The 63,194-nt window shown below is 38.1% G+C and overlaps 1 protein-coding gene across 1 annotated transcript; it reads left to right on the plus strand.

The window, feature by feature from the left end:
* Positions 1–1,528: 1,528 nt before the first annotated feature.
* LOC137403995 (alpha-taxilin-like) lies at positions 1,529–28,623 on the plus strand. The gene is made up of 12 exons (XM_068090149.1): positions 1,529–1,624; positions 2,712–2,853; positions 3,093–3,245; positions 4,914–5,164; positions 6,853–6,918; positions 8,510–8,638; positions 10,152–10,271; positions 13,860–14,027; positions 16,024–16,152; positions 18,062–18,223; positions 27,996–28,140; positions 28,349–28,623. Exons 2-12 carry the CDS (start codon positions 2,712–2,714, stop codon positions 28,474–28,476), a joined length of 1,593 nt encoding a protein of 530 aa, XP_067946250.1. The 5' UTR covers positions 1,529–1,624; the 3' UTR covers positions 28,477–28,623.
* Positions 28,624–63,194: the final 34,571 nt, after the last annotated feature.

Genomic DNA, 63,194 nt, shown 5'->3' on the forward strand with positions numbered 1-63,194 from the left:
AGTTAAGAAAAAAAATAGGAACAGGAGATTGAGAGAGAAGCTTCTGTGAGCTCAACAGTCTGTATATAAAACCCTTGAATTAATAACCTACTTGATATGAGTAATACTTTAACAGTTCAGCAGAATACATTCAATCAACTCACATCTAGTGATTTAACAAAGTGTTTTGCGCCACTCCGTAGACTTACAGGTTAGAGTGCATTTATAGTAAAAATTGCTTTACTATATAGAATTACTGAGAACTGATTGTGGCACCATAAACTATTGGCATTGTGAGGTCCAAAAGAGCTGAAACAGCTATGTCTGTCTGTCTGTACGTCTCAAAGCTTAAGGTGAAATGAATTTGCTTTGACGATAAAACAATCTCTTTAGATTATGTTAAAAAATGAGATGCATGTACAAATAGAGATTGATACGTAAGAAATTATAGAATTTGTTTTGTACAATTTTATGTTTATATTAAAAGTATTTTTAGATAAACTATCTGTGCTTATGAGTAATTTGAATGGGGTATGTTTCAATTTGGTTATTTTAAAAAATCAGCTCATGAAGTCTCAAGTAAAAACAAAAAAAGCAGCTTGGATTAGAAAAATGCCATCATTTAGTTTTGTCTGTCTGTCTGTCTGATGATAACTAAAGCTAATGAGCTATTCTTTTTACTCTGTTCTTCTGCCTGTTCTCAGACATCTGTAAGGTCTAAACTGCTCATACTCCTAAACTGGTAGAACTGCTGTATCTGATGTATTCTGGCTTCAAATGGTTAATAAAACTAACTCAATAAGTGGAAACCAGTTAAAAATATACATCAGCAGCACGAGTAAGGCTTTTGCACTCTTTGTGTAATGTCATGGCCATTAGAATGTGATACTTTGGTGTGATAATCATGTTGAACTGTAAAGCTGTATTCGGCCTGTTTGCTACACATCTATTTAGCCATGAGTCATGTTTCAAACTTTGACTGGGTACCAGTTTTTAACATTAACGATGTGCCACGACTACTACAAATGAATCGCATTGATTGTACACACTTCAACGAAAAAAATTGGTGTTTGCGAATCATCTGTTCCCTTAATTTATTTTATTGATGCACAGTTAAAATTACTCAGAGCTGTAATTGTATTTAGACCTCATCGATCATACTCAACTCTACTACCACAGTTCACTTTATCATTTGACTTGAATGAAAAGGTCAGTAGAAATTGTGGTTGCATTGCTTACTGTAATTGCTTAAAACAATTTTATAGACATATACTTTAAGTTAGCATCCTCATATTCTGGCTCAACCATGAGGTGCTTTTAACTACACGCTCATGTATGCTCATTGTATTAGTTAGGATAAGACAGCAATATAAACGAGTAATACTCCTCTGAAACTCAACTAAAAGTTTAAGAGTTGTCCTTTCTTGGTCAACGTTGCATAAACCGGTCGAGGTCCCTACAAAGTATTTATAAAGACATCGTGTTTGTCGACGACTTTAACGAATTGTTAACTAATAAAAGTATCTTACCTCTACCCAAATTTGTGCGTTTTTCAATCTAAAGCTGTCTCGAAGGATTGTTTCATTTAAGCGTTCCCACTCTTTATTCGGTTTTTGCTTTCGACTTTTTTGAAACTATTATAAAGGTGAGATGTTTTTTACATTACTTATAAATATACTCACAAATTTTATTAATGCGTTACTAGGTATGTAAAACAGAGCTTCTGAATAATCAAAATGTCTACGTTTCAAAAGAAAACTGCAAAATATTGTAGCTTTTAATATTGTGGTACGCATACATCAGCAGTTGGGGTACGCGAGGAAACTTGAAATATGGCTTAGCATTTTTTAACAGAGATGGCTACAAGTGAGCTATGATTTCAAATTATTTTTGTATTATACCCTTCCTGAAGAAGTAACTTGCAACAAAAATAAAGAGTCAATGAGGTAATTTGAGGAGTTTGGTATTTTTGCTGATTCCAGATATTCACATGAATTAGTCATGTTTTTGGCTATTACAACGGTAAAATCAAATTCAGCAGTCACGTACTCTAAACAAGTTGGTTGTGCGCAATAAGACGAGTCATTCAACCAATAATATTAAGTTGGTGGCCAAAAACCGCACCGTTTATGGGCCTGTATGTTTATTTGCAGTATATGTTTCTAATGATTTTGATTAAAGATTATTAATTTTATTTTGTATGTCGAATAAAGTAAACAAAACCATCAAAACATTTAAACGCTGTCGTTGTGAATATTGCACGATAAAAAATAGCGCTTCTAAGATATTATCATGATCTTTAGAGAAGTGTTCATAGAGATGTTATTACGTTTAAAATCTTATTTTGTATATTTAATGATATGACTTCACAGCAGTTTCAATTAAAAAATCATGTATAGGTCTACTCGTGTTCATCGTGATGCTACAGTAATACTACAAGGCTGAACAATATAATTTAACCGTGAACATGCAGTGTTTGTTCTAGTATTATGAACGGAAAAAGAAATGTAATAATGAAACTATTATTCAAAGTTATCAGCATCACTTGTACGTCAAATCTTTTGCTTCATTATCGTTTATTTTAGTCTAGTTGTAAACCAGGAATTATTCCAATGTTTACTTTGTGTTATGTAATGTTTAACAACATTGCATCAATCTCTACCTCAACGATTGACTTCAAGAATGCAAGTCTATCTGACAAAAACATCAAGTACGGATGCTTTCTTCTGTAGATGGACTCATTATCTATGTCAGACGGTGGCCTGAGTGATCAGTACCATGACTGTCGGTCTCAGCCAAGCTCCCCTCGACCTCACACAGAAGAGGAATGTCAGGCACAGAACGCTTCTCGCGAGGCGACTCCTGCTTTAAGTGGTTAGTTAAAAATTAGTCAAATTTTATTTTGTGCTTCAATGACTCTTCATATTGTGCAGTTTAATTAACGTTTTGAGGATAAATGAGTTTAATGCAGAAAAGTTTCCAGTGGCTTAAAAGGTAAAATTGCTATTGTATTTTGATGTGAGACGACGCTTGCTTCAGTTGACTACCTGAAGACCACAGCAATTTTTAGCGTAGTAGGTTTGTTCTGAGTAATCTGTTGTTTATTTTCAAAGAATCATCCAAGGAGAACTCACCCAGGCCTGATTCGATATTAGAATCTTTGAAAGAGAGCTCACCCAGACCCGATTCGGGACTGGATGCTGCCAAGAAAGAAGCGCAGTGCGCAGCGGATAAAAAATCCAAGAAGCGGGAAGACAAGAATATGGGTAAGCGATTCCTGTAACAATATCGCTGTCAGCACTTTGTTTTTACTTTGCTGAGGCAGCGAATTAAACTTCTAAATGGGGTTTCGGGTGATCAATTTATTTGTTCCTATTGCGCAACATCATAGAAAGAGATTTTGGCTAGTCAGATGAGGAATGAAGAAGCATGAAGGCTGCCTGTACAGTTTGTGAATAACAATTGCTAATAATAGTTACTTGGCCTGTTGTCTGTTCATAAAGGCCCAACTTGATATAGATACCAGGGCTTTGTTTTAGTGGAGACTAGAAGATTTGTCAGTTGAGTTTCAGATCAGTGCAGGTGGGTAACTGAAGACACGTAATACAGTACTAGTTAACTATTACATGGTTGATGGATTAATTACATGAGGAAGTCTCCGCAGTTATTGCACACTAAATCTGGAGACGAACTACTGTACTAAAAACAAAATTAAGTTGCGTTTTGACATAAAATTATTTATATTAAACATGTAAATGTATATTGCAATGTCTGCGATGACATGTGGCTGTGCTTTTCAACATTTTAGCCCAAATAGTTTTGTGCTAAAGTTATAAAAATATTTTAGTGTTTCTCAAACTCTCTCTTTCTAATGAGCTTCAGGATAGCCTCGACAAGTTGAGAGCTTTTAAGCTATAAAATGGTTTTGTTGTTTGCAGCTTTTTAAATGTAATAAGTGCTTATGCATCAAAGCTACATGTAATTCCCTGGATATGTAGGAAGCGTTGAGAGATTTTTTTACTTGAAAATAAAAGGACAAACCATTTATGGCACACTTCAAGCAAAACTGCAACCAAACTCGTGAGCGCTTTTACATTCAAGTTATAGCAACAAGAGACTGCTACAAGCACATTCAACTTTGCAGACAGTATCATGGTTAGCGTGAGCTTATCAGATGTTTATAATTTGTTACTTGAATGCTACGTACTTAAGCTAACTATAAAGCATCTATAAGAAGACCTTGTTGAACAGTATATTCCAGCGTTTGGGTTGTTCTACAAGAATCTGTCAAAATGAGTGGTTATATAAAGTGCCTGCCTCAATAGTCATCTTTGGTTTACTTGAAACCTCACATTAGGATGGTGAATAGCATGGAAAATTACTTATTGGAAGTTGTCTATTCATCACGAAATGTATCTTCAATTTACAGAAGCCTGGGAGCATGCTCAAGCTTACTAGGTAAATTTCAATTATTGAACGTTCTCAGAGTTGCTATGAAAATTACTCTAACTCATTTTGAAAATCATTATCCAAACACCGACAAGAACACCATTTCTGTTTGCTAGAAGGTGCATGGGGAGGAAGGAGTGTTAATACTTGTGTGTAGTTAAAGTGAGTCGATGGTCATATTTAATACAATTAAATGACCATTACATTTACCTTATGTAAATATTTTTGTAAGTATAATAGTTTATTACATTTGCTGAAGATGTAACAGAATACTCAACAATTTTTTGTTTAATTGCTATTACATCATTGACTAGCAATTTGATTCCTGTTTAATTTGAGTGGTTTGTGGAAAATTTCATTAATATTTTGCAAGTAAAATTGATATGAAGTGATATTGAAGTAATATTGTACGTTAAGTAAGTCATGTTGACCCTTGAGACAGCTATACGCAGTCCTGAGACTGCAGTTGGCTTCATGTTCTCCAGAGTATGTATTGAAAGCTCTGAGCTCCCTCTCAACACCAGAGGAAAAGTTAGCCGCACTCTGTAAGAAGTACACAGACCTGTTGGATGACAACCGGCAGCATGCGGCAACAGCGAAGAGCTGTTCAAAAAAACTGAGTCAAGTGAGCAGAGAAAGGGACAGTTTGCAGACAGAGAACTCTAAACTTATTCTTGCTCGCAGTAAGCTTGAGAGTCTCTGTCGGGAGCTTCAGAAACACAACAAGATAATCAAGGTAGGTATAGGGCCGGATAGAATGAGAGGTCGAGAGGATGAGGGAAGTGTAAGATGAGTGGATATTCTGATGCTGGGTGGGTAGAACGAGGTGCATCAAGAGGAAGGTAAATGAGAGGTGAGTGGTGTGAGGTAAGGGGTGGGTAGAATTAGGGTATGTAGAGTGGGGGGATTCTGATGAAGGGTAACCAGAATGAGTAGGTCGGTAGAACAAGGGGTGGGTAGGATGGAGGGTGATAAACCAAGGATCATGTAAGGTTGAGGGTGGGAGGAACTAAGGAATAAGTACCCAGGAAAGGTGGACACAGGAAGGTAGCGTGAGCAAAAGAGGATTTGGTGGTGTATAAGACAGGAGAGTGTGCATAAAAAAATGAATAAGTGTGCCACTTTGTCGACACACGATCAATTGTTATATCCCACCAGTAGCTCATATGGACATTGAGAGTTTTTAATCTTTGTCTGTGACAGTAGTGACACACACTTGAATGTTGCTAAATGACAGTCAGGTTATGTTTAGAGACTTTGTTAGCACACCTTGTCACAGGACTCTGTGTAAAACACTACTCAGATTTATTCCATAGACATGCGTATCCTTTTCATCATTGCCTTTGGAATGGTGGCTGCCAATTCTCTCTATCGTAAAGACATTGATAATCTATGGAGCAATACATTAAACAGATTTACTTTGTTATGCGCACGTAGTCATGCACAATGTATCTTCATGTGCATATAGTCGCTCATAAATTCATGATATGACTGAGTTCTGTCTATCTCCCCACTCACATACTCACAGCTAATACAGGACATTAGCATTATGTGCACTTCCTTTTATTATCATATCCATTACACTCATCTCCTTCAGCGCTTATACCTTTGTAAATGCCAACATTTGTACGGATATTGTCATGCCAACACAGCTCCTACGAGATTAATTGATTCTTTGAATGACTGCAATAAAAATGCATAAAATCTCAGTACTCCGACAAATTGGATCTTCTTTTGTTTAAAGTGTGTCAAGTACGCACTGCTATTGTCAAGTCTTATAGTGTGTCAAGTACGCGCTGCTATTGTCAAGTCTTAAAGTGTGTCAAGTACGCACTGCTATTGTCAAGTCTTAAAGTGTGTCAAGTACGCACTGCTATTGTCAAGTCAGTCCGTAATCTTACTGCGCGTAATTGATGACTCCAAAGTTTTTTTAAGTTTATTGGATTTTCATGATGTAATGGGTTTTAATTAAAAATTAATTTGTAATTAAATAATCAGCAAAAGGAGAGTTCAATATTTAGAAATATGAAACTCTATATTGAGTAGACCAAGTTTTGTGGAGTATGGTGTCTCAGGCTTGGAAACTGTGTCTTACGCGAAGATTGTCTCCTGCACAATTTGTTGGTTTTAGTTGCTTAAATAATTTAGGTGTTTTATGTGAGTAGACCGCTGGACTCCTGCATGACAGTACCTTAAGTTAACAATGCTTACACTGGCTGGATAGGCCTGGTAACTATTATAATTGGTAAAGACATTGTTACGCTATATGAGCAGGTTCATTTATATGTATTTGACATGCATGTCAAACGTGGTGTTTATATTTATAACGTTGCAGTAACTTATAAAAATGGTCACGTCAATGCACCATCTCAGCCCTGCTTGTATGCATTATATTATTACATGTACACATTAAATTTTGCGCAGGATGAGAGCATGGCCAGGCAGCGCGAGGAAGAAGAGCGAAGGAAGGAGGTTTCGGGAAGGTTTCAGGTGAATTTGCTAAAACGCTTATAAAATTGTTTCAATATCCTGTTGTTGCACATTTATCTTATCTCTTCCACTCATGTGGGAAGATTGAACATAGTTTGGTTAAAGTGAGGCTGTTTACCTACAGCCTGGAGATAATTCTATTGGCATAATACTTATGAGCATTTGTGAGAGATTTTACTCCAGTTTATAGGTTACGACATAAATATCAAGTTTTAGAGGGAATTTATTGCTCAAGTGCTATTTGGATTTTGTATATAAACTTGTATATCTACAAAGGGGTATTGAAATATGCATGGCTTCAATTTATGATTTGTCTTTGCTTGTTGATCAATAAAAAACATGGTGGAACCTCTACTTACGAAAGACTCGACATACGAAACTTCTAAATTATGAAACGACTTTTACTAGAAATTTTGCTTCGATTTATGAAAGATGTTTTTAGATACAAAACGCTAAATTACCTTGCGTACTTTAACCTTGCGTACTTTAACCTTGCGTACTTTAACCTTGCGTACTTTAACCTTGCGTACTTTAACCTTGCGTACTTTAACCTTGCGTACTTTAACCTTGCGTACTTTAACCTTGAGTACTTTAACCTTGCGTACTTTAACCTTGCGTACTTTAACCTTGCGTACTTTAACCTTGCGTACTTTAACCTTGAGTACTTTAACCTTGCGTACTTTAACCTTGCGTACTTTAACCTTGCGTACTTTAACCTTGCGTACTTTAACCTTGCGTACTTTAACCTTGCGTACTTTAACCTTGCGTACTTTAACCTTGCGTACTTTAACCTTGCGTACTTTAACCTTGCGTACTTTAACCTTGCGTACTTTAACCTTGAGTACTTTAACCTTGCGTACTTTAACCTTGCGTACTTTAACCTTGAGTACTTTAACCTTGCGTACTTTAACCTTGCGTACTTTAACCTTGCATACTTTAACCTTGCGTACTTTAACCTTGCGTACTTTAACCCGTTTGTTGGTTTTATATCTTGGCCCACTTGCCTCCTGTGGGTACAACCGTACAACTCATCTCTCTCTCTTTTATCTGCTAGCAAATGGCAGTATTTGACAAAATCACAAGTTTCTTTTCTTGCAATTCAAGCTGTGTGTTTTCGGTATGACAAGATAGTATTTTAGTTCGTGCCAATGTAAACAAATCTTTCTTGAAAATGTATTATGAGCAAAACCAAGGCAACAATACTACACCCGCCTTTTCTGGGCACCGTCTTCTCACTCCACAGTTTTCTCTTAGCCTCATTAAGGCAGCCATTGGCAAAGGTAAACAAACAAACTGTTCGTAATTTCAATTCATTATTCTTCTATTCTTTTTTCCATGTGCACTTTTTTATTTACCATGTAGTAATATGATTCTAACACGTGTTTGTTTCCTGTGTTAACTATCACATGTATTTATAATTTGTACAAGTATTATGTCCAGGTTTTGTGAGATTTTGCAACAGATTAGGACATTTATATGGTAAAATGCATTTCTGCTTACTAAAAGGCTTTTGGGACGAATTAATTTGGCAGTGTCTCTACTGTACTTTGGTTTTTCTAATAACTCTCATGCACTCTGTACTTTGTTGTAGACGACTATCGGGGATATTCAAAGTCAGATGGAGTCACACAGCAAAAGAAATGACAAACTGCAAGAAGACAACAAGGAGTTGAGTGGAAAGCTAGGCTCACTCCTGGAACAGTACGAGAAGAGAGAGGAGGTGAGTGGTTGCTCAAACTTAACTGCGGACTGATTGTTGACCACTCCGGCTGTCTACTTTTTTCACTCAGTTATTCAAATCAAATTCAAATCAGTTATTTTTAATAGAGGCAGGTGAGGGTTCGCGGAACATTCAGAGATTCTGCAATGGGTTTTTGATTGGTGGTTTGATGCTCTGCGGAGCGACTAAAGTGGGCTTAACTCGCTGGTGTTTTGTGGAGATAATTCCATGTGTGGGAACCTTGATCATGGCTTGGGTTTTAAGACTAGACAGAGTTTAGAGTTATATCTCATTCACAGGTAATTAAATGATCAGAGCAATGAGTCTTTTGCCTCCTAGCAATCATATTAACTGTCTATTACGGGTGGTCAAATACTGGTTAAGGGATGTATAGCTTCTTCCAAATGACTATAATTCATATTAGTACTGCTGCCATAAGGTTGACTCTTAATTCCTATCATGTTTAGTTGCTCTACTGAACTAGCATGATAGAGTTGTAATACTTTAATACGTAAATGTGAGTCACTAATGGACTTTTAAAGCTGTTGAAGTAACATTATAACTAGTTTGGCAGCTCCTGAAATGTTTTGCTACAAGCCATTTTAGCACTACTATTAATAGTTTAACAATTTCTGCCTTCCTGTTGAATACAAGCTGTTCAGTAAGAAGATTAAAGACATCAATTAGAGTGCCATCCAGCTAAGCGTCAAGGTTTTTACCTGTTCAACATTGTTTCAATCAGCGGTTCTAGATAGGTGGGTTATAGTCATGGCATCTACTCTAAACACTGGTAAAAGTTCATCTAGGTCTCTGTGTCTATAATTCTTAATAAAAGCCTACTGCTACTCCACTCCTACAAGCAATGCTACAACATTTGTAACCCTATCTCAGATTTTACTTTTACTACGTATAAACCACTAGTGTAAACCTGGCACTAGCAACTGTGAAACTATTAATAGAAAGACTCTGCGTTGTAGAAGGTTTTCCAGATTTGCCGTTTCTGTTGCTCCTGCTTTTCTTTTTCACTCCTAATGCTGGGTATCTATAACTGCTTCTGTAATTATATATCTTTGTTATGTAGAATAACCTACTAGATCTGTCTCACTATACTTGACAGAGATAAATTTTATATCGTTGCTTGCAGCATTCTTGGTCATTTTCATTGGTCTCTCAGTTTTTGTGATTGATTTTGCCATCATATTCTGTTGCCATTAGAAGAAAATGTTACAATTGTAGAAATTGTTTTTTAGAATATTAAGCATCTTTGAATTTTAAATGTGTGGCAAATTTAAATTCATAAATTAAAATTAAATGAATTAATTTTAATCTGTGAAGTTGGGTGTTGTCTATTATGCAGGTGAACAATTCCTAAATATATTTTTGCAACCATTATTTCCAGTAGGTTTGCCACGCGGGGGTGGAATGGTCTGGTAACGCTGTGCTATTGTCATGCACACATTTTCACGCGCTTAGACCTGAGGCTAAAGTTGTTATATCTGTGTGTTCTGTACAGCACATACAGAAGCTGCTTCACCAGAAGGAACTTGAGACACAACTATTGGAGGCCAAGCTCGGTCAGTGTCAGCTGATGGTGGAAAAAGAACAGGAAAAGGGAGGAGCTGAAAAACAAATGGTTAGTTCAACTACTTGTATTGCAGTTTTCAGTACCAGCTTTATATCCGCCTTTGTTTGTCTGCCCTTTACACAATGGTGAGTGCAAATGTCACTGACTAGTAGTTTTACCACTGAGTATGCGATACTTCATATATATTTCATATATACTTCATATATATTTTATATATACTTCATATACACTTCATATATACGTCATACACACTTCATATCTACTTCATATATACTTCATAACACTTCATGTACACTTCATGTACACTTCATATACACTTCATATCTACTTCATATACACTTTATATATACTTCATATACACTTTATATATACTTCATATACACTTCATATCTACTTCATATACACTTCATGTACACTTCATATATACTTCATATACACTTCATATATACTTTATATACACTCATATACACTTCATATATATTTCATATACACTTCATATCTACTTCATATATACTTTATATATACTTCATATACACTTCATATCTACTTCATATACACTTCATATCTACTTCATATATACTTCATATACACTTCATATACACTTCATATACACTTCATATATACTTCATATATACTTCATATATATTTTATATATACTTCATATACACTTCATATATACGTCATACACACTTCATATCTACTTCATATATACTTCATAACACTTCATGTACACTTCATGTACACTTCATATACACTTCATATCTACTTCATATACACTTTATATATACTTCATATACACTTTATATATACTTCATATACACTTCATATCTACTTCATATACACTTCATGTACACTTCATATATACTTCATATACACTTCATATATACTTTATATACACTCATATACACTTCATATATATTTCATATACACTTCATATCTACTTCATATATACTTTATATATACTTCATATACACTTCATATCTACTTCATATACACTTCATATCTACTTCATATATACTTCATATACACTTCATATACACTTCATATACACTTCATATATACTTCATATATACTTCATATATACTTCATATATACTTCATATATACTTCATATACACTTCATATACACTTCATATACACTTCATATCTACTTCATATCTACTTCATATACACTTTATATATACTTCATATACAATTCATATCTACTTCATATACACTTCATATCTACTTCATATATACTTCATATACACTTCATATACACTTCATATACACTTCATATATACTTCATATATACTTCATATATACTTCATATATACTTCATATATACTTCATATACACTTCATATACACTTCATATACACTTCATATACACTTCATATCTACTTCATATCTACTTCATATACACTTTATATATACTTCATATACAATTCATATCTACTTCATATACACTTCATATACACTTCATATATACTTCATATATACTTCATATACACTCATATATACTTCATATACACTTCATATACACTTCATATACACTTCATATATACTTCATATACACTTCATATATACTTCATATATACTTCATATACACTTCATATATACTTCATATACACTTCATATACACTTCATATACACTTCATATACACTTCATGTACACTTCATATATACTTCATATACACTTCACATCTACTTCATATACACTTCATGTACACTTCATATATACTTCATATACACTTCATATATACTTCATATACACTTCATATATACTTCATATATACTTCATATACACTTCATATATACTTCATATATACTTCATATATACTTCATATACACTTTATATATACTTCATATACACTTCATATCTACTTCATATACACTTCATGTACACTTCATATATACTTCATATACACTTCATATATACTTCATATACACTTCATATATACTTCATATATACTTCATATATACTTCATATACACTTCATATATACTTCATATATACTTCATATATACTTCATATACACTCATATATACTTCATATACACTTCATATCTACTTCATATACACTTCATATATACTTCATATACACTCATATACACTCATATAAACTTTATATATACTTCATATACACTTTATATACACTTTGTATATACTTCATATATTCTTCATATACACTTCGTATATACTTCATATACACTTGGTATATGCTTCGTATATACTTCATATACTGTTCATTAATATAAGAATAAATTTAAAATGAACCTTTTTATTTGTAAATAAGAGATTGTGGATGTTGTAAATATATGCTAATACTTAAAAAAATCGAACAACAAAGTAAAATTTAGATTAACGTTAAACTGCCGACATTTGTGCCATTGTAGTAACGATATAATATTTATTGTATTGGTGAAAAGTTGCATGCAATTGTCTTATATTCCTAAGCTGTGCATGTTAAAGTTGCATGCAATTGTCTTATATTCCTAAGCTGTGCATGTTGAAGTTGCATGCAATTGTCTTATATTCCCAAGCTGTGCATGTTGAAGTTGCATGCAATTGTCTTATATTCCTAAGCTGTGCATGTTGAAAAATTAGGGTAATCTTTACTATAATAGAGCCATGTCTGTTTGTCATAAAGCCATGTTTGGAGGCTAGAAATAATTTGCTTCATAAGAAATTTGGACTCATGAAATTTTGGCCTAGCAGGCTGACATGCTAACATCTGCACTAATCAACCACCTTCTGGTATTTCAGAATAGTTGTGCATATAGTTATTCTCTTTGCTTTATCGGCTCACCAGTAACAATAATGCTCGCCTTACTAAATATTTGGCACTAATAAATAAAATTTTACTAAAGCCTTGGGCCAGGCAAGTAGCACGATAGTAATGCACTGGCCGAAGCATTAGTTTAGTTACCTAGATAGCCAAGTAGATGATTGGTTATGCAAGCATAACCTACTCACAACAGTTGCCTATAGCTGAGGTTTAGCAAGGACATTCATTCTGGTAGGTCTGAGGTCTTAACCGTTTCAAGTCAAGTTGCTTTTACCGTACTTTTCGGACTATAAACCGCACCCCTATATAAGCCGCATCTGCTTTATTTTCCAAAAAACGACAATAAAACAATACATAGGCCACACCTTTGCATAAGCTGCAGAACTCAAGGCGGTGTTTTTTAACACGGCAGCAACTTTCCTGTTTAAAATGAAACAGTGCCTAACGGCACGGTTTCGTATTAATAGACACTTTTTAACCTAGTGTCTAACTGAACAGTACCGTTAGGCATTGTTTCGTATTTTCTTTCACCGCTAGAGGTGCACTAACCGTAGATTCTGGTTAATGCGCCCTGGCGATGAAAGAAAAAGCCACAGAATAGCTGCACCCTTATATAAGCCGCGTGGCTCAAATCATCAGAAAAAAGCAGCGGCTAATAGTCCGAAGAGTATGGTACATGTTTCTATATTTTCAACAACAGATAACTTTATATGAGCATCAGCAGTATGGCAGTGTTTTACCAGTACAACACCACAGATTAAACAGACTCTTCTGACAAACTCAGTTCATTCCTTCCACTATTCTCTCATTAGATCAGTTCACCGTCTGCTTCAAGTACTTAGTCCTCGCACAGTCATTGGTATTTTCAGTTGCTGGAGAAGTTAATAGAAAGCAAGACAGCTCAGGAGACGATGGCCCAGACAGAGGTACATCTCAAGACACAGCTGCAGATTTACACTCAGAAGTACACAGAGTTTGAGACCACCCTTAATAAGAGCAATGAGGTGTTTGCAGCCTTTAAAAGTGAGATGGAAAAGGTTGGTAAATGACAGCAGTTAACCACTCAATAGCGTACGTTATAACACGCACCTACTGATATATATATATATATATATATAGATCTACTATATATACAGTCAAACATGGATAACTCGCCCTCGGATAGCTCAAACACATGGTTAACTCGAACGGTTTTTTGGTTTGTTACCATGTAATGATAAATTGCTTTAGATAACTCGACCTCAGTTTTGATAACTCGAACATCTTTTTCCCAACGGCTACCGAAACGGTTGTTATCGCTTTAGAAAATCGCTTTATTCCAGGCCATAGAGGTAAACCTCAACTTTTCGTAGTTCATAGGCGTCGTTATTACCATCATCGGCAAAATATTTTTGTCAACGACTTTTCTAAAGGTTTGGTGATATTTGATTTTTACCAAACATTCGTTAAGCGATGGCCCTTCGGAAGCAAGGAAAAGTGAGGTAACCTTCACATAAACTTCAAGAAAAATCGGCAAAATTGAGAGTGGTTAAACGCTCAAAAGAAAAATATGTCTTTTATTTTGAGCATTTCAACAACGATCAAGTTTTGCCAATTTCAATCTAAAAAACCGTCTGGTAATAACATCACCTCAAACAACAAACCAATCTCAAGTGATAGAAAAATCTCTATACTTTTTGATAAAAAAATTTTAAACTTTACATTAGAAGCATTTAATTTGAAACAAGCCATTTATGCTTTTGATTTATATTATAGTTTGTATATGTACATGTATCTACTAATAAATAAATACATGGACTTGTTACAGTGCTCTGATAACTTGAACGCTCTGATAACTCGAACACTTTCGCTCGGTCCCGTGAAGTTTGAGTTATCCATGTTTGACTGTATATATGTTTACATATATGTTTATATATGGGTTTTGAAATCGTTCCAGGAAGCCATGGCTGTTGTTTCTTGAATCATATGTAAATGTGGAATGTTTTAATAGAGGTTCGTTTGTCCGCTCAATCAAAGAGAGGAATCAAAATTAGCCTTGCATCTTCTAAGTACAATTTTTACGTTATCGGCTTTTCTGCTGCTTGCAGATCATTTTCGCAACTGAGAGTAGTTATGAATAGTAATTACATGTATCTATTTCCAGAATGTTCTATAAGCACATGCGCAACAGACTTACATAACCGACATGATATACTTGGCTTAATGCCAGCATTGTTGTTGCTATTTCATATCGGCTATTAGGAGAGCCGATATGAGCAAAATGCAATAAACCTCCAGCAATTCTTTTAAAAATAATATCTCCAGCCCTTTTAACATTTCTCCACCTAATATACGTCCTCTCAACAGAGAAAAGTATTTTAAATGTTGTATGTCAAACCATTTACCGTATTTTATTTGATTAACTGTTAGTCCTTTTTGAGATTTTTGTATGACATAATTTGAAAAGCATTGCGGTTTGAAATAACATTATTACCAATAAAGTAATAAAAAAACAGTAATGATTGTGTCGAGCTGAGTATATCATGTCAGTTATGTAATTAGGTTGGAATGATTACTGGTACTGAAATGAGTTGGAAACCTACTATGATATTCATCATGCAATAATTTGTAACATGGTCCACCAGATGCTTGATGAACACTTTTATAGCAAGTTTAGATGGGCAGTTGGTGAACGGATTGTGAATGTATTCGTTACAAGTTGTAAAATTATAAAACATCTGCTCTTTTATTACAACCAATATCAGAGATAGGGTAGACAACTCCGTACAGGACCATGGAGTTGTCACACGGATCATTGAACTTCTGTAACTGATGAAACTTCTGTGAAGTTTTATGTTCAAAAGGTTTTGGTGAACAGATTGAAAAGTTCCTTAGTGTGACTTGAACCAAGATGCTCTTTAGTGCCCTTGGTACACTTATTCCTTCACACAACATGGTCTAATCTTACTATTGGATAAGCTCATAGTCTTCAGATTGCCCTGTTTTTATACGCAACACCGATAAATGTATACCTTGATTTGCTTTTTGTTCCAGATGTCAAAGAAGATAAAGAAGTTGGAGAAGGAATCGCTCATGTATAAGCAGAGGTGGGAGAATGCAAATAGGGCTCTTCTTGAGATGGTAGAACAAAAAACTGCTCAGGACAAATTAATAGACACACAAGTGAGTGTAGTTATCTTCTCAAATACCAACGTCCCTTTATTACATTTTGATTGCATTCATTGCTAAAGAGTAACTGCCCGCTCAACTCGCTGTTTAGCATACCGGCTATTACAATCCGGTTTAAGATAATTTTATATTTGTTGAGATATATGTGTGCATGCGCGTGTATATTTGTTGGTGTAGGGGTGTGTGTGTGTCCATGTGCGTGTATGCGTATGGGGTTGTGCGATTGAAAATGTTGATAGCAAGTACAGCAGACACTCTATAACATAACGTAAACTCCACATAATATAACTCTACATTACGTAAAAAGTTTTTATAGTTTTTGCTTCGAATTACATAAGAAATTAAAGCGTCAAGTCGGCGCAAGTTCTCAAATTTGATTCGAATAACAAGAGTGCCATAGTTAGCCTTGAAAATGTCATTTTCTCTCTTACCTTGGGAGAAAAAATGACATGTAAGGTTGTGTGTGTGCGTTCTTGCATGTATGTGTGTAGCGTTGTGTGCATGCATGTGTGTGTTTACTAATTCTGAAAGCAAGTATTTCACATTACAATTACCTGTGCTGTTCAGCTAAGATGGATGACCTGGTATACTAGTTCTGTATTATCACATCCTTACTCACAGAAATCAATTGACAATGTGAAGAGTTTCAGACTTTCTCTGTGTGACATCAAGCAGCACACAAATTTGTACCAGCTGATCTTGCATTTTAATATTCAGCTGTTTCAAGTTACATACATTGTTTCTTGATGTAAATGGACGCATGTTGTGCCATAATTCTTAATTTTGGGAATATTTTGGATGCTTTCATTTGATCGTATGGGCTATAGTGTTAATAAACTAAAAGTTTGAACATTGAATGTCCAAAACTGTACACGGATGATATGATTTCACTTAAAGGTTGACTTGCAACAAAATTCTCATAACAGTTATTTCGTATCAAAAGATTCACCATGTCTTAATCTGCTGTGTTGTCGGTGTAAAATTTGTGGAAATGTGATTACAAGCTCTTAAAAGCTCAAAAGTGAACATTTAATAGCCGCCATAGGTTCGAATCAAATTATTTCTCTGATGTACTCAAACAATTTGGTTATTGTTTTGACATGTGATGTTATCACGTGAATTGAAAAGCCAATAAAAGACTCAATATAAAACGTCTCGTAGCACTAGTTGATGACAAACACTTCGGGGTTTTACCGAAAAGCCCGTATCAAATATAGATGCTCGCTACTTTACAGTTTTGTTTCGGCTTGGTCTAATCATCTAGTCGTAATCTGATCATGTGGACCATACTTCCTGCCAAACAGTGCGAATAATTTCTGCAGCATTTTTCGACTATCACAGATGACCAACAGGCTCCTCATGTTTATCAGAGGATGATATGCATTCCCTTGAGCTAAGGTTAAAAAATTAAACAAATTTTTACGGTGGGTTTTGAGATATCAGTGCTCAAAAAGACAGCATTACTATGATGATGAAATAGACGGGTGAGGATAATAGACATGGTTTTATTGAACGCGAGAAGTATATTTGTGAAAATATTTCAATGAATGAGGTTGCATGAAAGTGTAAGCAGAAGCCATCGTGTTCAGCTATGTCCCATTTGAGCCGCTTTGGAAAGGGATTCTAATCTACGGCGTTTTCGTGATGGCTGCGATTAACTGTTTGTTTTTGAGCTTTTAAGAGCTTGTAATCACATTTCCACATATTTTGCACCTACAACACAGCAGAGTAAGACATGGTGAATCTTTTGATGTCAAATAACTGTAATGTGAATTGTGTTGCAAGTAAACCTTTAAGTTTATGCCTCGATATGCCTGTATGTTCCTTGAGGTTTTACTCAATTTTACTAACATCTGATACGTGCATTAATTGTGATGTTATAAACATTAAGTCTTTCTCATAGACTAAGAGAAATAAGCAGCTGGAAAGCTTGTGTAGAGCTATGCAACAGCGGAAGGCGGAGGAGTCCGATACACCTGCAGTTGCAACCGTTAATGGAACTCAAGAGACAGACAATCAAACTGTTGGCAAGACCAGTTCAACATCCAACTGTAGCGAGGTTCAGGTCTGTAGCACTTTAGCTATGCTCTTATGCATTCCCTTTGACCAACCTTCACAAACTTTATGTATCGCTCTATTATTGTGAACCGTCTCAGAACAGACTCTGGTTCCGACCAATATTGTTGAATATTACGAGGATATAACGAGCAGTCGGTTGGGTCCACAGTTATTTTTGATACAGCAATTCGCAAAGAGCACACGACTTCATGCGAATTGTATTTTGACCAGGTTCAAGAAATCACGTGACATCATTACTAGCATCTTCTGCCAATTAAACCTCTTGAAGATGGCTAAATGCAGCAGACTAAATCTGCAATTGCTGCTTTCCTGTTGTTAAAAAAAAAGATTAAATAAAAGCAAATTATATTACCAATATAATTACTTTTGCAGTAGACGCTTCTATAACATAAATAATCCATTCCAGGAATGTTTACGTTATACGGAATTTACATTATAAAAACAGTAACATACATGTAAATTGCCTAATCCATTCAAAAAAATTTCCAAACTCACCCCTTTGGCCATGCAGAAAGAAAAAACTGGACTTAAATCTTCGAATTTGTGAGCTGTACTGTTTCCGCAGTATTATTGGATTGGTATCGATTAATTTTCTCCTTTTTCTGATCAATCTTACAGGTTTTATAGAGCATGGTTGCGGTATTTTTTACAATAAAGCAACACAACAAAATATTTCTACTATATTAAGGCGGTACTACCTGTTTGTCTTCTCTCTGTATCTAGGGGTCAAAGTTAGGATAAAAGAGAACTTCTGACAATGCTCCACTTTGTTATATTCTGATTGGTAGACCGACGCTGTAACACCTGCGCCAATCTTGTAGTCAATCCTGCGTCTTTGTAGTTATGAACAATTGCGCAGCAGCTGTTCTCTGTTTTGTTGACACATATGATGATTTATCACGACGAACTAGAATGTCGCAAAAGTTGTATATATAATAGATATAGCTTTATACACGTGTCATTTTTCTTTGACAAGTGCGGTGAGTTTGAGTAACATTTAAATCAAATTTGAGAACTCACCCGATTTGACACTGTACGTTATATGGAAATTTTTACGTAGTAGGAAGCAAAAACTTTACATAAATTCTTGACATCTGGAATTTACGTTATAGGAGGTATACGTTATAGGAGCGTCTACTGTATTTATAAAATACGAAACAATGCCTCGTCGAATATATACAGTATTTGACCAGGCATCATTTTGTGTAGTTTTGTTTTTGTCCTGTTTAATGTTTGGGTTGTATAAAACTTAATATTTCCATATTTTTTTCCACAAATTGATGGTCAATCATTATTTCCGTAAGATGAAAAGTGCCTCTATTTGCGAGTATTATGTTGCAGGCTGAACATATTAAATATTTGCGTTGGTATGCTGATTTCTACAGATTATGTGATTTGTGTAATAAAATAGAGTGATTGATTGTCCCTCGTTTATGAGATTGTATTGTATACAATAAATTGTTTTACACCAACGGTTGCAAAATCTTCCATATTAGAGTATGAGTTAGGCATATAGATACATGGTTAGAGTATGAATGAGGTATATGGATGGATAATTAGAGTATGAGTGAGGCATATGGATACATGATTAGAGTATGAATGAGGTATATGGATACATGGTTAGAGTATGAGTGAGGCATATGGATACATGATTAGAGTATGAGTGAGGCATATGGATACATGGTTAGAGTATGAGTGAGGCATATGGATACATGGTTAGAGTATGAGTGAGGCATATGGATGCATAATTAGAGTATGAGTGAGGCATATGGATACATGGTTAGAGTATGAATGAGGTATATGGATGCATGGTTAGAGCATGAGTGAGGTATATGGATACATGGTTAGAGTATGAGTGGGGCATATGGATGCATAATTAGAGTATGAGTGAGGCATATGGATGCATGATTAGAGTATGAGTGAGGTATATGGATGCATGATTAGAGTATGAGTGAGGCATATGGATACATGGTTAGAGTATGAATGAGGTATATGGATGCATGATTAGAGTATGAATGAGGTATATGGATACATGGTTAGAGTATGAGTGAGGCATATGGATACATGATTAGAGTATGAGTGAGGTATATGGATACATGGTTAGAGTATGAGTGAGGCATATGGATACATGGTTAGAGTATGAGTGAGGCATATGGATGCATAATTAGAGTATGAGTGAGGCATATGGATACATGGTTAGAGTATGAATGAGGTATATGGATGCATGGTTAGAGCATGAGTGAGGTATATGGATACATGGTTAGAGTATGAATGAGGCATATGGATGCATGGTTAAAGTACAAGTGAGGCATATGGATGTATGGTTAGAGTATGAGTGAGGCATATGGATGCATGGTTAGAGTATGAGTGGGGCATATGGATGCATAATTAGAGTATGAGTGAGGCATATGGATGCATGAATAGAGTATGAGTTAGGCATATAGATACATGGTTAGAGTATGAATGAGGTATATGGATGGATAATTAGAGTATGAGTGAGGCATATGGATACATGATTAGAGTATGAATGAGGTATATGGATACATGGTTAGAGTATGAGTGAGGCATATGGATACATGATTAGAGTATGAGTGAGGTATATGGATACATGGTTAGAGTATGAGTGAGGCATATGGATACATGGTTAGAGTATGAGTGAGGCATATGGATGCATAATTAGAGTATGAGTGAGGCATATGGATACATGGTTAGAGTATGAATGAGGTATATGGATGCATGGTTAGAGCATGAGTGAGGTATATGGATACATGGTTAGAGTATGAGTGGGGCATATGGATGCATAATTAGAGTATGAGTGAGGCATATGGATGCATGATTAGAGTATGAGTGAGGTATATGGATGCATGATTAGAGTATGAGTGAGGTATATGGATGCATGATTAGAGTATGAGTGAGGTATATGGATACATGATTAGAGTATGAATGAGGTATATGGATACATGGTTAGAGTATGAGTGAGGCATATGGATACATGATTAGAGTATGAGTGAGGTATATGGATACATGGTTAGAGTATGAGTGAGGCAAATGGATACATGGTTAGAGTATGAGTGAGGCATATGGATGCATAATTAGAGTATGAGTGAGGCATATGGATACATGGTTAGAGTATGAATGAGGTATATGGATGCATGGTTAGAGCATGAGTGAGGTATATGGATACATGGTTAGAGTATGAATGAGGCATATGGATGCATGGTTAAAGTACAAGTGAGGTATATGGATGTATGGTTAGAGTATGAGTGAGGCATATGGATGCATGGTTAGAGTATGAGTGGGGCATATGGATGCATAATTAGAGTATGAGTGAGGCATATGGATGCATGAATAGAGTATGAGTTAGGCATATAGATACATGGTTAGAGTATGAATGAGGTATATGGATGGATAATTAGAGTATGAGTGAGGCATATGGATACATGATTAGAGTATGAATGAGGTATATGGATACATGGTTAGAGTATGAGTGAGGCATATGGATACATGATTAGAGTATGAGTGAGGTATATGGATACATGGTTAGAGTATGAGTGAGGCATATGGATACATGGTTAGAGTATGAGTGAGGCATATGGATGCATAATTAGAGTATGAGTGAGGCATATGGATACATGGTTAGAGTATGAATGAGGTATATGGATGCATGGTTAGAGCATGAGTGAGGTATATGGATACATGGTTAGAGTATGAGTGGGGCATATGGATGCATAATTAGAGTATGAGTGAGGCATATGGATGCATGATTAGAGTATGAGTGAGGTATATGGATGCATGATTAGAGTATGAGTGAGGTATATGGATGCATGATTAGAGTATGAGTGAGGTATATGGATACATGATTAGAGTATGAATGAGGTATATGGATACATGGTTAGAGTATGAGTGAGGCATATGGATACATGATTAGAGTATGAGTGAGGTATATGGATACATGGTTAGAGTATGAGTGAGGCATATGGATACATGGTTAGAGTATGAGTGAGGCATATGGATGCATAATTAGAGTATGAGTGAGGCATATGGATACATGGTTAGAGTATGAATGAGGTATATGGATGCATGGTTAGAGTATGAGTGAGGTATATAGATACATGGTTAGAGTATGAATGAGGCATATGGATGCATAATTAGAGTATGAGTGAGGCATATGGATACATGGTTAGAGTATGAGTGAGGCATATGGATGCATAATTAGAGTATGAGTGAGGCATATGGGTGCATGATTAGAGTATGAGTGAGGTATATGGATGCATGATTAGAGTATGAGTGAGGTATATAGATACATGGTTAGAGTATGAATGAGGCATATGGATGCATAATTAGAGTATGAGTGAGGCATATGGATACATGGTTAGAGTATGAGTGAGGTATATGGATGCATGGTTAGAGTATGAGTGAGGTATATGGATGCATGGTTAGAGTTAGCCTGTCTTGACAAGCTGTTGTTTTTGCGTAGTTGTCCCCCCGTCGAGCGGCGAGCAACAACAGCTTGTCACAAGACGTACTGCACCTGATGACCTGATGCATCAGCTGCACTTATAGGGAGTTGTTCTCTTCCGTCTACGCGGGTATGGAATGAGGTATATGGATGCATGGTTAGAGCATGAGTGAGGTATATGGATACATGGTTAGAGTATGAGTGGGGCATATGGATGCATGATTAGAGTATGAGTGAGGTATATGGATGCATGATTAGAGTATGAGTGAGGTATATGGATGCATGATTAGAGTATGAGTGAGGTATATGGATACATGATTAGAGTATGAATGAGGTATATGGATACATGGTTAGAGTATGAGTGAGGTATATGGATGCATGATTAGAGTATGAGTGAGGTATATAGATACATGGTTAGAGTATGAATGAGGCATATGGATGCATAATTAGAGTATGAGTGAGGCATATGGATACATGGTTAGAGTATGAGTGAGGTATATGGATACATGGTTAGAGTATGAATGAGGCATATGGATGCATGGTTAAAGTACAAGTGAGGCATATGGATGTATGGTTAGAGTATGAGTGAGGCATATGGATGCATGGTTAGAGTATGAGTGGGGCATATGGATGCATAATTAGAGTATGAGTGAGGCATATGGATGCATGAATAGAGTATGAGTTAGGCATATAGATACATGGTTAGAGTATGAATGAGGTATATGGATGGATAATTAGAGTATGAGTGAGGCATATGGATACATGATTAGAGTATGAATGAGGTATATGGATACATGGTTAGAGTATGAGTGAGGCATATGGATACATGATTAGAGTATGAGTGAGGTATATGGATACATGGTTAGAGTATGAGTGAGGCATATGGATACATGGTTAGAGTATGAGTGAGGCATATGGATGCATAATTAGAGTATGAGTGAGGCATATGGATACATGGTTAGAGTATGAATGAGGTATATGGATGCATGGTTAGAGCATGAGTGAGGTATATGGATACATGGTTAGAGTATGAGTGGGGCATATGGATGCATAATTAGAGTATGAGTGAGGCATATGGATGCATGATTAGAGTATGAGTGAGGTATATGGATGCATGATTAGAGTATGAGTGAGGTATATGGATGCATGATTAGAGTATGAGTGAGGTATATGGATACATGATTAGAGTATGAATGAGGTATATGGATACATGGTTAGAGTATGAGTGAGGCATATGGATACATGATTAGAGTATGAGTGAGGTATATGGATACATGGTTAGAGTATGAGTGAGGCATATGGATACATGGTTAGAGTATGAGTGAGGCATATGGATGCATAATTAGAGTATGAGTGAGGCATATGGATACATGGTTAGAGTATGAATGAGGTATATGGATGCATGGTTAGAGCATGAGTGAGGTATATGGATACATGGTTAGAGTATGAATGAGGCATATGGATGCATGGTTAAAGTACAAGTGAGGCATATGGATGCATGGTTAGAGTATGAGTGAGGCATATGGATGCATGGTTAGAGTATGAGTGAGGCATATGGATACATGGTTAGAGTATGAATGAGGTATATGGATGCATGGTTAGAGCATGAGTGAGGTATATGGATACATGGTTAAAGTATGAGTGAGGCATATGGATGCATGGTTAGAGTATGAGTGAGGCATATGGATGCATAATTAGAGTATGAGTGAGGCATATGGATGCATGATTAGAGTATGAGTGAGGTATATGGATGCATGATTAGAGTATGAGTGAGGTATATAGATACATGGTTAGAGTATGAATGAGGCATATGGATGCATAATTAGAGTATGAGTGAGGCATATGGATACATGGTTAGAGTATGAGTGAGGCATATGGATGCATAATTAGAGTATGAGTGAGGCATATGGGTGCATGATTAGAGTATGAGTGAGGTATATGGATGCATGATTAGAGTATGAGTGAGGTATATAGATACATGGTTAGAGTATGAATGAGGCATATGGATGCATAATTAGAGTATGAGTGAGGCATATGGATACATGGTTAGAGTATGAGTGAGGTATATGGATGCATGGTTAGAGTATGAGTGAGGTATATGGATGCATAATTAGAGTATGAGTGAGGCATATGGATGCATGATTAGAGTATGAGTGAGGTATATGGATGCATGATTAGAGTATGAGTGAGGTATATGGATGCATGATTAGAGTATGAGTGAGGTATATAGATACATGGTTAGAGTATGAATGAGGCATATGGATGCATAATTAGAGTATGAGTGAGGCATATGGATACATGATTAGAGTATGAGTGAGGCATATGGATGCATGGTTAGAGTATGAATGAGGCATATGGATGCATGATTAGAGTATGAGTGAGGCATATGGATGCATAATTAGAGTATGAGTGAGGCATATGGATACATGGTTAGAGTATGAATGAGGTATATGGATACATGGTTAGAGCATGAGTGAGGTATATGGATACATGGTTAAAGTATGAGTGAGGCATATGGATGCATGGTTAGAGTATGAGTGAGGCATATGGATGCATAATTAGAGTATGAGTGAGGCATATGGATGCATGATTAGAGTATGAGTGAGGTATATGGATGCATGATTAGAGTATGAGTGAGGTATATAGATACATGGTTAGAGTGTGAATGAGGCATATGGATGCATAATTAGAGTATGAGTGAGGCATATGGATACATGGTTAGAGTATGAGTGAGGCATATGGATGCATAATTAGAGTATGAGTGAGGCATATGGGTGCATGATTAGAGTATGAGTGAGGTATATGGATGCATGATTAGAGTATGAGTGAGGTATATAGATACATGGTTAGAGTATGAATGAGGCATATGGATGCATAATTAGAGTATGAGTGAGGCATATGGATACATGGTTAGAGTATGAGTGAGGTATATGGATGCATGGTTAGAGTATGAGTGAGGTATATGGATGCATGGTTAGAGTTAGCCTGTCTTGACAAGCTGTTGTTTTTGCGTAGTTGTCCCCCCGTCGAGCGGCGAGCAACAACAGCTTGTCACAAGACGTACTGCACCTGATGACCTGATGCATCAGCTGCACTTATAGGGAGTTGTTCTCTTCCGTCTACGCGGCTTGGCCGCGATGTTGTCGGTCGCTCCATTGGTAATCATAATGGATTTCACGCAAAAATTTATGTAGAAAAAAAAACAAGATTACAACGTTTAACCAAAAACCAGTTTTTGTGATAAACTTTAGTAGAACCTAAGAAACTGACTGATACAAAAATAGAAATAAAACTGACTGAGCGCACAATAACGACATGTTTAGTCGCTGTTGTTACCTAAGTTCTTAAGTTCTACTAAAGTTTACCGCAGAGACTGGTCGCTGGTTAAACGTTATAATCTTATTTTTTCTACATAGAAATCGCGTAGACGGAAGAGAATAACTCCCTATAAGTGCAGCTGATGCATCAGGTGCAGTATGTCTTGTGACAAGCTGTTGTTGCTCGCCGCTCGACGGGTGGACAACTACGCAAAAACAACAGCTTGTCAAGACAGGCTAGGTTAGAGTATGAGTGAGGCATATGGATACATGGTTAGAGCATAAGTGAGGCATACGGATTCCAGTAACATACCCTTCACAACGTCAAGAGAATTGCTGTAGTTTTTACCTCGATTGGGATAATGATAACTGAATCAGGTAGAGATTATTGAGATTGGATCTGCCATGCCTCGCGATGCATAATAAAAAAAGGGTGACTTGAAATCTTTACATATATTTTAATGATTTTAGGCTGCCATAGCTAGATGCATTTGAAGTATGCTAACATTTCCTATAGTTAGTCGTGAGTACTCCTACAGGGGACTCTTATAGTTGGTCGTGAGTACTTCTTCAGAGGACCCCTATAGTAAGTCATGAGTACTCCTTCAGAGGACTCTTATCGTTGGTCGTGAGTACTCCCTCAGAGGACTCCTATAGTTAGTCATGAGTACTCCTTCAGAGGACTCTTATAGTTAGTCGTGAGTACTCCTACAGAGGACTCTTATAGTTAGTCGTGAGTACTCCTTCAGAGGACTCTTATCGCTAGACGTGAGTACTCCCTCGGAGGACTCTTATCGTTAGTCGTGTGTACTCCCTCGGAGGACTCATATAGTTAGTCATGAGTACTCCTTCAGAGGACTCCTATAGTTAGTCATAAGTACTCCTTCAGAGGCCTCCTAGAGTTAGTCGTGAGTACTCCTTCAGAGGACTCCTATAATTAGCTGTGAGTACTCTTTCAGAGGACTCGTATAGTTAGTCATGAGTACTCCTTCAGAGGACTCCTATAGTTAGTCATAAGTACTCCTTCAGAGGCCTCCTAGAGTTAGTCGCGAGTACTCCTACAGAGGACTCTTATAGTTAGTCGTGAGTACTCCTTCAGAGGACTCTTATAGTTAGTCGTGAGTACTTCTTCAGAGGACTCTTATCGTTAGACGTGAGTACTCCCTCGGAGGACTCCTATAGTTAGTCGTGAGTACTCCTTCAGAGGACTCCTATAGTTAGTCATGAGTACTCCTTCAGAGGCCTCCTAGAGTTAGTCGTGAGTATTCCTTCAGAGGACTCCTATAATTAGCTGTGAGTACTCTTTCAGAGGACTCGTATAGTTAGTCGTGAGTACTCCTTCAGAGGCCTCCTAGAGTTAGTCGTGAGTACTCCTTCAGAGGACTCCTAGAGTTAGTCGTGAGTACCCCCTCAGAGGACAAGTAGGGAATCCAAAGCACCGAAATTTTAGCATTTCATCCTAAAGCTGAATAAATAAATAAGTATAGTAGGAAGCGTTTGTTAGCACTTTTGCATCTTGATCTCGGCGTAGCAAAAAAGTCTCATTAAAGCATACTTTGGGTACTCCTACATGGGTTTACCTTTATCGGTAACAGTCATCTATCTACTGCTAAATTTCTTTTGTTCATTGAATGGATGTATGGTTCGTTTACCTACACTAGTCACTCACCTGTATGTATGGTTAGTTTACCTACACTAGTCTCTCACCCGTATGTATGGTCAGTCTACCTACCTTAGTCACCTACCAGTATGTATGGTTAGTCTACCTACACAACTTGTCATTAATTGGTAGGATCGCGGTTTACTGTGTTTTTTTCAAGTGAATCAGTCCTATACCTTAATCAGATACATGTATATGGTTACAGATCTAGTTACTGCACTATAGATACAGATATGATAATTATTCTGTTATCCATTACTGCAGTGGTTTCTGTTAGCTGTATGAGTCCATTGTTGCATCATTCCATCGCCTTTCTCCACAGGCTGATAAGAAAGTTCTGGGACCTAGTAACTCGGTGAGGCCACAAGCAATAGGTCAAAGTTCAGATGAGCAGGAAACAGGAAGTGAAAATGACAAAACAGACAGCAGTATTGCTGACGCTGATTCTGTGGTCGACGAGCCTGAAGGTAGGTGACCTGATATCAGTTGCAATCGTACCAAGAGTTAAAAATCAGTCTTTGCGAAGTATAGACACAAGAAGCGGTGAGAACACAACTAAAACGCATTCAACTTGCAGTCTACATTGTCATTAAAACTCATGATTTGGTTAGCAGCACATCTTATTTTATCAAAGCTGATTTAGCCTTAGTAACCACATGTACTTATGCTTCTCAGGTGACTCGGTCAGTTCCCAGCCTCAAATTAATGAAAATGTAGCTGATGACCAGTTGACGACTAATCAGATGGCCAACGAAAGCCAAAAGTCTAATCTGGTGGAAGGACATGCTATTGACTCATCATAATACATGTAATATGCAGAAGTGTGTAGTTCCAGGGGAAAGCTGGAACTAAGGCTTCGCTAGTTAGCGGTGTGAGTGTACTACATATGTGTTAGGTATGATTTGTCTGACTAGCTTTTACATATTCATAAATACAGCTTATAAACCTAATTTGCCATCGTATCTGCTGCTTCTTCGGCTGCCAAGACTCCCACTGCTTTTAGTACTGACAATTTTGCCTTGTGATGCTCTGCCCATACTTCCACGTCGAGGTTTTCCCAGTGATGCTGCGCTTTGTCGGCTATCACGACGCAGCAGTGATCCACGTCTACTATAGGCAAACTGACGGCTTATAGAAATATTGCTATCATCTTCAAACAACTCTCTCTTGAGGTTCTTCATTCTGTGGGAGCATATAGTACAGGATTTATCTTAAAACTAACCTTGTGAAAAGGGACTGATTGCTAATTGTATATGCGATAATCACCTGTTAGAACAAAGTAACAAATCAAGCAGTACAATAATAATCATTACTAAAATAAAAGGCACGGTTTGGCGGTTCAAAAAAAGATTCCATCGTACAGGATTTGATACCATGGCATGCAGCTCGACCACCCGGGATGCTACTATTTGCACCAATCATTCACCTTAAAAGGACCTGAAGTAATGTACATATAAGTAGTGATTGTTTGTGCAACACTGACACGACTGATGATCTTTGTCAGACTGTCAGGGTACTGGTCTGTTATTAGGCATGACAGTAGGAAATCTTTCGATATAGATTAACTGTATCAAGTTAGTATCCTGTTTGGGTCTCTTGATTTTCCTCGCGAGTACATGGTTAGAGCATAAGGCCAAATAGCTGTGTTGGAATGGCACAACGTTCTACCCAAAATGCCAGTGTGCCTGCCAACTTATCATAGTTTTAGCAATGATGTCGCCATGCTTGCGCTTCTAAAACTCTTAGGCATGACGTGGTATGTAGCAATGCAGATCACAAGTGCTATTTTAAAAGGTAATTTTCATTTATTATTTAGTATATGCATTTTATCAGAGATCAACAGCACAGTCTCTAGGTGTACTGGTTAACTTCGGATCAAAATAATATGAACAATGTTCTATCCCTTGAATTGTATCTATTACATCATCATTTAAGTTTTTTTTAATTAAAAAATCAGCTAGCTGTGATGGTTCTGCTTTTGACATACGTACTAGTTTTGAGTAGCTCCAATGCTACCAACCTAATAACTGACATTTTCTTCAAGTATTCGTTTTTATTCAAACCAGAATCATGTTTTACTTTAGCCGCAGTAAACTGGTTGATACTCATCATGATTAGGCTTGAAACCTAGTTGGTTGGCTAATTACAAAAAAGTAGTTTATCGAATAATCGGCACATTTTTGCTGAATCAACAATCAGTCAACAATACAACAATATTTCAAACCCTAATTTCATATTCAAAGAATAGCGCATTACTTTTAAAACCCTCTCATTTGATAAACTCGTATGTTGAGGGTTACAACATTTCATGTCACAAAATGTTGTACGATTGTTACCAAGGAGCTATTAAAATTTATACTAAAATTAAGATTAGCGATTAAAGAGTAATGTAAAGATAGCAAGAAAAATTTATTGCATATTCAAAATTTTGTATAATGAAAATTACTAAAATTTTTAGCTATAGGTAAACTCAGCCTAAACTCAACATGTACGTGTACATACTAACTAAATGCCCGGGTTGTGCGGGTAATAAAATAATTACCTGATGAAATTGAATAATTTACTTTAAAGTAACTTGAGCTAGTCTAAATCTCTACTATAATAAAGCCATGATGTATGTAGAAATTAAATACTCATTTTCCCAAGCCATTTAAGCTGAGTATTTTAACCGGTGTAATTAGTATGACCACAATTATTCCCTTGTTTAGCAATGTAGCCGTTTGGCCTAGTGGATAGAGCGTCTGCCAGCAGACCTGGAGGTTCAGAGTTAAAATCCTCTGCAAAGTTGATTTTTCGTTTTTGAAACTTCAGCGCTATAATTGGACACATGAACGACAAACGCAGATTTATATGGATAGAAGATAGAAGAAAAATACAAGTAAAACAATATCTCTATTATGATTATCACATAACAATGATGTGAGTATTGTTATGTGATAATCATAATAGAGATGTGAGTATTTGGAAATAGAAATGTTATATACATACTTGGCTACCTAAAAACTGCACAAGAATGTATAGAGGTGGGTACATACTTTCAAAGTACATTGGCAAGAACTCTTTAATTTATTCTCAGATTACATGTATAAGTAATTCATCAGCGTTTTTGTAACGGCTTGCTCTATACAGCTCTAAAGTTTAATTACAATATAAAAATGTTAAACTAATTAATAAAACGCTAGTTGCACAGTTTTTAAAGAAAACTCAATCTGAAGAAGTATTCAGTGATGATTTCCTGTCAAAGGAATTGAGCCTCATCAAACAAGCGAGGTGGCCAATTGGCTGACTTCTAAAAGTGCAATTTCATTCAATGGTTGACTAGATATTTTTTAAATACTAGAATTATATTTTTCTTTTTGCAGATTGTACCAAAATATAAGAAGTTTCAAGTTGAGGGTAATTTTTGTGGGAAAATTTATATAAAAGTATTAGAGTAGCACTGTACTTATTGCTGACTAGAGTGGCTCTGTACTTATTGCTGACTAGAGTAGCACTGTACTTATTGCTGACTAGAGCAGCACTGTACTTATTGATGACTAGAGTAGCACTGTACTTATTGCTGACTAGAGTAGCACTGTACATATTGCTGACTAGAGTAGCACTGTACTTATTGCTGACTAGAGTAGCTCTGTACTTATTGCTGACTAGAGTAGCACTGTACTTATTGCTGACTAGAGTAGCTCTGTACTTATTGATGACTAGAGTAGCTCTGTACTTATTGCTGACTAGAATAGCTCTGTACTTATTGCTGACTGGAGTAGCTCTGTACTTATTGCTGACTGGAGTAGCTCTGTACTTATTGCTGACTAGAGCAGCTCTGTACTTATTGCTGACTAGAGTAGCTCTGTACTTAGTGCTGACTGGAGTAGCTCTGTACTTATTGCTGACTAGAGCAGCACTGTACTTATTGCTGACTAGAGTAGCTCTGTACTTAGTGCTGACTGGAGTAGCACTGTACTTATTGCTGACTAGAGTAGCACTGTACTTATTGCTGACTAGAGTAGCTCTGTACTTATTGCTGACTAGAGTAGCACTATACTTATTGCTGACTAGAGTAGCTCTGTACTTAGTGCTGACTGGAGTAGCTCTGTACTTATTGATGACTAGAGTAGCTCTGTACTTATTGCTGACTAGAGTAGCCCTGTACTTATTGCTGACTAGAGCAGCACTGTACTTATTGATGACTAGAGTAGCACTATACTTATTGCTGACTAGAGTAGCACTGTACTTATTGCTGACTAGAGTAGCTCTGTACTTATTGCTGACTAGAGTAGCACTGTACTTATTGCTGACTAGAGTAGCTCTGTACTTATTGATGACTAGAGTAGCTCTGTACTTATTGCTGACTAGAATAGCTCTGCACTTATTGCTGACTAGAGTAGCACTGTACTTATTGCTGACTAGAGCAGCACTGTACTTATTGCTGACTAGAATAGCACTATACTTATTGCTGACTAGAGTAGCACTGTACTTATTGCTGACTAGAGTAGCACTGTACTTATTGCTGACTAGAGTAGCTCTGTACTTATTGCTGACTAGAGTAGCACTGTACTTATTGCTGACTAGAGTAGCTCTGTACTTATTGCTGACTAGAGTGGCTCTGTACTTATTGCTGACTAGAGTAGCTCTGTACTTAGTGCTGACTAGAGTAGCTCTGTACTTATTGCTGACTGGAGTAGCTCTGTACTTATTGCTGACTGGAGTAGCTCTGTACTTAGTGCTGACTAGAATAGCCCTGTACTTATTGCTGACTGGAGTAGCTCTGTACTTAGTGCTGACTGGAGTAGCACTGTACTTATTGCTGACTAGAGTAGCTCTGTACTTATTGCTGACTAGAGTAGCACTATACTTATTGCTGACTAGAGTAGCTCTGTACTTAGTGCTGACTGGAGTAGCTCTGTACTTATTGCTGACTAGAGTAGCACTGTACTTATTGCTGACTAGAGCAGCACTGTACTTATTGATGACTAGAGTAGCACTATACTTATTGCTGACTAGAGTAGCACTGTACTTATTGCTGACTAGAGTAGCTCTGTACTTATTGCTGACTAGAGTAGCACTGTACTTATTGCTGACTAGAGTAGCTCTGTACTTATTGATGACTAGAGTAGCTCTGTACTTATTGCTGACTAGAATAGCTCTGTACTTATTGCTGACTGGAGTAGCTCTGTACTTATTGCTGACTGGAGTAGCTCTGTACTTAGTGCTGACTAGAATAGCCCTGTACTTATTGCTGACTGGAGTAGCTCTGTACTTAGTGCTGACTGGAGTAGCACTGTACTTATTGCTGACTAGAGTAGCTCTGTACTTATTGCTGACTAGAGTAGCACTGTACTTATTGCTGACTAGAGTAGCTCTGTACTTATTGCTGACTAGAGTAGCACTATACTTATTGCTGACTAGAGTAGCTCTGTACTTAGTGCTGACTGGAGTAGCTCTGTACTTATTGATGACTAGAGTAGCTCTGTACTTATTGCTGACTAGAGTAGCACTGTACTTATTGCTGACTAGAGTAGCTCTATACTTATTGCTGACTGGAGTAGCCCTGTACTTATTGATGACTAGAGTAGCTCTGTACTTATTGCTGACTAGAGTAGCACTGTACTTATTGCTGACTAGAGTAGCACTGTACTTATTGCTGACTAGAGTAGCTCTGTACTTATTGCTGACTAGAGTAGCACTGTACTTATTGCTGACTAGAGTGGCTCTGTACTTATTGCTGACTAGAATAGCACTGTACTTATTGCTGACTGGAGTAGCTCTGTACTTATTGATGACTAGAGTAGCACTGTACTTATTGCTGATTAGAGTAGCACTATACTTATTGCTGACTAGAGCAGCACTGTACTTATTGCTGACTAGAGTAGCTCTGTACTTATTGCTGACTAGAGCAGCACTGTACTTATTGCTGACTAGAGTAGCACTGTACTTATTGCTGACTAGAGTAGCACTGTACTTATTGCTGACTAGAGTAGCACTGTACTTATTGCTGACTAGAGTAGCTCTGTGCTTATTGCTGACTAGAGTAGCTCTATACTTATCGCTGACTAGAGTAGCACTGTACTTATTGCTGACTAGAGTAGCTCTGTACTTATTGCTGACTAGAGTAGCTCTGTACTTATTGCTGACTAGAGTAGCACTGTACTTATTGCTGACTAGAGTAGCTCTGTACTTATTGATGACTAGAGTAGCACTGTACTTATTGCTGATTAGAGTAGCACTATACTTATTGCTGACTAGAGCAGCACTGTACTTATTGCTGACTAGAGCAGCTCTGTACTTATTGCTGACTAGAGTAGCTCTGTACTTATTGCTGACTAGAGCAGCACTGTACTTATTGCTGACTAGAGTAGCACTGTACTTATTGCTGACTAGAGTAGCACTGTACTTATTGCTGACTAGAGTAGCTCTGTACTTATTGCTGACTAGAGTAGCTCTGTACTTATTGCTGACTAGAGTAGCACTGTACTTATCGCTGACTAGAGTAGCACTGTACTTATTGCTGACTAGAGTAGCACTGTACTTATTGCTGACTAGAGTAGCTCTGTACTTATTGCTGACTAGAGTAGCGCTGTACTTATTGCTGACTAGAGTGGCTCTGTACTTATTGCTGACTAGAGTAGCACTGTACTTATTGCTGACTAGAGCAGCACTGTACTTATTGATGACTAGAGTAGCACTGTACTTATTGCTGACTAGAGTAGCACTGTACATATTGCTGACTAGAGTAGCACTGTACTTATTGCTGACTAGAGTAGCTCTGTACTTATTGCTGACTAGAGTAGCACTGTACTTATTGCTGACTAGAGTAGCTCTGTACTTATTGATGACTAGAGTAGCTCTGTACTTATTGCTGACTAGAATAGCTCTGTACTTATTGCTGACTGGAGTAGCTCTGTACTTATTGCTGACTGGAGTAGCTCTGTACTTATTGCTGACTAGAGCAGCTCTGTACTTATTGCTGACTAGAGTAGCTCTGTACTTAGTGCTGACTGGAGTAGCTCTGTACTTATTGCTGACTAGAGCAGCACTGTACTTATTGCTGACTAGAGTAGCTCTGTACTTAGTGCTGACTGGAGTAGCACTGTACTTATTGCTGACTAGAGTAGCACTGTACTTATTGCTGACTAGAGTAGCTCTGTACTTATTGCTGACTAGAGTAGCACTATACTTATTGCTGACTAGAGTAGCTCTGTACTTAGTGCTGACTGGAGTAGCTCTGTACTTATTGATGACTAGAGTAGCTCTGTACTTATTGCTGACTAGAGTAGCCCTGTACTTATTGCTGACTAGAGCAGCACTGTACTTATTGATGACTAGAGTAGCACTATACTTATTGCTGACTAGAGTAGCACTGTACTTATTGCTGACTAGAGTAGCTCTGTACTTATTGCTGACTAGAGTAGCACTGTACTTATTGCTGACTAGAGTAGCTCTGTACTTATTGATGACTAGAGTAGCTCTGTACTTATTGCTGACTAGAATAGCTCTGCACTTATTGCTGACTAGAGTAGCACTGTACTTATTGCTGACTAGAGCAGCACTGTACTTATTGCTGACTAGAATAGCACTATACTTATTGCTGACTAGAGTAGCACTGTACTTATTGCTGACTAGAGTAGCACTGTACTTATTGCTGACTAGAGTAGCTCTGTACTTATTGCTGACTAGAGTAGCACTGTACTTATTGCTGACTAGAGTAGCTCTGTACTTATTGCTGACTAGAGTGGCTCTGTACTTATTGCTGACTAGAGTAGCTCTGTACTTAGTGCTGACTAGAGTAGCTCTGTACTTATTGCTGACTGGAGTAGCTCTGTACTTATTGCTGACTGGAGTAGCTCTGTACTTAGTGCTGACTAGAATAGCCCTGTACTTATTGCTGACTGGAGTAGCTCTGTACTTAGTGCTGACTGGAGTAGCACTGTACTTATTGCTGACTAGAGTAGCTCTGTACTTATTGCTGACTAGAGTAGCACTATACTTATTGCTGACTAGAGTAGCTCTGTACTTAGTGCTGACTGGAGTAGCTCTGTACTTATTGCTGACTAGAGTAGCACTGTACTTATTGCTGACTAGAGCAGCACTGTACTTATTGATGACTAGAGTAGCACTATACTTATTGCTGACTAGAGTAGCACTGTACTTATTGCTGACTAGAGTAGCTCTGTACTTATTGCTGACTAGAGTAGCACTGTACTTATTGCTGACTAGAGTAGCTCTGTACTTATTGATGACTAGAGTAGCTCTGTACTTATTGCTGACTAGAATAGCTCTGTACTTATTGCTGACTGGAGTAGCTCTGTACTTATTGCTGACTGGAGTAGCTCTGTACTTAGTGCTGACTAGAATAGCCCTGTACTTATTGCTGACTGGAGTAGCTCTGTACTTAGTGCTGACTGGAGTAGCACTGTACTTATTGCTGACTAGAGTAGCTCTGTACTTATTGCTGACTAGAGTAGCACTGTACTTATTGCTGACTAGAGTAGCTCTGTACTTATTGCTGACTAGAGTAGCACTATACTTATTGCTGACTAGAGTAGCTCTGTACTTAGTGCTGACTGGAGTAGCTCTGTACTTATTGATGACTAGAGTAGCTCTGTACTTATTGCTGACTAGAGTAGCACTGTACTTATTGCTGACTAGAGTAGCTTTATACTTATTGCTGACTGGAGTAGCCCTGTACTTATTGATGACTAGAGTAGCTCTGTACTTATTGCTGACTAGAGTAGCACTGTACTTATTGCTGACTAGAGTAGCACTGTACTTATTGCTGACTAGAGTAGCTCTGTACTTATTGCTGACTAGAGTAGCACTGTACTTATTGCTGACTAGAGTGTCTCTGTACTTATTGCTGACTAGAATAGCACTGTACTTATTGCTGACTGGAGTAGCTTTGTACTTATTGATGACTAGAGTAGCACTGTACTTATTGCTGATTAGAGTAGCACTATACTTATTGCTGACTAGAGCAGCACTGTACTTATTGCTGACTAGAGTAGCTCTGTACTTATTGCTGACTAGAGCAGCACTGTACTTATTGCTGACTAGAGTAGCACTGTACTTATTGCTGACTAGAGTAGCACTGTACTTATTGCTGACTAGAGTAGCACTGTACTTATTGCTGACTAGAGTAGCTCTGTGCTTATTGCTGACTAGAGTAGCTCTATACTTATCGCTGACTAGAGTAGCACTGTACTTATTGCTGACTAGAGTAGCTCTGTACTTATTGCTGACTAGAGTAGCTCTGTACTTATTGCTGACTAGAGTAGCACTGTACTTATTGCTGACTAGAGTAGCTCTGTACTTATTGATGACTAGAGTAGCACTGTACTTATTGCTGATTAGAGTAGCACTATACTTATTGCTGACTAGAGCAGCACTGTACTTATTGCTGACTAGAGCAGCTCTGTACTTATTGCTGACTAGAGTAGCTCTGTACTTATTGCTGACTAGAGCAGCACTGTACTTATTGCTGACTAGAGTAGCACTGTACTTATTGCTGACTAGAGTAGCACTGTACTTATTGCTGACTAGAGTAGCTCTGTACTTATTGCTGACTAGAGTAGCTCTGTACTTATTGCTGACTAGAGTAGCACTGTACTTATCGCTGACTAGAGTAGCACTGTACTTATTGCTGACTAGAGTAGCACTGTACTTATTGCTGACTAGAGTAGCTCTGTACTTATTGCTGACTAGAGTAGCACTGTACTTATTGCTGACTAGAGTGGCTCTGTACTTATTGCTGACTAGAATAGCACTGTACTTATTGCTGACTGGAGTAGCTCTGTACTTATTGATGACTAGAGTAGCACTGTACTTATTGCTGATTAGAGTAGCACTATACTTATTGCTGACTAGAGCAGCACTGTACTTATTGCTGACTAGAGTAGCTCTGTACTTATTGCTGACTAGAGTAGCTCTGTACTTATTGCTGACTAGAGCAGCACTGTACTTATTGCTGACTAGAGTAGCACTGTACTTATTGCTGACTAGAGTAGCACTGTACTTATTGCTGACTAGAGTAGCTCTGTACTTATTGCTGACTAGAGTAGCACTGTACTTATTGCTGACTAGAGTGGCTCTGTACTTATTGCTGACTAGAGTAGCTCTGTACTTATTGCTGACTAGAGTAGCACTGTACTTATTGCTGACTAGAGTAGCACTGTACTTATTGCTGACTAGAGTAGCACTGTACTTATTGCTGACTAGAGTAGCTCTGTACTTATTGCTGACTAGAGTAGCACTGTACTTATTGCTGACTAGAGTAGCTCTGTACTTAGTGCTGACTGGAGTAGCTCTGTACTTATTGCTGACTAGAATAGCACTGTACTTATTGCTGACTGGAGTAGCTCTGTACTTATTGATGACTAGAGTAGCACTGTACTTATTGCTGATTAGAGTAGCACTATACTTATTGCTGACTAGAGCAGCACTGTACTTATTGCTGACTAGAGTAGCTCTGTACTTATTGCTGACTAGAGTAGCTCTGTACTTATTGCTGACTAGAGCAGCACTGTACTTATTGCTGACTAGAGTAGCACTGTACTTATTGCTGACTAGAGTAGCACTGTACTTATTGCTGACTAGAGTAGCTCTGCACTTATTGCTGACTAGAGCAGCACTATACTTATTGCTGACTAGAGTAGCACTGTACTTATTGCTGACTAGAGTAGCACTGTACTTATTGCTGACTAGAGTAGCTCTGTACTTATTGCTGACTAGAGTAGCACTATACTTATTGCTGACTAGAGTAGCTCTGTACTTAGTGCTGACTGGAGTAGCTCTGTACTTATTGATGACTAGAGTAGCTCTGTACTTATTGCTGACTAGAGTAGCCCTGTACTTATTGCTGACTAGAGCAGCACTGTACTTATTGATGACTAGAGTAGCACTATACTTATTGCTGACTAGAGTAGCACTGTACTTATTGCTGACTAGAGTAGCTCTGTACTTATTGCTGACTAGAGTAGCACTGTACTTATTGCTGACTAGAGTAGCTCTGTACTTATTGATGACTAGAGTAGCTCTGTACTTATTGCTGACTAGAATAGCTCTGCACTTATTGCTGACTAGAGTAGCACTGTACTTATTGCTGACTAGAGCAGCACTGTACTTATTGCTGACTAGAATAGCACTATACTTATTGCTGACTAGAGTAGCACTGTACTTATTGCTGACTAGAGTAGCACTGTACTTATTGCTGACTAGAGTAGCTCTGTACTTATTGCTGACTAGAGTAGCACTGTACTTATTGCTGACTAGAGTAGCTCTGTACTTATTGCTGACTAGAGTGGCTCTGTACTTATTGCTGACTAGAGTAGCTCTGTACTTAGTGCTGACTAGAGTAGCTCTGTACTTATTGCTGACTGGAGTAGCTCTGTACTTATTGCTGACTGGAGTAGCTCTGTACTTAGTGCTGACTAGAATAGCCCTGTACTTATTGCTGACTGGAGTAGCTCTGTACTTAGTGCTGACTGGAGTAGCACTGTACTTATTGCTGACTAGAGTAGCTCTGTACTTATTGCTGACTAGAGTAGCACTATACTTATTGCTGACTAGAGTAGCTCTGTACTTAGTGCTGACTGGAGTAGCTCTGTACTTATTGCTGACTAGAGTAGCACTGTACTTATTGCTGACTAGAGCAGCACTGTACTTATTGATGACTAGAGTAGCACTATACTTATTGCTGACTAGAGTAGCACTGTACTTATTGCTGACTAGAGTAGCTCTGTACTTATTGCTGACTAGAGTAGCACTGTACTTATTGCTGACTAGAGTAGCTCTGTACTTATTGATGACTAGAGTAGCTCTGTACTTATTGCTGACTAGAATAGCTCTGTACTTATTGCTGACTGGAGTAGCTCTGTACTTATTGCTGACTGGAGTAGCTCTGTACTTAGTGCTGACTAGAATAGCCCTGTACTTATTGCTGACTGGAGTAGCTCTGTACTTAGTGCTGACTGGAGTAGCACTGTACTTATTGCTGACTAGAGTAGCTCTGTACTTATTGCTGACTAGAGTAGCACTGTACTTATTGCTGACTAGAGTAGCTCTGTACTTATTGCTGACTAGAGTAGCACTATACTTATTGCTGACTAGAGTAGCTCTGTACTTAGTGCTGACTGGAGTAGCTCTGTACTTATTGATGACTAGAGTAGCTCTGTACTTATTGCTGACTAGAGTAGCACTGTACTTATTGCTGACTAGAGTAGCTTTATACTTATTGCTGACTGGAGTAGCCCTGTACTTATTGATGACTAGAGTAGCTCTGTACTTATTGCTGACTAGAGTAGCACTGTACTTATTGCTGACTAGAGTAGCACTGTACTTATTGCTGACTAGAGTAGCTCTGTACTTATTGCTGACTAGAGTAGCACTGTACTTATTGCTGACTAGAGTGTCTCTGTACTTATTGCTGACTAGAATAGCACTGTACTTATTGCTGACTGGAGTAGCTTTGTACTTATTGATGACTAGAGTAGCACTGTACTTATTGCTGATTAGAGTAGCACTATACTTATTGCTGACTAGAGCAGCACTGTACTTATTGCTGACTAGAGTAGCTCTGTACTTATTGCTGACTAGAGCAGCACTGTACTTATTGCTGACTAGAGTAGCACTGTACTTATTGCTGACTAGAGTAGCACTGTACTTATTGCTGACTAGAGTAGCACTGTACTTATTGCTGACTAGAGTAGCTCTGTGCTTATTGCTGACTAGAGTAGCTCTATACTTATCGCTGACTAGAGTAGCACTGTACTTATTGCTGACTAGAGTAGCTCTGTACTTATTGCTGACTAGAGTAGCTCTGTACTTATTGCTGACTAGAGTAGCACTGTACTTATTGCTGACTAGAGTAGCTCTGTACTTATTGATGACTAGAGTAGCACTGTACTTATTGCTGATTAGAGTAGCACTATACTTATTGCTGACTAGAGCAGCACTGTACTTATTGCTGACTAGAGCAGCTCTGTACTTATTGCTGACTAGAGTAGCTCTGTACTTATTGCTGACTAGAGCAGCACTGTACTTATTGCTGACTAGAGTAGCACTGTACTTATTGCTGACTAGAGTAGCACTGTACTTATTGCTGACTAGAGTAGCTCTGTACTTATTGCTGACTAGAGTAGCTCTGTACTTATTGCTGACTAGAGTAGCACTGTACTTATCGCTGACTAGAGTAGCACTGTACTTATTGCTGACTAGAGTAGCACTGTACTTATTGCTGACTAGAGTAGCTCTGTACTTATTGCTGACTAGAGTAGCACTGTACTTATTGCTGACTAGAGTGGCTCTGTACTTATTGCTGACTAGAATAGCACTGTACTTATTGCTGACTGGAGTAGCTCTGTACTTATTGATGACTAGAGTAGCACTGTACTTATTGCTGATTAGAGTAGCACTATACTTATTGCTGACTAGAGCAGCACTGTACTTATTGCTGACTAGAGTAGCTCTGTACTTATTGCTGACTAGAGTAGCTCTGTACTAATTGCTGACTAGAGCAGCACTGTACTTATTGCTGACTAGAGTAGCACTGTACTTATTGCTGACTAGAGTAGCACTGTACTTATTGCTGACTAGAGTAGCTCTGTACTTATTGCTGACTAGAGTAGCACTGTACTTATTGCTGACTAGAGTGGCTCTGTACTTATTGCTGACTAGAGTAGCTCTGTACTTATTGCTGACTAGAGTAGCACTGTACTTATTGCTGACTAGAGTAGCACTGTACTTATTGCTGACTAGAGTAGCACTGTACTTATTGCTGACTAGAGTAGCTCTGTACTTATTGCTGACTAGAGTAGCACTGTACTTATTGCTGACTAGAGTAGCTCTGTACTTAGTGCTGACTGGAGTAGCTCTGTACTTATTGCTGACTAGAATAGCACTGTACTTATTGCTGACTGGAGTAGCTCTGTACTTATTGATGACTAGAGTAGCACTGTACTTATTGCTGATTAGAGTAGCACTATACTTATTGCTGACTAGAGCAGCACTGTACTTATTGCTGACTAGAGTAGCTCTGTACTTATTGCTGACTAGAGTAGCTCTGTACTTATTGCTGACTAGAGCAGCACTGTACTTATTGCTGACTAGAGTAGCACTGTACTTATTGCTGACTAGAGTAGCACTGTACTTATTGCTGACTAGAGTAGCTCTGCACTTATTGCTGACTAGAGCAGCACTATACTTATTGCTGACTAGAGTAGCACTGTACTTATTGCTGACTAGAGTAGCACTGTACTTATTGCTGACTAGAGTAGCTCTGTACTTATTGCTGACTAGAGTAGCCCTGTACTTATTGCTGACTGGAGTAGCTCTGTACTTAGTGCTGACTGGAGTAGCACTGTACTTATTGCTGACTAGAGTAGCTCTGTACTTATTGCTGACTAGAGTAGCACTATACTTATTGCTGACTAGAGTAGCTCTGTACTTAGTGCTGACTGGAGTAGCTCTGTACTTATTGCTGACTAGAGTAGCACTGTACTTATTGCTGACTAGAGCAGCACTGTACTTATTGATGACTAGAGTAGCACTATACTTATTGCTGACTAGAGTAGCACTGTACTTATTGCTGACTAGAGTAGCTCTGTATTTATTGCTGACTAGAGTAGCACTGTACTTATTGCTGACTAGAGTAGCTCTGTACTTATTGATGACTAGAGTAGCTCTGTACTTATTGCTGACTAGAATAGCTCTGTACTTATTGCTGACTGGAGTAGCTCTGTACTTATTGCTGACTGGAGTAGCTCTGTACTTAGTGCTGACTAGAATAGCCCTGTACTTATTGCTGACTGGAGTAGCTCTGTACTTAGTGCTGACTGGAGTAGCACTGTACTTATTGCTGACTAGAGTAGCTCTGTACTTATTGCTGACTAGAGTAGCACTGTACTTATTGCTGACTAGAGTAGCTCTGTACTTATTGCTGACTAGAGTAGCACTATACTTATTGCTGACTAGAGTAGCTCTGTACTTAGTGCTGACTGGAGTAGCTCTGTACTTATTGATGACTAGAGTAGCTCTGTACTTATTGCTGACTAGAGTAGCACTGTACTTATTGCTGACTAGAGTAGCTCTATACTTATTGCTGACTGGAGTAGCCCTGTACTTATTGATGACTAGAGTAGCTCTGTACTTATTGCTGACTAGAGTAGCACTGTACTTATTGCTGACTAGAGTAGCACTGTACTTATTGCTGACTAGAGTAGCTCTGTACTTATTGCTGACTAGAGTAGCACTGTACTTATTGCTGACTAGAGTGGCTCTGTACTTATTGCTGACTAGAATAGCACTGTACTTATTGCTGACTGGAGTAGCTCTGTACTTATTGATGACTAGAGTAGCACTGTACTTATTGCTGATTAGAGTAGCACTATACTTATTGCTGACTAGAGCAGCACTGTACTTATTGCTGACTAGAGTAGCTCTGTACTTATTGCTGACTAGAGCAGCACTGTACTTATTGCTGACTAGAGTAGCACTGTACTTATTGCTGACTAGAGTAGCACTGTACTTATTGCTGACTAGAGTAGCACTGTACTTATTGCTGACTAGAGTAGCTCTGTGCTTATTGCTGACTAGAGTAGCTCTATACTTATCGCTGACTAGAGTAGCACTGTACTTATTGCTGACTAGAGTAGCTCTGTACTTATTGCTGACTAGAGTAGCTCTGTACTTATTGCTGACTAGAGTAGCACTGTACTTATTGCTGACTAGAGTAGCTCTGTACTTATTGATGACTAGAGTAGCACTGTACTTATTGCTGATTAGAGTAGCACTATACTTATTGCTGACTAGAGCAGCACTGTACTTATTGCTGACTAGAGCAGCTCTGTACTTATTGCTGACTAGAGTAGCTCTGTACTTATTGCTGACTAGAGCAGCACTGTACTTATTGCTGACTAGAGTAGCACTGTACTTATTGCTGACTAGAGTAGCACTGTACTTATTGCTGACTAGAGTAGCTCTGTACTTATTGCTGACTAGAGTAGCTCTGTACTTATTGCTGACTAGAGTAGCACTGTACTTATCGCTGACTAGAGTAGCACTGTACTTATTGCTGACTAGAGTAGCACTGTACTTATTGCTGACTAGAGTAGCTCTGTACTTATTGCTGACTAGAGTAGCGCTGTACTTATTGCTGACTAGAGTGGCTCTGTACTTATTGCTGACTAGAGTAGCACTGTACTTATTGCTGACTAGAGCAGCACTGTACTTATTGATGACTAGAGTAGCACTGTACTTATTGCTGACTAGAGTAGCACTGTACATATTGCTGACTAGAGTAGCACTGTACTTATTGCTGACTAGAGTAGCTCTGTACTTATTGCTGACTAGAGTAGCACTGTACTTATTGCTGACTAGAGTAGCTCTGTACTTATTGATGACTAGAGTAGCTCTGTACTTATTGCTGACTAGAATAGCTCTGTACTTATTGCTGACTGGAGTAGCTCTGTACTTATTGCTGACTGGAGTAGCTCTGTACTTATTGCTGACTAGCGCAGCTCTGTACTTATTGCTGACTAGAGTAGCTCTGTACTTAGTGCTGACTGGAGTAGCTCTGTACTTATTGCTGACTAGAGCAGCACTGTACTTATTGCTGACTAGAGTAGCTCTGTACTTAGTGCTGACTGGAGTAGCACTGTACTTATTGCTGACTAGAGTAGCACTGTACTTATTGCTGACTAGAGTAGCTCTGTACTTATTGCTGACTAGAGTAGCACTATACTTATTGCTGACTAGAGTAGCTCTGTACTTAGTGCTGACTGGAGTAGCTCTGTACTTATTGATGACTAGAGTAGCTCTGTACTTATTGCTGACTAGAGTAGCCCTGTACTTATTGCTGACTAGAGCAGCACTGTACTTATTGATGACTAGAGTAGCACTATACTTATTGCTGACTAGAGTAGCACTGTACTTATTGCTGACTAGAGTAACTCTGTACTTATTGCTGACTAGAGTAGCACTGTACTTATTGCTGACTAGAGTAGCTCTGTACTTATTGATGACTAGAGTAGCTCTGTACTTATTGCTGACTAGAATAGCTCTGCACTTATTGCTGACTAGAGTAGCACTGTACTTATTGCTGACTAGAGCAGCACTGTACTTATTGCTGACTAGAATAGCACTATACTTATTGCTGACTAGAGTAGCACTGTACTTATTGCTGACTAGAGTAGCACTGTACTTATTGCTGACTAGAGTAGCTCTGTACTTATTGCTGACTAGAGTAGCACTGTACTTATTGCTGACTAGAGTAGCTCTGTACTTATTGCTGACTAGAGTGGCTCTGTACTTATTGCTGACTAGAGTAGCTCTGTACTTAGTGCTGACTAGAGTAGCTCTGTACTTATTGCTGACTGGAGTAGCTCTGTACTTATTGCTGACTGGAGTAGCTCTGTACTTAGTGCTGACTAGAATAGCCCTGTACTTATTGCTGACTGGAGTAGCTCTGTACTTAGTGCTGACTGGAGTAGCACTGTACTTATTGCTGACTAGAGTAGCTCTGTACTTATTGCTGACTAGAGTAGCACTATACTTATTGCTGACTAGAGTAGCTCTGTACTTAGTGCTGACTGGAGTAGCTCTGTACTTATTGCTGACTAGAGTAGCACTGTACTTATTGCTGACTAGAGCAGCACTGTACTTATTGATGACTAGAGTAGCACTATACTTATTGCTGACTAGAGTAGCACTGTACTTATTGCTGACTAGAGTAGCTCTGTACTTATTGCTGACTAGAGTAGCACTGTACTTATTGCTGACTAGAGTAGCTCTGTACTTATTGATGACTAGAGTAGCTCTGTACTTATTGCTGACTAGAATAGCTCTGTACTTATTGCTGACTGGAGTAGCTCTGTACTTATTGCTGACTGGAGTAGCTCTGTACTTAGTGCTGACTAGAATAGCCCTGTACTTATTGCTGACTGGAGTAGCTCTGTACTTAGTGCTGACTGGAGTAGCACTGTACTTATTGCTGACTAGAGTAGCTCTGTACTTATTGCTGACTAGAGTAGCACTGTACTTATTGCTGACTAGAGTAGCTCTGTACTTATTGCTGACTAGAGTAGCACTATACTTATTGCTGACTAGAGTAGCTCTGTACTTAGTGCTGACTGGAGTAGCTCTGTACTTATTGATGACTAGAGTAGCTCTGTACTTATTGCTGACTAGAGTAGCACTGTACTTATTGCTGACTAGAGTAGCTCTATACTTATTGCTGACTGGAGTAGCCCTGTACTTATTGATGACTAGAGTAGCTCTGTACTTATTGCTGACTAGAGTAGCACTGTACTTATTGCTGACTAGAGTAGCACTGTACTTATTGCTGACTAGAGTAGCTCTGTACTTATTGCTGACTAGAGTAGCACTGTACTTATTGCTGACTAGAGTGGCTCTGTACTTATTGCTGACTAGAATAGCACTGTACTTATTGCTGACTGGAGTAGCTTTGTACTTATTGATGACTAGAGTAGCACTGTACTTATTGCTGATTAGAGTAGCACTATACTTATTGCTGACTAGAGCAGCACTGTACTTATTGCTGACTAGAGTAGCTCTGTACTTATTGCTGACTAGAGCAGCACTGTACTTATTGCTGACTAGAGTAGCACTGTACTTATTGCTGACTAGAGTAGCACTGTACTTATTGCTGACTAGAGTAGCACTGTACTTATTGCTGACTAGAGTAGCTCTGTGCTTATTGCTGACTAGAGTAGCTCTATACTTATCGCTGACTAGAGTAGCACTGTACTTATTGCTGACTAGAGTAGCTCTGTACTTATTGCTGACTAGAGTAGCTCTGTACTTATTGCTGACTAGAGTAGCACTGTACTTATTGCTGACTAGAGTAGCTCTGTACTTATTGATGACTAGAGTAGCACTGTACTTATTGCTGATTAGAGTAGCACTATACTTATTGCTGACTAGAGCAGCACTGTACTTATTGCTGACTAGAGCAGCTCTGTACTTATTGCTGACTAGAGTAGCTCTGTACTTATTGCTGACTAGAGCAGCACTGTACTTATTGCTGACTAGAGTAGCACTGTACTTATTGCTGACTAGAGTAGCACTGTACTTATTGCTGACTAGAGTAGCTCTGTACTTATTGCTGACTAGAGTAGCTCTGTACTTATTGCTGACTAGAGTAGCACTGTACTTATCGCTGACTAGAGTAGCGCTGTACTTATTGCTGACTAGAGTAGCACTGTACTTATTGCTGACTAGAGTAGCTCTGTACTTATTGCTGACTAGAGTAGCACTGTACTTATTGCTGACTAGAGTGGCTCTGTACTTATTGCTGACTAGAATAGCACTGTACTTATTGCTGACTGGAGTAGCTCTGTACTTATTGATGACTAGAGTAGCACTGTACTTATTGCTGATTAGAGTAGCACTATACTTATTGCTGACTAGAGCAGCACTGTACTTATTGCTGACTAGAGTAGCTCTGTACTTATTGCTGACTAGAGTAGCTCTGTACTTATTGCTGACTAGAGCAGCACTGTACTTATTGCTGACTAGAGTAGCACTGTACTTATTGCTGACTAGAGTAGCACTGTACTTATTGCTGACTAGAGTAGCTCTGTACTTATTGCTGACTAGAGTAGCACTGTACTTATTGCTGACTAGAGTGGCTCTGTACTTATTGCTGACTAGAGTAGCTCTGTACTTATTGCTGACTAGAGTAGCACTGTACTTATTGCTGACTAGAGTAGCACTGTACTTATTGCTGACTAGAGTAGCACTGTACTTATTGCTGACTAGAGTAGCTCTGTACTTATTGCTGACTAGAGTAGCACTGTACTTATTGCTGACTAGAGTAGCTCTGTACTTAGTGCTGACTGGAGTAGCTCTGTACTTATTGCTGACTAGAATAGCACTGTACTTATTGCTGACTGGAGTAGCTCTGTACTTATTGATGACTAGAGTAGCACTGTACTTATTGCTGATTAGAGTAGCACTATACTTATTGCTGACTAGAGCAGCACTGTACTTATTGCTGACTAGAGTAGCTCTGTACTTATTGCTGACTAGAGTAGCTCTGTACTTATTGCTGACTAGAGCAGCACTGTACTTATTGCTGACTAGAGTAGCACTGTACTTATTGCTGACTAGAGTAGCACTGTACTTATTGCTGACTAGAGTAGCTCTGCACTTATTGCTGACTAGAGCAGCACTGTACTTATTGCTGACTAGAGTAGCACTATACTTATTGCTGACTAGAATAGCACTATACTTATTGCTGACTAGAGTAGCACTGTACTTATTGCTGACTGGAGTAGCTCTGTACTTAGTGCTGACTGGAGTAGCTCTGTACTTATTGCTGACTAGAGTAGCACTGTACTTATTGCTGACTAGAGTAGCTCTGTACTTATTGCTGACTAGAGTAGCTCTGTACTTATTGCTGACTAGAATAGCTCTGTACTTATTGCTGACTAGAGTAGCTCTGTACTTATTGCTGACTAGAGTAGCTCTGTACTTATTGCTGACTAGAGCAGCACTGTGCTTATTGCTGACTAGAGTAGCTCTGTACTTATTGCTGACTAGAGTAGCTCTGTACTTATTGCTGACTAGAGTAGCTCTGTACTTATTGATGACTAGAGTAGCACTGTACTTATTGCTGACTAGAGTAGCACTGTACTTATTGCTGACTAGAGTAGCTCTGTACTTATTGCTGACTAGAGTAGCACTGTACTTATTGCTGACTAGAGTGGCTCTGTACTTATTGCTGACTAGAATAGCACTGTACTTATTGCTGACTGGAGTAGCTCTGTACTTATTGATGACTAGAGTAGCACTGTACTTATTGCTCATTAGAGTAGCACTATACTTATTGCTGACTAGAGCAGCACTGTACTTATTGCTGACTAGAGTAGCTCTGTACTTATTGCTGACTAGAGTAGCTCTGTACTTATTGCTGACTAGAGCAGCACTGTACTTATTGCTGACTAGAGTAGCACTGTACTTATTGCTGACTAGAGTAGCACTGTACTTATTGCTGACTAGAGTAGCTCTGTACTTATTGCTGACTAGAGTAGCACTGTACTTATTGCTGACTAGAGTAGCTCTGTACTTATTGCTGACTAGAGTAGCTCTGTACTTATTGCTGACTAGAGTAGCACTGTACTTATTGCTGACTAGAGTAGCACTGTACTTATTGCTGACTAGAGTAGCACTGTACTTATTGCTGACTAGAGTAGCTCTGTACTTATTGCTGACTAGAGTAGCACTGTACTTATTGCTGACTAGAGTGGCTCTGTACTTATTGCTGACTAGAATAGCACTGTACTTATTGCTGACTGGAGTAGCTCTGTACTTATTGATGACTAGAGTAGCACTGTACTTATTGCTGATTAGAGTAGCACTATACTTATTGCTGACTAGAGCAGCACTGTACTTATTGCTGACTAGAGTAGCTCTGTACTTATTGCTGACTAGAGTAGCTCTGTACTTATTGCTGACTAGAGCAGCACTGTACTTATTGCTGACTAGAGTAGCACTGTACTTATTGATGACTAGAGTAGCACTGTACTTATTGCTGACTAGAGTAGCTCTGTACTTATTGCTGACTAGAGTAGCTCTGTACTTATTGCTGACTAGAGTAGCACTATACTTATTGCTGACTAGAGTAGCACTGTACTTATTGCTGACTAGAGTAGCACTGTACTTATTGCTGACTAGAGTAGCTCTGTACTTATTGCTGACTAGAGTAGCACTGTACTTATTGCTGACTAGAGTGGCTCTGTACTTATTGCTGACTAGAATAGCACTGTACTTATTGTTGACTGGAGTAGCTCTGTACTTATTGATGACTAGAGTAGCACTGTACTTATTGCTGATTAGAGTAGCACTATACTTATTGCTGACTAGAGCAGCACTGTACTTATTGCTGACTAGAGTAGCTCTGTACTTATTGCTGACTAGAGTAGCTCTGTACTTATTGCTGACTAGAGCAGCACTGTACTTATTGCTGACTAGAGTAGCACTGTACTTATTGCTGACTAGAGTAGCACTGTACTTATTGCTGACTAGAGTAGCACTGTACTTATTGCTGACTAGAGTAGCTCTGTGCTTATTGCTGACTAGAGTAGCTCTATACTTATCGCTGACTAGAGTAGCACTGTACTTATTGCTGACTAGAGTAGCTCTGTACTTATTGCTGACTAGAGTAGCTCTGTACTTATTGATGACTAGAGTAGCACTGTACTTATTGCTGATTAGAGTAGCACTATACTTATTGCTGACTAGAGCAGCACTGTACTTATTGCTGATTAGAGTAGCTCTGTACTTATTGCTGACTAGAGTAGCTCTGTACTTATTGCTGACTAGAGCAGCACTGTACTTATTGCTGACTAGAGTAGCACTGTACTTATTGCTGACTAGAGTAGCACTGTACTTATTGCTGACTAGAGTAGCACTGTACTTATTGCTGACTAGAGTAGCTCTGTGCTTATTGCTGACTAGAGTAGCTCTATACTTATCGCTGACTAGAGTAGCACTGTACTTATTGCTGACTAGAGTAGCTCTGTACTTATTGCTGACTAGAGTAGCTCTGTACTTATTGCTTACTAGAGTAGCACTGTACTTATTGCTGACTAGAGTAGCACTGTACTTATTGCTGACTAGAGTAGCACTGTACTTATTGCTGACTAGAGTAGCTCTATACTTATTGCTGACTGGAGTAGCCCTGTACTTATTGATGACTAGAGTAGCTCTGTACTTATTGCTGACTAGAGTAGCACTGTACTTATTGCTGACTAGAGTAGCTCTATACTTATTGCTGACTGGAGTAGCCCTGTACTTATTGATGACTAGAGTAGCTCTGTACTTATTGCTGACTAGAGTAGCTCTGTACTTATTGCTGACTAGAGTAGCACTGTACTTATTGCTGACTAGAGTAGCTCTGCACTTATTGCTGACTAGAGTAGCTCTGTACTTATTGATGACTAGAGTAGCACTGTACTTATTGCTGACTAGAGTAGCACTGTACTTATTGCTGACTAGAGTAGCACTGTACTTATTGCTGACTAGAGTAGCTCTGTACTTATTGCTGACTAGAGTAGCACTGTACTTATTGCTGACTAGAGTAGCTCTGTACTTATTGCTGACTAGAGTGGCTCTGTACTTATTGCTGACTAGAGTAGCTCTGTACTTAGTGCTGACTGGAGTAGCTCTGTACTTATTGCTGACTAGAGTAGCTCTGTACTTATTGCTGACTAGAGTAGCTCTGTACTTATTGCTGACTGGAGTAGCTCTGTACTTATTGCTGACTAGAGTAGCACTGTACTTATTGCTGACTAGAATAGCTCTGTACTTATTGCTGACTAGAGTAGCTCTATACTTATTGCTGACTAGAATAGCACTGTACTTATTGCTGACTAGAGTAGCTCTGTACTTATTGCTGACTGGAGTAGCTCTGTACTTATTGCTGACTAGAGTAGCACTGTACTTATTGCTGACTAGAATAGCTCTGTACTTATTGCTGACTAGAGTAGCTCTATACTTATTGCTGACTAGAGCAGCACTGCACTTATTGCTGACTAGAGTAGCACTGTACTTATTGCTGACTAGAGTAGCACTATACTTATTGCTGACTAGAGCAGCACTGTACTTATTGCTGACTAGAGTAGCTCTGTACTTATTGCTGACTAGAGTAGCTCTGTACTTATTGCTGACTAGAGTAGCACTGTACACGGTACTTAATGCTGACTGGTTTCTGGCAACCAGAGTTTATCATTCTTATGTAAATTCATCGATTCCATTTTTATATTTAAGATCTTTCAGTTTATATGGTAACTCATTCATCATGAATAGTTTTGTACTGAAAGTATTAGTTTCGACTGACCTTTTGCGAACAGAAATCCAGCACGCGAAAAGCATAGCTGCAACAATGAGTACGAAGAGAACAGAGGAGACACTAAGGTAGACAAGGTTGCGAGTGTTTTCATTAGCTAGATCTTCATCATCTTCTGCAATGAGTGAACAATGTTCATTACATTGTTTACCATGAAAATAATAAAAAACTAAAAGATTACACTAAAACCGTGAATAAAACGAATGCTTAAAATCTTCTCATTCGAGGCCGATACAAAAAGGTGATATTTATACACTAGAAAGTTTAGGAGTAAATTCGTAAAAGGTGACACAAAAACATGTAAAATTCACCAAAAAAGAGAGAAGAGTTTAAACATGACCTATGAACTATGAGTTTAAACAGACCCGACCGGGTATATGCATTACTGTATGAATAAGGCTTGGGAAAATCTTACTCAATAACCAACAATATGACACACAAAAAATTGATTTTGTTCATAGTTGTTAAAAGTCACTAGAGCGTAAAAAAAAATTTTGATCATAAAGAGAGCGCATCAGATTCAAGAAAAATACAGCTTGTCAGCAATAATTCTAAGTTGTAGGTTTTTTGGGTTGTACAAATACGTGAGCTACCACAAACTTTGACACATACACTGGTGTCGTACAGTTTATTGACATAATAAGTGTTACCTAGATAGCTAAACTATCACAGGCTTGAGTAACTAAATATCATCCGCAGAAAAACCTGCCACTACTGTAAAACTGTTTCTGTTTCAACTCCAACTCAATGGAAAATGGTGAAAAATGGTGCTGCTTAGAGGTAAGTTTGTGAGGTAGCTAGGAAATCAACAGAAACTTTTCCTAGGCCATAAATATTAATAATGCACCACTGTATGATAGACCACACATAATGTGGCCAAAAAGTGGCAAGTGTGCAAAAATTCTGAACCGCATTTGCTGTGCCACACAAGGACAAAGTTACATCACTCAAAACAAAATCACAAATAACATCATTACTTGGCATGCAGAAAGGCAATTCAACCCAACTTCCTGTCTCCGTGTTACAAGTTACCTTTGCATAGTGAATGTTTGCATAAGGGGAGAGAAAGTGTCTTTCTTCTTGAAAGGCTATTTTGTGACCTAAAACGCAGTAATTAAGAAAAACAAAATGGAAATGCTAATATTATTATTATGTAAAATATTTTATAAGTATTGCAAAACTAATCTCAAGTTGTTTTTCGTAAACAAGTCGGTTAATGGTCTCATTAATGAAATTTTGACAGTATCATCTTCCTATTTCTTAAAGGAATAATATAGCAGTTACGGTAACCTGTAATGCATCGAACCTCTGCTTCCACCGCTTCTCCTTGATCAGGAATCACTTTAGCAATCGCTTCCTGCCTCCTTAAGAACTTGATACCGCACAGTTTTCCTGTTCACCAAAACTTTTTACATGAATTCATGCTTAAATTTAATACCGTAACAACAAATTGTAGTTTTTGGCATTCTCACAGCTTGACTTGAACTTTCTGAAAACTACTAACGCACATACCTCAGGTCTACACAAGGTGCTAACGAACGACAAAAAATTTCTGGTCATCTGTATTTCCATAATTCCACTATTTTGCCATTTCACTATTTTGTGACTTACCCTTTGAAACGAATGACATGGCCTCAGTTCATAGGTTTACATGTATACAAATTCAGTTTGGCAGTTCCCTGATAAAACAACCCCATTGTTTAACGCACAGCTAACAATGAATGTATACGGATAATAGCTATTGCACAAAAGCCAATCAAGGACATTTCTACTTGATAAGGTTTGTATGGATAACTTATGCAAATTTTTTTTCATACCACGTAACAGAGTACAGGTACATTTTATTTGCAAGACAAACAGTTACCAGAATGAATATACCATATATGTGTTTACTCTTAACATTACTACCAGACGGTACGTGTCTTATCCATATCCACTCTTGTTCTCACACAGTGCCAGCCATTTGGCATCCAGTTGTAGCATAACGCAGCATGTGGAGCTTCAGCTTGCGAGTTTGTTACTGCGCAACAGGTGTTGTTGTAGTGTTCGGTCTCGATATGGCATAGTAAGTGTCACCACAACGCACATGTCAATGAGTATTTAGTAATGTCACTAAATGACACTTAGTATTCAGCAATGTCACCACACGACACATGTCAGTCAGTATTATGTCAGAAAACCAATAAATACGAGTTTCACAACAATGTTTTGAGTAATAAAGTCTTAAACGAAATGCCAATCATGTGTATGTGTATAGATAACCTGAAAGTTGAAGCCAACGGAACCAAAAATATAATGCTATTAAGATATGGTCAGGTAACCACAGAACGAAAGTGTTTGAGTTTCTGATGGCAAAGGCTAGACTTTGCTAGCTTGTCGCTTCTTGGCAACATCCTTGATAGCAGCTTTTATGGCATCTTCGGCAAGCACTAGAAACAAATATGATATATCAGAGGTATATGTATTGAACTGACAGGCAACCCGTCATAAGCAATGAAAAGTGAAACACTTGATGACCCCCAAAAAAAAAACAATCTGAACTGAAATAAAAAAAAGGTTTACAACTTCTGCTTAAGCAATAACAGCTGTAGAAGTAAGAGCAGTCTAACAACTTCAAGGAAAAAAATTGGTCAATAACAACACAAATCTACATAATAAAGCAGGAAAATAATACTCTCAAATGTAAGACATACCCATATCTCATCTACTCCATTATAAGACACACCCATATCTCACCCACTCCACCATAAGAAACACCCATATCACATCTACTCCATTATAAGACACACCCATATCTCATCTACTACATCGTAAAACAACCATATCTCATCCACTCCACCATAAGACACACCCATATCTCATCATAATAGGGTCATGAGACAAGATCATATGTATACGCACTAGAGCAATGGAGCTTAACTGGCGGAAGAGACAACTCCTTGGCTATATGTGAGTTCTGAATCTTTTCAGCATCAGCCGTCTAAAAAGATAACTTCATCCTTAATAATAATAAGATTGTCGAGGAAACAGCTACCCTGATAACAGATAAAAAGCTCGGTTTCACATTACATTGAAAAGTAGACACACACTGCTAATAGGGGTTAAGTATTAACGGTCTGTGGTAGACACATACAGTTTTGCCTTTAATCCACTCTGTGGCCAGAGAGCTGGAAGCAATAGCAGAAGCGCAGCCGAAAGTTTTGAACTTGGCATCAACAATGTTTCCTTCATCATCAACTTTGATCTAGTAAAAGGAGAATATAATGACTGAACGAACACTAAATGGCAAAACGCCATCTTCTTAAGAAACGCATAGTTAGATCAGCACAATACGGTGTTTGATAAATGGGTAACTTAATCTTATTTATTCCGATAAAAGTATTTAAATATATTTAAAAAATAAACTGCTATGGTTGCGGCTACACTTCATAAAGCTCCAATTTTTTATCGTACAAAGCTGCAAATCAATATCGCTCAAAGACACAGCAGTGGTAATAAACATCGTAAGTAATCAACCAGCTAAAACCAAAGAGAAACAAGAACACAGTTCATTTAGAATTCTGAACGTATACTCTGAACAATGATTTTTTATGATGACAGTGACTACTGTAAAACCTCTATTTGATCATTACTACGGAGAAAAGTGTGCAAAAATAGAGTGCCAAGGCATTCAATTAGAGGTTTTATGATATATTTCTAAATTATATTTGTTAAACCTCCAATAAATTCTTCTAACCAATATTTGAGTGAAGTGCACTTTCTGGTGAAAAATTCCTGATTCATGGTTAAACAAAAGTCGAATGTGTGTGTAGCTGAGAAGATTAAGTCGAAAGTCGCAAGTTATCAACTGTTCTCATCCCCTAACACTGCTTTAGGAAAGAATACACGAGATGAACGTGAATGTAAACTTACGCTGCAAATAGTTGACGATTTATGAAAGACAATTATAACGATTGATATATAAAATAAAGCCTACTTCGCATAATTAACACTCCTCATGAACAACTATAGCCACAATTCTAGAATCATCAGTTTTGTGAGAGCTGATATGAAAATCATCCAGTCAAAGAACTATCTTCACCACTAAACAGTTGCGGTCTGAACCTATTTTAAACTTACTTGCAATTTCATCACATCTCCACAGGCTGGGGCACCAACAAGTCCGGTGCCGACATTTTTGTCCTTCTTATCCAAAGAGCCAACATTGCGAGGATTTTCATAGTGGTCTATCACCTAGGTATAATTGTATACATGTGATATAATAGCAACAAGGAATAATTTCTTCCAAGTTGTCAGCAACTCTGACTGTGCTCCAATGAAATCGGTATCACTGTTACATTTTCTTATGTACCTTGAATCTCATTTGAATTTACTGTGAAAACAAAGGCTAAAACAATAAAACTTTTCACTCAAAATGTTTTAGCTTAACAGCTAGGCCAGTTTCAGTTAGTTTGTGGTAAGCCCCCCCCCCCAATATACAATATGTTGCGACAGCAACCTCACATTAGATCTGAACTTGTACTCAAACTAGTCAGCTTCAGCCTATACAATTCAGCTCATTAAACTAACTTGCATCAGTCAACTCACTCTGACTCAACCAAGAAAACAGAAAAATACAACCACATCTAACCATAATATCTTTTTTGCCCCACCAATTATGGTGGAGCAATTAAGTCAATCATAGGTAAATAAGTCAATGGATAACAAAAACAGACTGTGCTAATCTAAGATTCTGCATTTTACACACCTCATACTACTTGTTAAATTGAGTAATTTTACTCTCAATTTTTCGCTGAGTTGTTTAGTCAAAAAGTAAGTGCTAAAACAACCACCCCACCGACCTGTGCCTAACAAATCAATGATGCTTCAAAGATACCTTAAACAAGTTAGAAAGACAAATATTGGCGCTGAATCTTATCTATCTATCTATCTCTGTAAAATATCTCAAGTGGCCGCTAGGCCTGTAGAAATAAAATGGTGCATTAGGCATAAAAATAAGATCACAAATAAGCATAGACTTATTTATCTAAGTCTGAAGGATAAAAGTATAAGATCGCCTGGTCTAGTTATGAGAGAATCAGATGTTAAAATTTCATCGCACGGTTAAAAAAAGAGTGTTTCATTGCACTTGTATTGATTGTGTGTCTGATATTGGAGCCTCGAGTAAAATAGGATGAGTTCTTAATTACAAATCTATTAAAATCGACCATTAGGTCTTGGCTTAAAATTTTTTGCAGTGTGCTTTCGTCCTTGATGCGTCTTCTCTCTGCAAGTGTTTGCCATCCCATTTTCACCATTTCTGATGATATACTATCAAATTTTCTTAAATTGTTGGCCCACCTAAAAGCTTTTCGGTTAATGGATTCTAAATCTTGTATACTATAATCAAAATGTGGACTCCAGATTTCCGAAGCGTACTCTAGCAGTGGACGACACACACTATAGTATGCTGTCCTTTTGACATTAGGAGATGTTTTCTTAAGGGTCCGCATAAGCATAAAAAGAGTGCCGTTAGCCTTACGTATGATGCGATTTATGTGTTCATTAAAATTGAGGGTGCTAGAAACAAGTATACCCAAGTACAAAAAGGATTGCGAGGATATAAGAGATGTACCGCAATAGTTGTATATATGTGAAAATCTAACTGGTTCCACAGATGTAGATGTGCATTTATTAGCATTAAATCTCAACTGCCACGACTCAGCCCATGCAGCCACTCTGCACAGTTGGTCCTGAAGCAGAAGGCTGTCGGACGCACATTCTATTGGTCTAAAAAGTATGGCATCATCCGCAAATAAACGTATGGATGTCTTTGGACAGTTCAGAGACTCTGGAAGGTCATTGATATATAAAAGAAAAAGCAAGGGTCCAAGCACCGACCCCTGGGGCACACCTGATGTTACCTGGGTAGGTGGAGATGTTTTACCGTTAACTATGACACAGAATGTGCGGTCCAGGAGCCAGTGCTGTATCCAAGTCACTACATTTGCATTTAGGCCATAACTTCTAAGTTTGTGGATCAATTTGTCATGCGAAACTGTATCAAACGCTTTACTAAAATCCAAAACAAGTACATCCACTTGAGTGTTAAGATTATTAAAATTTGCCAAGTCTGATATGGTGTGTATAAGTTGAGATTCACAGCTGTGCTTTTTTCTAAAACCATGCTGTGTTTCACTTAGGATGTTATTCTGATCGAGATAATCTCTTATGTTATGAGCAATAATATGTTCTATAACCTTAGATGATACGCTAGTGAGTGATATTGGCCTATAGTTAAGTGGGGCCTTCTTGTCACCTTTCTTGAATACAGGGACTACATTGGCATGTTTCCAATCAAGTGGCACACACCCTGTGTTGAGGGAGTGTTTAAAAATCAGCGTTAAAATGGGAGCAATGTCAACAGCCAAAAACTTGAGCAAGGCAGGACTAAGGTTGTCTGGGCCCATACCCTTACGATGGTTAAGATTATCAAGAAGGGCCAAAACTCCCTCTTCACTGACAGCAATGTCCATTTGGGGTACATGTTCTGCACTAGATTGAGTGAATGATACTTGTGGGACGTGTCCATCGTCTACGGTAAATACGGACTTAAAATTGTTAGCAAAACTTATGGCCATATCGTTGTCATTCACACAGTTATGTAATTGCATAATGTTTGAACATTTTCCCCCTTTTGAAGATTTAGATATAAGCTGGAAAAGAGGTTTGGAATCGCCATTCTTAAGGCTTTCAGTAATATGGGACTCTAAAAATTTATTATAATCTCTTTTAATAAGGCGTTTAGATAGATTACCAATGGACTTTAGTTGTTCTAAATTGTGGCTAGTAGGGTAAGCTTTATAGGTATGAAAAAACCTTCTCTTTTTTCGGCAAACTGTTTTGGCTTCCCTTGACAACCAGAACTTTTTACCTTTGGGTTTACGTACTGGGATGCATGAGTTAGCTATGTTTAAAATAGTGTACTTGAATGTGTTCCATAGAAAATCTGTCGTATTTGAAGCTTCAATAAACTGGAGATGCTTGTAAAGGTGGGCTGTCTGTTCGCTTATGTCAGACATCCGAGCCTTACCAAAGTCAAAAAGAGTTCTAGTAGTGCGAGAAACTGGGGGATCAACCTGTGGAAAAAAACTAAAAAGTTCAAAGCACAGTGCTGTGTGATCCGACATTCCAACATCAGCGCTCTTAAAAATAGGGCAGGGATCAAAATTTGTAAAAATAAGATCAAGTGTGTTGCCTTTAGAGTGGGTAGGGAAGTTTACATGCTGCGAAAAGTTATTTTTCAAAATAAAAGACAAAAAGCTCTCAGCAAGTCCACGACCCCCTGGAGAGACGGCCGGCGTGTCAAGGGTCCACTGGATTTCAGGAAAGTTAAAATCTCCAAGTAAGACAAAATTGCTGACCAGGCTGTCCTCAAAAAAATCAAAAAGTGCACTCATCTTAGCTGAGCTCGGAGGACGGTAGTAAGTTACTACACAAACACGAAACCCGTGAACAGACAAATTGATCACAAGCATCTCCTCATTAGGATCCACAGAAGAATCAAATATCTGAACCCCTTTCAATGATTTAATAGCGACTAAGATGCCTCCGCCTTTAGTGGGGCGGTCTCTGCGGAAAATTTCGTAGTTTGGTAGTTTTAGTTCATTGCTCGAAACCTGAGGGTCTAAATGGGTTTCGGTGAGAGCTATAAAAATAGGATCATACTCATGTACAATGGTTTCCAGATACTGGACTTTGTTCCTAATACTGTTGCTGTTCCATAAAATCAGAGTCATGATTGTAAATCTCTGACGGCTTCCCTACTTGTCAATTTTTTGAGTATTTGGTTAAAAAAGGGGCAGTCACTATGGCTCGTTGCGTCGTGACCCCTCGAGCCATCCTATTGGGTATTAGCTGAACTACAACATCGTATCGATGCTGAACTACAACATCCTATTGGGTATTAGCAAAATGTTCATGTGAGTCATTTCGGGTGGATTACCTCGCTAACGTTTGTCGACTTCGAAGATACCTAGCGAAAATCCGAAACGACTGGCACAGTATTACAATATTGAACAGTTTAGTAAGTCAAAGTTCAACAAGTATCTTTTAAAAACCCCGGTTCGGAAGATTTGTTTCGTAGAAACCACCAAATTGCAAATTGATTTATGATTAATCGTCTCAAGACGATAAATAAAAAGTTTTCAAAGTATGAACAAACTCTTTATATCGCAAAACCAAGTTGTGTTTTTATTAAACTTGAAATTTCAAGAGCATTACTATAGCATAGCAGAATGCTATTATTATTATTATTATTATTATTACTATAACGCTAACGAAACCCATGTGCAACAAAGCCCTCGTTGTTACAGAACTAACATGCATGCGATTTCACTCACATTTTCGTGGTATAATGCAGACTGTGAAACCGAAAGCGACAATGAGCCTCGTTGCCTCAGTGTCATAAAACCAATATTACGCAGCATTTTGAGATTTTTGGAGAACTTTTCAGATGTTACATAAACATGTCACTGAGTAAAGCTGTTACGAGTTGACTGGGATTGCAATAATTGTAGCGATTTCCCCAACAGTTGCGTTAGGGGTTGATCATAACTGTAGGTTCTCAGCTTTAATAATTTGTATCGGCCTTGACACAACAATTTCCTACTTTCATAAAGGTATGAAAATAAAAGTAGGCTAGTAAATGTTTATGCTTTGGATGTGCGTTATAACTTTATTAGGAGTTTTCCATATCTATGAAAAGTAGAGTACGGTACATTGTCTAATAGAAATCGATATTTATTGTCAACTAAATTTGCCGAAGTATGTACAGTGGTACCATCTACAGTACGGTACAGTCATAGATATATACCTATGGGTATATATATCTATATATATACCCTATAGGTATATATATCTATGGGTACAGTACATATTAGCTAGGTCAGTAAGAGAAGTTGTTTCCTCGATAACTGAATTGTCCGTTAAGAATGGGCAGCAGTGTCTATATTAAGGGTCATCTTCTCTCACACTCTATACACGCGTTTACACTTCATAGCTATCGACTTATCGTACCATAGATGCTTAGCAGGTACATAGGTATTTTAATACTTGCGGTTGGCGCATATATATTGGGCTTTTCCGGTGAGTTAAGTGGTGCGCGTGCTTATATGAAATGCTCGTACCTTTTTTAATCATAGCATGTTTGATATTTACCAATAAAAATGTATAGACTAAACATCCATATGCAACAAGCAGCTCAACGTATGGTTGCTTATATGATATTCAGATCACTAGTCCGAATATGACACAGGCTTAGTAACTAAGAAACTGTGTGCTAGCGTGCAACTATTTGCTGTAGCGTATTAAAATCCGGATATTGAACGCAACGAACATCTGTCTACTAATAATGCCGAATGCCCTGGGAATAATAAAACGATAGGCTGAGCTGTAAAATTGGACTCATATAAATAAAACAATAGTAAGATTCCCATAACTTTTGTAATCTCAAAACAAACGCTGCATCCATTTCAAACCGCCCCAACAAAAAGGCCTACATTCAACTAGCAAATGTTTGATATTTGGGAATATCCTAGGTTTTCTGTGAATAGCCGGTAATGCAGGGGCTGGCTTCATACCTGCCAACTCTCACGCATTGGACGTGAGACTCACGCAATCACCCCAAAGAAAAAATGAAAATGCATGAGATTTTTGCCCCAATTTCCACAATTTTATATATACTATCATTGATACATCAATTGCTCCAAAACCAAATCTCACGCATTGCCCCACCCTTGGGTTGGCAGGTCTGGCTGGTTTTCATGGGAAACAAGGGCTTTTGAAAAGCTAGCTTTTCACAGGAAAGCTGAGAACAATCTAACAGGTCTCGCTATATAAACGGGCAGGAGCCAGATGATGAGAGGGGAGAGCCTCAGTGAGCCTAGCTAGTGTACCGAGTTGCCGTACCTTTTGCTGACAAGGAATGCGTGTGTGGTGGTCTGGGTATAAGAGTCCATCATATAGCAGCAAGGCTGCTGATCTGGCTTGCGTAGCCTACAATTTGGCAGTTGAAACCACGGGCCAGCCGGGTCACGCACTCAAGGATTTTCGCCAGGCATGTACAAAACAAAAACAACAGGGTAGACCCACTTTTCGCGTTCTTCCGCACAAATATTCAAAAATACTAACAGATGTCAATTCTATCGGCCAAACACAACCTACTAATGCATGAGCAACCTATTAATGTATCCGAATACCTCATATAAAATAAGCCAACCGAGTTACATAATGGTTAATATCTATTTTATCTCTGGAAATATGCCTGCCTGCGGTTTTTGGCCAAGAATAACCCGGGTTCATCATACACCAAAATGTCTCTGACGGGTTCCGGAGGTAGCCCAGTCTGTTTATTAAGTTCGGGCGTCCATATAAACACCCTGCCCCGAGTAGAGTCTACAATGTAAGCTAATCACAACACCATACGACACCTACGCGGTAGTTGTAGTAGTGGAGTGGTAGTTCATTACGTGTTCATGATTTATTCAACACGTGAATTTGATTGGCTTAAAAATAGTTTTAAGTTTCGGTACGAGGACAATGGACCCACCCGATAATGTTAGATAACGGACTACCTCCGAAACCTCGTGAGAGACATTTTTGTGTATAATGAACCCTGGTTAATCTTGGCCAAAAACCGTGGGCAGGCATATTTCCAGAGATAAAATGGGTATGTAACTTGGTTGGCTTTTTTATATGAGGTATTCGGATACATTCATAGGTTGCTCATCCATTAGTAGGTTGTGTTTGGCCGATAGAATTGACATCTGTTAGTATTTTTTAATATTCGTGCGGAAGACCGCAAAAAGTGGGTCTACCCTGTTGTTTTTGTTTTGTATGTGCGTGGCGAAAATCCTTGAGTGCGTGACCCAACTAGCCCGTGGTTGAAACTACCGTGAAATTGGTGACAGCGTTCTGCTGTTGGTGTGTATCGATGTGATAGTGCAGGATAATGGCAAAGTTGGTGTGCCATCGTTTCACCTTGATGCTGCAATTTTTGTTGTTCTGCGTATAGCATCAAAGTTCAATTGGTGCGCTCTGTTACTGTCTTTCTAGTACTAACCACAACCCGTATTAATATTTCAGATTTTGTGTGCAAGTGAGATACCTTCAATAGACTTTGAAGAAAAAACACTACTTTATAGGTAACAATCTGCAACAATAGGCAAACGTAAGGTCAATAATTTCTTCCTTTTGAGATGCCCTTCACTATCCATGCGGTTTGTTTAGAGGGTGCAACTTTGAGCTAGGTACGTTCACAAACGATGAGCATGCTGAGTATTCGGGCCCATTGGCACCAAAGCTAGATTCTGCTGTGGCAAAGGTAGATAGATGCTATCTCAGAAATTTCATGATCAGGTTATGTAAATTAAGCTGATGTCATTGTAAACCATCTGCGAAGCTTGGCAAACCCTCCTACCAACACAACTTCAGAGGCATAGATTTAACCCACTGTGGGACAGGATGATACAGTAATGAATATTCACATTGCTGAGAATATGACAAGCTCGGGCGATAAAACAAAGGTTGACTTGCAACAAAATTTACATTACAGTTATTTGGTATCAAAAGATTCACCATGTCTTAGTTTGTTGTGTTGTAGGTGCCAAATATGTGGAAATGTGA

This window comes from Watersipora subatra, chromosome 9, assembly GCF_963576615.1.
Source record: "Watersipora subatra chromosome 9, tzWatSuba1.1, whole genome shotgun sequence".
Taxonomy (NCBI): domain Eukaryota; kingdom Metazoa; phylum Bryozoa; class Gymnolaemata; order Cheilostomatida; family Watersiporidae; genus Watersipora; species Watersipora subatra.

What these genes read in the sequence shown, in the direction of transcription:
- LOC137403995 (XM_068090149.1), top strand. Translation starts at nt 2,712, where the DNA reads ATGGACTCATTATCTATGTCAGACGGTGGCCTGAGTGATCAGTACCAT. An exon ending in AACACAACAAGATAATCAAG is followed by an intron (nt 5,165 to 6,852) that starts GTAGGTATAGGG and finishes AATTTTGCGCAG; the next exon opens with GATGAGAGCATGGCCAGGCA. An exon ending in AGGTTTCGGGAAGGTTTCAG is followed by an intron (nt 6,919 to 8,509) that starts GTGAATTTGCTA and finishes ACTTTGTTGTAG; the next exon opens with ACGACTATCGGGGATATTCA.